The 72,089-nt window shown below is 40.5% G+C and overlaps 1 protein-coding gene and 2 non-coding genes across 3 annotated transcripts; 1 reads left to right on the top strand and 2 right to left on the bottom strand.

The window, feature by feature from the left end:
* The first annotated feature begins 29,731 nt into the window (after nt 1-29,731).
* Nucleotides 29,732-35,331, top strand: LOC134290246 (uncharacterized). Its single transcript, XM_062857320.1, has 2 exons — nt 29,732-32,089; nt 32,419-35,331. Exons 1-2 carry the CDS (start codon nt 29,732-29,734, stop codon nt 35,329-35,331), a joined length of 5,271 nt encoding a protein of 1,756 aa, XP_062713304.1.
* A 14,435-nt stretch (nt 35,332-49,766) lies between these two features.
* On the bottom strand, nt 49,767-49,838 carry Trnap-ugg (transfer RNA proline (anticodon UGG)). Its single transcript has one exon. It is a non-coding gene; the product is annotated as a tRNA-Pro (tRNA).
* A 19,497-nt stretch (nt 49,839-69,335) lies between these two features.
* Trnas-aga (transfer RNA serine (anticodon AGA)) lies at nt 69,336-69,417 on the bottom strand. Its single transcript has one exon. It is a non-coding gene; the product is annotated as a tRNA-Ser (tRNA).
* Between the last annotated feature and the right edge of the window lie 2,672 nt (nt 69,418-72,089).

Here is a 72,089-nt window from a genome sequence, read left to right as displayed (position 1 = left end):
GAGTAATGGCTAATTAAATTAGTCACGTAAAATAATGTAAAATTGCATGACTTTTATATGTAAAATCGTTAAAATATCGTGTTTTTTATCGTGATTTTTCAACTAAAATTGTTGAATAACTTCGAAATACGCACTTTAAACACCGTAATGTCTTCGGCAAAGAGTATTGTTCTATCTATATCCTAACGGTATTTTCGGCACCTTTCCGGAGCAATTTTGAGGATTTCAGAGCAAATTTCTGTGTAAACGGTTAAAAAAAACACTAAATCGATTTGATACACCTTTAAATCTTTATCAATTTGGCTCATTTTTGAACTGAAGACTTGTTTTTGCATGTGGATTGATAATTTGATGTGTCACGGAGAATCTGAGAAAAAAAGATTCAAAGTGAACAGGTCTACCAGCCATAAAACAACGAGGGGTGATTCAGTTTTGACAATTCTTGCCGACAGATTTTATGGTTTAATCTAGGGAGGCGGTGATTTAAAAATTGGTTATTGAACTGTCAGAAATTTTCACTGTGTTTACCATGTTATTAGCAAATCCTTTTCTTCGGTTTTTTATCCACTTTTTGTAGTTATTTCGTGAATCATATTTCTTCTTTATGATTTTAGGTACACGATCAATAGGATGGCGAATTTCAATCAAAATGCTCTTTCATGGACCCGAGTTAGCCGATGTTTTTATTACTTTTTTTTTTATCTAGTTCATTTATTTGGGGCTCAATCGCGTATAACGCTTTACGGAGCCGAGGATCTTTCTTTGTACTTAATAGTATACATTATACAGAGTAATAACTTTTTAATGATATCTGTTAGTAATGGGTGGAAGCCAGGGTACTCGTGGCAGCTCGAGGTTAGAGGGTCACATTTTGAGGGATGGACAGGGTAAGGATTGGGGCAAAGGTTTCACTGCAGCTCATCCGGGGGTGAATCGCATCTTGCTAGCGAATTCGGTGCCTTGTGGTGTTGGTACCAACTTGTTGTGGGACTTGGTCTTCCGGATGGCCAGGAGTAGCTTGGTAACACAAAGAGGACAAAACAGAGAAAAAAAAACTGGAGAAGAAAACACAAGCGAATTAAACTTTTATACCAGCAGAGCGAAGAAAGTCGAAAATACATCCCATATATGTGACATCGCGGGTCCCCAATACATCTCTCACAAGAACAAAGGGTTGTCTACCTCGGGCCTCAAGGGTATCCAATAGTAGCGCTCTGGAGGCGTCATTATCCGGGCATTGCCAAACTACGTGGTCGATGTCATCATAACCGGAACCGCACTTAGTACAAACATTGCTCAACGCGAGGTTAATCCTGTGTAAATGCGCGTCTAGCGAGTAATGGTTGGACATAAGTCTTGACATCACGCGAATGAAATTGCGACTTACATCCAGACCATACCACCACACTCGCAAAGAAACATTAGGAATAATGGAATGTAACCACCGTCCCAGCTGGCCATCTCGCCAATCATTTTGCCAACTTTGAAGAGAACTCTGGCGAATAAAATGGAAAAATTCATCATGTGAAATTCTTCTATCATAGATCTCACCTTCCTGTGCGCCCACCTTTGCGAGAGAGTCCGCCTTCTCATTGCCATAAATTGAGCAATGTGAGGGGACCCATACAAAGGTAATCTTGTATGATCTTTCGACCAGTGCACCCATCTGCTCCCTTATTTTTGTAAGAAAGTAAGATGAATGTTTTACAGGTTTCATCGACCGGAGTGCCTCAATCGAACTAAGGCTATCCGAGAAGATGAAGAAATGGTCTGCGGGCATATTTGAAATCATCCCCAAAGCGAAATTGATTGCTGCCAGCTCAGCAACATAAACCGAACAAGGTTCCTGAAGTTTGCGGAAGGCGGTGAAATTTTCATTGAAGACACCGAAACCAGTGGATCCATTTATGCGAGACCCATCAGTGAAGAATCTCTTACAGGAATTGACATTTTGGTACTTTTCGTTAAAAATGCGAGGAATAGATATACATCGAAGTTGATCTGGTATTCCATGAATAGCTTGTTTCATGGACAGATCGTATTTAACAGAGGTACTGTCATTAGTGAAGTGTACACGAGGAGGATTATAACTTGGTAGGCTTATGTCAGATGACATGTAGAACAGATAAATTCTCATGAATTTTGATTGAGTGTTCAGACTGAGCATTTCTTCGAAGTTTTCAATGACAAGTGTGTTGCTCACTCCACACTTTATAAGTAACCTTAGCGAGAGCTCCCAGAATCGGTTCTGGAGAGGTTTCACCCCTGCTATGACCTCTAGGCTCGCATTATGCGTTGAGTGCATACAGCCGAGAGCAATACGCAAACAACGGTATTGAATTCGTTCCAACTTTATTAGGTGGCAGTTTGCTGCTGAGTGGAAGCAGAAAGAGCCATACTCAATAACAGAGAGAATAGTCGTTTTGTAAAGTTTTATGAGGTCTTCCGGGTGAGCACCCCACCATGTTCCGGTAATTGTGCGTAGAAAATTGATCCTTTGTTGACATTTTTGCACCAAATACTTGATTTGGGTACCCCAAGTGCCTTTTGAATCAAACCAGACCCCAAGGTATTTCGAAGTCAAAGACTGGTCGATTTCTATTCCCAAAAGATTGAGCTTCAGTTGGGCTGGGTTCCGCTTTCTAGAAAACACAACCAATTGAGTTTTTTGCGGAGCAAACTCGATCCCTAAATCTCTTGCCCAGATTGACAGATTATTTAGAGAATTTTGCAATGGTCTTTGCAGCATTTCTGCATGTGGGCCTTTTAGAGAAACCACAGCATCATCTGCAAGTTGTCTTAGCGTGCATTGTCCTTCCAAGCAACTATCAATGTCTTTCACGTAAAAATTATAAAGCAAGGGACTTAAACATGAGCCTTGGGGTAGGCCCATGTAACTAATTCTGGAAGTTGTCAGTTGTCCGAGATTGAAACTCATATGTTTTTCTGACAACAAATTATACAAGAAATTATTTAAAATTCCTGGAAGTCCACTATTGTGCAGTTTTTCTGACAATATTCCTATGGAAACTGAATCAAAGGCGCCCTTAATATCCAAGAAAACTGAAGCCAGTTGCTCCTTTTCCGCAAAGGCCAGTTGAATATCTGTTGAAAGCAACGCTAGACAATCGTTTGTTCCTTTGCCCTTGCGAAACCCGAACTGTGTATTTGAAAGCAAGTTATTCGATTCGACCCAATGATCGAGTCGTGATAGGATCATTTTTTCCAACAATTTCCTTAAACATGATAACATAGCAATTGGGCGGTATGAATTATGATCAGACGCTGGTTTACCAGGCTTTTGAATAGCTATTACTTTGACCTGTCTCCATTCTAGCGGAACGATGTTGTTCTCCATGAATGAGTTGAACAGGTCCAGTAATCGTCTTTTCGCGATATCTGGGAGATTCTTTAGAAGATTGAACTTGATCATATCGCGTCCCGGAGCGGAATTGTTTGATGAAAGAAGAGCCATAGAAAGTTCCAGCATAGTGAAGGGTCTGTCCAGAGAACCGTCTCTTGGGGATGTTTCCCAAGAAATCGGTTGTGCTGGGACTGAGTCTGGGCAGGCCTTTTTCGCGAAGCTGAATATCCAACGGTTGGAGTATTCGTCACTCTCATTAGAAGAAGAGCGGTTTCGCATGTTGCGAGCCACTCTCTAAAGCGTTGTCATTGAAGTTTCTCTTGAGAGACCCTCAATGAAGTTTCGCCAATAACTATGCTTCTTCGCTTTCAGCAGGTTTCTCAGCTGTCTTTCGAGCTTTGCGTACTCTTGATAAAGATCTGAGGTACCGTGCCTACGAAAAGTTTTGAAAGCATCAGATTTTTTAAGATACAACTGGGTGCAATCATCATCCCAGCCTAGTGTGGCTGGTCTTCTTTTGAAGGTTGCACTTGGAACACGTCGTTTTTGTGATTCTAATGCACTCTTATATATCAGTTCAGACAGGAATCGATACTCATCCAAAGGTGGGAGGGGATTGAATGATTCGATGCCAACAGATACCGCTTCTGCATACTTTTGCCAATCGATATTCCTTGTGAGGTCAAAAGGAACCTGAATTGGATGATCTGACCTTTCACTATTATGCTTTATGGTGGTTATAATGGGTAAGTGATCACTACCATGAGGATCCTCGATTACCTTCCACAAGCAATCGAATGATAGTGAACTTGACCCCAGTGATAGGTCGAGACGACTTTCTTTGCCGTCAGATGCAATACGTGTCACTTCACCTGTATTTAAAATGTTCAAATTGAAATCGTCGCACAAATCATAGAAAACGGCCGCTCTATTATCGTCATATGGTTCGCCCCACCCTGTACCATGCGCGTTCATATCACCCAGAATTAAAACTGGATGTGATAGTGCAGAAACCGCATTCCAAAGATGACGGCGGTTAATTGAAATTCTTGGAGGAATGTGAACGGAAGCTACGCAAAGTTCTTTACCCTTTACGTTTATTTGGCAAGCGACGATTTCTACGCCAGGATGAGTCGCGATTGGAATTCTATAAAATGAGTAAGTCTTTTTGATCCCCAAAAGAACTCCCCCATAATGATCATCTCTATCCTGGCGTATAATGTTAAAATCGTGGAAGTTGAGTTCATCTTCAGAAGAAAGCCATGTTTCACAAAGAGCAAATATATCACAATCAGAGTTGTGAATCAAAAACTTAAACAGGTCTAATTTAGGTTTTAGACTATGACAGTTCCACTGTAGCACAGTGATCATATCTTGTACCTCACTTGATGAATTATCCATCGAAAGATATGATCGCAGCAAGGAGGGGCCATGATTGTGTCAGATTCCGAAGATATTCTTCTACTGTAGGTATAAACATATCAATAATGCCTCTTAATGTTTCTGGAAGGCTGAGGGCATTATATAAGCGATCCACGAGAACCCTAAAAGTTAACAGTCCTCGCTTGGGTCTAGGAGGCTTGTTTGAACTGCGAGGAACTTTGGTAGCTTTTTTCTTGCTACCTTGTCGATTATTTCTCTTTGAAGTGTATTTAACAGGCGGAGACGGGGATGACAGGTTCTTGCTACAACATGGATCTGAAGCTGAAGGAACCTGATTCTTCGGAGTTTTTAAGTTTACTCCGTCTCCTTTGACATTAGGCAAACTTTTGAGGGAAGACTTTAAAAAGACCTTTCGGCGCAATCCCGGGGAAGATGATGACTTCCTTTTTCCAGGTGCGTGTACCTCCGAAAGAGATCTACCCTCATCAGTTTCGCCATCGTCCTGATCATCGGAAGACAACTCCTGATAGGGATTTTCAACTGGGACAGCTGATTCAGACACGGAATCTGGTGTTTTAAAAGATTTCACCATCTCCGCATATGTCTGTTTGGAGCGCTTTATGATAGAGCGACTCTCATTTCGAATGCGTCTTTTGTAAGCCGGGCAAACTTGCAAGTCGTGTGGATCTCCGCCACAGTAGCTACATTTTTCCGCTTCCTGTGTGCAAGAGTCCTCCAAATGAGCTTGGTTGCATTTGCCACAACGGGGCTTGTTGTCGCAAAAGCTATCACTGTGACCAAACTGCTTGCATTTGGTACAATTAAAAACCTTCGGCCTAAAAAGATGCACTGGGTAAAAACCACCATCAATTACAACAAATTCCGGGAGGACGGAACCTGGAAAAGTCACTCGAAAAAATGCTGAAGGAGAGTACACCTTTTTATTTCCTTCCATGGAAACCTTAGATAAGCGTTTACAGTCTAGGATAGCCACATCAGGAATTGACCTATTTTTGAATCGACCAAAGCCGGTCTTGATGTCCTCACATGTCAGCATTTCGTCGAGGATCTTCCCCTCCACCTCCACTTCTCGTGCTGGCACATAGACCGCGTATTCAACAGTAAACGCTTCGTGTTGAGCAATTTCATTTGCTGCTTTGTAGCTAGGTGCGGTAACACGCAGCTTGGATGCTTTCACTTGGTGAATAACGGTCCCAGGATACTTACGCGTCAGCTCTCGAGAAATCGAAAGCATATTCAATGGTTTGCATTTGCGCCGGAAATAGACAACCCAAGGTCCAGGCGAAGATGGCTGATAAAACCGCGTACGAGCAATGATATCATTGGGAGGCGTTTCGCCTCCAATCGAATCGTCCATGTGGAAACAAATTTATGGAAAATAACTCAAAAGTGCAAAAGAGGAAAAAAAAAACCTTAAAGTATTCACAGTGCACTTTCTTCCTTAGGACGACAACTGTTTGGTTTGTAAACCAAACAATGTTAATAATATATAGAAAAAAAGTAAAGCAAAAAAAAAAAAAAAACTTGTACTAATAATATACGAATTCAATTCTTATGTTTATTTGAGCGCACCCTGTAGGATGCAAAAAAAACGGTATTGAAAAAAAAGAAAAAATAGCTAATAAAAAAAAACACAAAAAAAAGTTCTGTTATTTACAGTTTGTACACCCTTACCCGTATACAGTAGTTTGGGAACCACTGTTATGGATGTCAAAAAAAGCACGTGGTCGAATGTGGACTGGGGATACAATAGACAAAAGCGATCAAAACAAATTGGGCGGACAAAAGAGTGTATCGAAAGAGTGATACTTATCTGACCGAAGCAGGAAGATATTTATCACAGGCAGGTCGATGGTAAAGCTGTCCGTCGCGTCTGCCTTCGTACCCGTCGCCGCCGTCCTCTTCGATGACGGAGGGGCTGATGATGGCGATAAAGATGACTTTCTTGGATGCGATGCTTCTTCTTTGATGTACGATGATGCAAGCACCTCGCTTCTCGGGTTGCGCTGGATACCACCTTGCGACACTACACTTCGCACAAGCAGGAAAACGTACGATATAAAAAACCTTCCGCACTTGCGGGGGAAAAAAACTCCACTTATACGAGGTCTATCGCGTGGTGAGATACGGAGCACACGTCCGACTCGTCCAAATGCACAACTGGTTTTTTTTTTTTTTTTTTTTTTTTTTTTTTTTTTTTTTTTTTTTTTATTACTTTAGCCAAGTTCTAGGGCTGTTTATAATGTATTTATCGTTTTTCGACCAGGGTATCATCACGTTCAGGGTGTTGACTACATGGTTGACTAAGAAAAGACTCGTTGCTCTCCATAAGCATAAATCCGTTAGATGGTCCTTAAAACTCTGTCTTCAACGAGTCCGTAGCCTCTCTCATTACTTCTCGCAAATAGGAGCCATTTCACCCAACTGCCACCTACCGCCCCTTTAAACTGAAATGGTAAAAATTTAATGATAAGTAGGAAAAATAAAGTAATTTCACAAAAACAAGAATCGGCATTGTTGACGTTCCATTGAAAATCTGAAACATCTTCAATACCACAAAGATTGCTTTGATCAAAACCATAAAAATCAAAAGCGTCTGCAAGAATTGTCAAACAGGGGTGATTCAAAATTTATGGCACGCTAGCGTAAAAAGCTGGATACAAGAGGTGGTCCAAGGCTTCGGGGTCGGCTACACAAGTCATGCCGGTGCCCTGCGGTCGAAATCGACCATTACAGCGATTAAGTGGCCCCGGGGAGAACATCCTGGTAGCGTTGCTGTCGTGGCGTCAGTCTACTGGGTTGGGTTCGATCCCGCGGATGGAAAGGGGGTCCCCGCCAAGATCGCGGATGGGTGTATGCCCCATATCAGCACGTCCTTCTGTGTACTGGCTGATAGGATCTTACTTACGGAAGGTCAAATTACTGTTTACGTGTTTTGTTATTGTATTCCTTTCTTTTGCTACTTGCTGTGCAGATGGTGTCAACGTTATTTGCCTTTCGTAGACAAAGGAAGTGGTAGGGACCACTCGGGAAACTTACTGCTACCTTGGTGAACTCCCCGAAACGAGTCATCGATGTTCATTGCTGCAGGCTACGCAACTAACCTTGAAGGTATCAGGTATCAGAAGGCCGGCTCTAGAGGCACGTTATCCTCCATTTGGGACATTTGTGCCATCGCCATACATATGAGCCTATTTCATCATTTACCTGAGGGAGAATGGAACAAGGGATGGGAATTGGGAAAGGGAAAGGTGATGAAATAGGAAGGGGTGCCCTAGAAGAGGGAATGAACGCATAAGCGCAACGAGAGCTCATAGCTCATACCACAACGGGGTTAATCAGTGCCCTGAAAAGGACACTGTAAAACGCATAAGCGTAAAAAGAGCCTATAGCTCATTGGAGGCAGCTTGCGACGTCATGCGACTTTCAATATGACATAGAAAGGCACGTCATCAAAAGCATCCTCAATATTCAAGAAATCACCCAAGCAAAAACTACGTTTGAGCGAGTGCTTTCTTGAAAACGTATACAACTTTGTGTAAAAGAGTCACTGTGGACATCCCAAATTGGGAGACATGTGAGTTCACATGAACAGGCATGTTAGCCAGACGAACATCACAGATGTGATAATCGACAATGTGTTTCGAGCATTTCAGAAAGAACGACGTAACCAGATAAATCTGGAACTTATTCCTTCTTTTTACAACGCGCGCACCCTTTCGGGATAAAACTACAGAGTAATTTCACGCCATGAAAATACCCAATAGAAAACTACAAGAGTTCAAAACATGTTTGAAAAACTCAAATCCCTCTGGAGAAAAATAGGACAAAGCCCCATTTGCTGCAGGAGATTTGAAGTAAGCAGAGCTTTTTAGTGCCCACTAAATCGATTCTATAGCTACAATCCTCGGGGTAGAAGCTAAAGATTCGTAGCTATACAAAAGACTGGTTTATCCGAAGACATTTAGAACTTGAACAGGTCCGAGTTCCATTCAGGAATACCTCTTTCGGTCCGCACAGACCGCAGAGGACAAGCTTCTTTCAAAGCAGTAGCTATGGTATACCACAATGAAGGGCGTTATAATAACAAAACCATAATGAAACTCTCTTGGAGCAGCAATGGTAGCGAGTTATCCATAAAATGTGATCGCAACCAATTATTACAGGTTCCCTAGCTTGTTGAGCAGGGACGCCTGAATACGCAAAGTTTGCGAAGGAACACTCCAAAGTGCAAAAAGATCGAATGGAGAGTCCTCATCTGACACATGCCAATCAGCCAACCAACTGACAAATTCTGCTCATGCAGAGTTGGGTTAGGTGCAATTCTATGTTAAGTTAACCATGAACTGTACTACCTAAGTATTCCATCAAAGTGAAGCATCTCAAATCAATGTTTGAGCTACTTCAGATGCCAAATATCAGCGAAAAGATGCTGAAAACAAGAGCTTACTTGAAGGCATCCATAAGGAAAGGTTGAAACATACTGTTAACGTTATTCTAAAATATAGCATGCTCGAGGCACGAAAGTTCATCTATAATGAAAAAAGCAAAGCTGGGTTCACAAGGTAACCTATACAGAAGTTACCCTACGAAATTGAACTTTTTGAAGTAGATCCACTTGGGCTACATACGCTTTTTACGCTGAAAATTGATCTGAGGTTTCCTTGTCGTAGCCACTACCCAAACTAGACAGGATTACACTCTTCACAATCACAGCACAAAAAGGAAACATCAACGACCAACCAAATCGGTGTTAATTGAAAAACGCCAATGGCGAAAACGCATTAAGCGAACCCATATAGGCAGTAATGTGAGCTAATTAACAACATTTGAATAACCCCGCCCTTATTTAGCCTCAAATTTGAGACTTAAGAAGGGCAACTGATTATCTCAGAGAAACGCAAGGTCCACTGCACCATTGCTCCGGTTAGCGCAGTAAGGGCGTAATACTGTGGAGGACGCCCTAATTCTCCACAGGCTCCGTTTGTGGTTAGGTTTTTATTAGACCCCCCTAACCATTCATTCTTTGGCACGGTAAGCATAAAGCCGCATAACACCATGAGTTAGGGGTCACCTGTTTAGTGGACTCTTACCACTGGATCAGGCGGTCCGTAGTGTTATTCTTAGCCGATTGAGATAACCGCTACCGACACTACACAGCTATCTAGGCTGATCGGGAAAAGAAGTTAACATTGATGGTCAACTTCCAAACGAACCCGAACAGCCGGCAAAACTTGAAGGTGCAATGTACATTAGCCTCTCGTTCTTGGTGGTTCCGGAGAGACGTAGGGTTTGGCGACCATAGGAATGTGTTTAGTGGGTCGAGGTTCCACGTTCTGTCGAGTCCCTTGCTGCAGCATTACCGCCCTCTCTGCGTTCTTCTCCTCCAAAACCGTGGCTTCGAGATTCTGCGCGTATGCTGAGACGACATTCGATTGCTTCAGTCGCTCTAGGTTGTACCGTGGCGGTCGCCGGTACCGTACATTGTTGTTGACGGAGAGTTTTGGCGCAGTTTGACCATCACCAGATAGTGGTCGGAGTCGATGCTGGCGCCACGATAAGTCCTGACGTCGATAATGGCGTATTGTGTTAGTATGGCGTTTAAATATAGTCCCAATATCGATAGAAAAACAATTACAACGTACTTTACTTGTTTTTTTTTCTGCGAGTTCATTAACAATGTATGCATAGTTTTGTATTGTTTTTGTTTGTCTAGATGTAGTTTCATACTATTCACGAGCATTCCAAGGGATTTGGTAGTGTAAACCGCCATCATGCCATCATCATGGATTTGTTCCTGTAGATTAAAAGGACAATGCTTTCAACTGGTGTGTTTGGCTCAGCAATGGGCAACACCCACACACTGTTACAGACGAGACTTTGAATTGAAGACAATGCTTGGAAAGTCGAACCTTAACGTGAAAATTTTGAATGAATCAGCAGTTGTTGGACTCCTGGCTCATGCAGTAGCAAGCATATTTTAAAAGGCAATTTGCCGGTGCGCAAATGAACCGGAAGCATTCCCGAATTAGATTGACGGGCCCGATACCGCCTCACGAAACATGAGTAGGAGGGAGGGTTCAAATTAAGCAATGTGTTGGTCATGTTTCTATGTTTTGATGTCTCTGATTAAAGTGGTCACGTAAGTTTCTAACGTGGTATATTAATCATAATTCACAAGGAAACAATCTAAAACATCTTCTTTGTAACGAATTTCCACCATGCCACGACACCAACTTGAAACACCCCCTCAACAGTACTCCACTGGAAGCCATGTAGGTATGTATGAATTTTTCGCGGACAAGGAAATAATCCAATCCGACACAGAGAGAACAACCCCCACCTCACACACTAGCCGTCCAGTCCAATACAATTCAATCCCCGCGAGGAAACAACAAACGCACACTTCACCTGGTTGTGGTGCTGCAGAAGAGAAAAATAAGCTCACTGCCGCCGCCACCGCCACCGCACCTCACTCAGGGTGAAGGTCGTACGAATTGACCGACCGGCCACAGCCAGCCAGCCGAGTCGCACCGCGCGCGCTATTATTCGGAATTGAGGTCAACGTCGCCACGTCAGTCACAGCGTGAAAACCGTCGTCGGTTGGCCGGTCGTTCGGTTCGTCGGATCGGATGCTCTCTGCTGTTTCGGACGGGCGGTGGGTCGGATTCGGATCTCGGCCAGAGCGGCGCGGGTGCGCTTTTCTCAGCACGCGGACGGGCGGGCCAATGGGGGATGAAATATTTGGGGCTCTCCGTCATACCAACGAGTCAACGACGACGGCGAAATTGGAGCACCATCGAGTGCGGGAGCTTTTGTCGTTGTAGTTTCTTTATCTCCGTAGCCGTTGTTGTTGTTGTCGCCGACGTCGGTAAAGCTATGCATGCATTTTGCTTGCTTGCACTGACTGGTTGGTCTATGTAAACACTGTATATGTGACTAGTAGCACTACCACCGCACCGAACCAGCAAGTTGATGTAATCGATGACTGGACGCTATGCAAGGGCGGCAGCGTCGAGTCGGAGAATTGCATCGCTTTGTGTAATAGGATTGATTTGAATAGTATTAACGTGGTATAAGTTTCTATTGTTTTGTTATTGGATCGCAGCGGTCCGTTTTGTTCGATTTGATGCTTTTGTGTCACATCATGGAAACTTGATCTGTGAAAATTAAAGACAGTGAACAATAAATGGGGCACTTTCAGTGGAGTACGCTAAGGTTTTTGTGTAAATAAAACCGTGTTAATTCGTGAGTCCCAGCGGAAAAAGGGGGCTTGTTTGGCGTCACTCAGGAATTCTTTCTGTGATTCTTTCTGGAACAACTTATTAAAAAAAAAATCCTGCAAATATTCTCCCAGGATCTCCTCTGAGGATTTCTTCAGAAATTCCTCCTTGTATTGTTTAAGGAACTTCTCCAGGAATGAATCAAGTACTTCCTCCAGGAACTGTTCAGGGATTCCCTAAGGAATTCCTCTTGAAATTGCTTCCGGGATTCCTTTTGAACTTTTTTTTTGAAATTCGGCTAGGGATTTCTTCAGGAACTGCTACCGGGATTCCTCCACGAACTTTTCTAAGGGTTCCTGCAGTAGTACTCCAAAAATTCCATCTGCGATTTCTTCAGAAATATTTCCTGGTATTCCCCTACGAACTCCTTAAGAGATTTCCCCCGAAATCCCTTCAGCAATTCCTCCAGGAATTCTTCCAGGATTTTCTCTGGGAATTCTTGCAGGGATTTCTCTGAAAATTCCTCCAGGAATTTTGTCAAAGATTCCTCCAGAAATTCCGCCAGAAATTCATCTATGATTTCCTCTAGAAATTTTCTCCACCAGTTTCTCTGCACAGATCGAAAAAAGAGTGTAAAATTCTGTGACATATGATGTACATGATTGGAGCGTGGGATATCATAGAAGTTTACATGACACATCATGTAAAGTTCATGAAATATCATGTAAACTTCCATTATATGTCATGTAATTCAGCATGACTCTGAGAGTTTACATGACATATAACACAAATTTACATGATATATCATGTAAACCATCATAACACTAAGTTTACATGACTAAAATGAAATTTACATGACGTGTAAATCTCATTATTTTTATCTGTGTGGAGATTCCTTGAGGAATCCCTCCAAGAATTCCCACAGGTGTTCTTTTAGGGATTCCTTCAAGAATTTCTCCAGGGTTTTCACCAGGAATTCCCCTGGGAATTCCTACAGGAATGTTTCCAAGAGATCCTGAAGGGATCCCTGCAAAGATTTTTCCAGAGACTCCTACAAGAATTCTTCCAAAGATTTCTCCAGAAATTACTTCATTGATTCCTCCAAGAACTCCTAGGCATTCTTCTTGGAAATAATTCAGGTATTCTTCCTGGGATTGCTGCTTGGATTCTTGCAGAGATTTCTCCAGGAATTCTTTCAGCAATTCCCCCAAGAATTCCTCCAGATATTCCTCCAGATATTCCTCCAGATATTCCTCCAGGAATTGCATCAGGGACTCCTCCAGGAATTACCCAGGAGTTCTTCCACGAGTTTCTCCTGGGATTGCTTCAGGATTTGTTCCTGGATTCCTCCAGGATTTCATCCAGGAATTTCCCCAGGGACTCCTCGAGAAATTCTTCCAGAAATTATCTCAGGAATTTCTTGAGGGATTTCTCTAGGAATTGCACCAGGAATTTATCTAGGGATTCCCTAATGAATTCTGTCAGCAATTCATTCAGGAATTTCCCCAGGAAATGCTTCAGGAATTCCTTCAGAAATTCTTATAGAATTTCCTCTAGGAATATCTTCTGGAATTTTTCAAGGGATTCATCCAGAAATTTTTCCGTATTTGCCTCCAGGAATTGTTGCAGGGATTCCTCCAGAAGTTCCACCAGGATTGCCGCCAAGAATTCCTCCAGGAACTTCTTCAGGGATTATCCAGGGATCTCTCCACGATTTTTTTTTCAAGGATTCCCCCGGGGATTCCTCCAGAAATAACTTCAAGGATTTCTCCAGGAATTCATCCAGATATTGCTATAGAAATTTGTCCAGGAATTTCTCAAGGGATTTTTTCAGAAATTTCTCCCAAAGTTCTTCTATTTCATCCAGTAATTGTTTCAAGAAATTATCTAGAGATTCCTTCAAGAATCCCTCCAGCAATTCCCACAGGAATACCTCCAGGATTTTGTCCATAAATTTCTTCAGGAATTGCTCCTGGACATTTTTCGAAATTATGTCGGCAGTTTCTCCAGGAATTTCTCAATAAAATCTCTGGGGGATTTCCTAAGAAACTCTTCCAGGAAATTCTCCAGGGTTTTTTCAAGGATTCCTCCAGGAATTTCTCCCATACTTTCTCCAGAGATTTATTCAGGGAATCCTCCCAGGATATCACCACCGACGAACCGACGTGACAGTGGCGATCCAAAACTGTCCCCCCTAATTTAACGGTCGACCAGCGAAGCGAGCGATCGCTTCTGTCAAATCAGCGCAGACGCGAACCGTTTCCTATATGAACACACGGGGGTTTGGTGTCGAGCTATCAAATCATCGCGAGCCGTTATAGAGGTGGCGATAGTGTTCGGCTATTTTTCATCATGGCGTCGCGGACAACAAATTTGAATTTATTTGTTCTAGCTGTCACGTCGGTTCGTCGGTGATATCACCACGATTTTCCCAAGGATTTAACCAGGGATTCCTCCAGGAAATCCTTTTAAGAGTCCTCCAGTTATTCCTGCACTGATTCTTCCAGGCAAATCTTTAGGAATTTCTTCAGAAATTCTTCCAGAATACCTTCAGGATTTTTTTTAGAAGTTCTCCAAGAAGTCCTCCAGAGATTCTTTCAGGATTCCTCCAGGAATTTCTCCATAAATTTCTGCGAGGATTCTCCCAGGGATTCCTCCAAGAATTCCTTCGAGGATTTCCCCAGGCATTCTTTCAGAAATTCCTCCAAGAATTTCTCAAGGAATTTCACAGATGTAAAGAAATAATAGAAATAGCAATCTCCCAGAATTCCTTATTTCCCCATAAATTTATCCAGTAATTCTTTTAAGAATTTCTCTAGAGATTTCTCCAGGAATTCCTACAGTAAATCAATTATACCTTCAGGAAATACTCCAAGCATTCCTCCAGGGTTTTGTCCAAGAATTTTTCTAGGAATTCCTCCAGGAATTCCTCCATGAAATCCTCTAGGGATTTCTTCAGAAAATCTTCAGGAATTTTTCAGGGATTCTTCCAGGCATTCCTTCAGGCATTCCTCCAGGAATTCCTCCAGTTATTCCTAGAGGAATTGCTTAAGGATTCCCCCAGGGATTTCACTAAGAATTTCTCCGTGGATTTTCCAAGAGATTCCTATAGGAAATCCTCCAGAAATTACTCCGAGGATTCTTCCAGAAAATCCTCCTAAAACTTCTCATGGTATTTTTGAAGATTTTTCCAGGAATTTCTCCAGGAATTTCTCCAGGAATTATGCTGGGTCTCATCCAAGAGTTGCTCCAGGGAATCCCTGAGGTATTACACCAGGAATATGTTCAGAAGTTCTTCCAGACATACCTCCAGGATTCTCTCTATAGATTTTTTCCAGGAATTGCTTCAGGAATTCCTCCAGGAATTCCTTCAGTTTTTCAGTTTACTATAGCGACAAACTGATTTCTAGTTGAAACTGAACTGTTCTATTGTTTGATAATACAAATATTTTCATTTGTCGAAATTTTTGACAGTTTGTTAAAACAAACAGAGATTTGGTATCTTCAACATGAAATAATGGATTGATTCAAACGACTGCATTTTTGCCACTAACAAACCCGGAATTAGATTGTGTTGGTGACGGCAGCAACTGCGGCAGCTCGAAAATTTATTTTCAGACCGTCGGTAAACGGATGGGGACGGGGAGGAAAACGACTAAAAAAAGACAAAAAAGACGAAACTGTTTGTGGATGCTATCGTTAGTACCTGCGCGTTATCCATCACGGCCAAAGCTGCACTTGGAAGTTGGCGTGATGGATTTGCTACATCTTCTTCGTTGGGGCGATGTTGGGGTAAGCATTTAATAGATGTGTGAGTGCTTTCGGACCATGTTTATGGTTTTTATTTTGTTGAAACAAATGAAGTTTTTTACATTATATGAAATGATGGTAATCGGTTGTTTTTATCGATAAACTCTAAATGAAAACAATTAAATATAACTTTGGAAAGTAAATTCTCAGTTTGAAAATCAACCATGTGTTTTATTGTTTTAAACAAGCGCCATTTTTCTGCGTGTAACTGTGACTTACTTTAAACATATAAGTACTTACATGTTAAAGTGCTTTCAGACATTTATCCAGGGAATCCTTCACCCAGGGAAGACCGTTTTGGAATTCTTCGAGAATTTCGCTAGGAAATGCACCAGGACATTTTTTCCAGAAAATTTTCCAGGAATTCACCCAGGAAAGACTCAAAAGGAATTCTCCCAGGGATTCTTCCCGGAGTTTCTCTAGGAAAAACACCAGAAAATATTCGAGGAATTCCTTCTTAAATTTCTTCAAGCATTTCTTTTTGAAAAAATTCCAGGATTTTTTTTTCAAAATATCCATTATTTGAGAGTTCTCCGGAAATAGCTGCAGAAAATTCTTCAAGAATTTCTCCAGGCATTTGCTTCAGGAATACTCACATACTCGAGGTTTTTCTCCAGTGATAGCTTCAAGGCTTTAACGAGAATACCTTCAAAAGTTCTTCCAATGATCCCTCCGGGAATACGGTAATTAAAATTTTAATAGGATTATGCTCTGAGATGAATACCTGCAGCATATATGAGTATATGCAACAATCTTTAGGAAGATTCCGACAAGGATGTACTCGGAACAATTCAACTGAAGATTTATTCTTAGAGAAATAGAGCTTCAGGAAATACCAAGATTACTAATAAGCATGGACAAACTGGATGAGTAATTACTGAAAGAACTCCAGTTAGTCGGACATTTAGAAAACATCTTCAGACATGTTTCCATTATGTTGTACTGGATAAAATGCTGAAAGAAATCATGAAGAAAATTCGGGGTTAGTCCTCAAAAGAGTTCGTAATTTCTAAAAGAAATTAAGCTATATGCCCGTGTAGCTGCCGGCTTAGAATAGCACTACGGACCACCTGTTCCTGGGGTAAAAGTCCACCAAACAGGTAACCCCAATCCAAGGTGTCAGGCGACCCGTGCTGAGGGATGAATGGTTGAGGGGGTTTAAAATATGTTCGATCTTTAACGGAGCCCGTAGCGTGGGTAGATCGCCTTTTTGGGTTGCGTTGCGGTGAAAGATCTACCAAACCGAAATCTAGTGTCGTCCTAATTTTCAATTTTGGAATATGTGTTCTGGTAATTAAAGGCATTATAGTATTTAGTCCTTGCTACTGGTGTTGTGATGACTTCCAGTCTTTGAATAAAGCTAAGTATACCAACTTTACTTTGCATAGAGTTAAAAACCTCACCATCTGAGGCTAAACTCAATGCAAAGGAAACCAAATTGGGTTAGGGATCCATGTATGTACTAACTCTTCGAAGACTGGAAAGTGCTAGTACGCAAGGAATATACTAGAATCCTTACTACTGAACACATGTTCCATTATTGGAATGGTATTGCAGCTAATGTTAAAACCCGGCTCTTTTTACTGGGGAAAATTTAGCGGTAAACAAGGGTGATGCTAGGTTTCCGATGCATGGCCAATAGACCTGTTCACTTTGAAACTTTTTTTCTCCGATTCTCCGTGACACATCAAATTATCAATCCACATGTAAAACCAAGTCTTCAGTCCAAAATTGACCCAAATTGATGAAGATTTAAAGGTGTATCAAATCGATTTTGTGTTTTTTTAGCCGGTTTCACAGAAGTTTACTCAGAAATTCGCAAAATTGCTCCGAAAAGATGCCGGAGATATCGTTAGGATATACTTAGAACAATACTCTACAACTTTGCCGAAGACACTACGGTGTTTAAATTGCGTATTTCGAAGTTATTCAACAATTTTAGTTAAAAAATCACGAAAAAACACGATATTTTTACGATTTTACATATAAAAGACATGTAATTTTACATTGTTTTAAGTGACTAAATTAATTAGCGATTACACCTTGAGGGAACGAACATTTCGTCCATATATCGTTTTTGTGTAGGAATTCGTTTTCATTGACTAATTATCAAAAGTATGTCTCGTTGATACTAAAAATCGCACAGAGTTACCAGCACGAATTAAAACAAAGTTACCCATGATTAAGACGTCATGCCATCGTATTCTAATGTCTTTTGATTTAAGTATCAGAAATGGTGCAGATGGTAAGGCTCGAGCCCGCGGATCAGAAGGTCCCAGGTTCAAGCTCAAATACATGGTAAACTTTTTTGTTTCTTTCTTTGTAGCAGTTAGGATGATGAATCTGCCATGACTTACACGCAATCTCCCAAATAATAATGATCGGGACCTGGCAATTAAGCCCATTCCAGGACTAGCTAGATATTAATTTATACTTGTGGACAATAAATCGTGTCGACGAGATCAGTTGGGCGAAATATTGAGCATCTGTTTAATAATGATCAATTTAGCTTAAACAATTCAATACGATGATGAAACTGCTCATGGATGCAACATTTTACAGACAACTGTGGGTGCAGCTTACTTGTTATCTAGGGTATCGGGATGCTTCGTTGGCATAGTCCCCTCGTTCGGCCTATCTTAGCGTTAATTAAAAACTCAAACAAACATGCCGAACTGGATATCGGAAAAGCTTTGCGCCAAACAACTGTAACATTTCGTTTCAATTTTAGCACTTTGGAGTATTAAAATTGTATGAAAATGTCACTTTGTTTAGCTTTTGTAGACGCCATGATTCTTCGGCTTAGTGGGTAGTCTATACACATGATCATTAATGGCATGATTCTGGAATATTTCGAATTGCCTTTTAAATAACTGAACATTTGATGCGACGGTCAAAGATGCTAGTTTGAATTGTTATGTTTGTTTTTAACGAATAATAACTATTTTACAAATTACATGTGGGCCGAATATTGAGGACATTTTTTTCACTATGTACCCAAATGTTGGCCCATCAGTAAAGTGACGTCAAAAACACCGATAAAGTGACGCCAACAACATTGCTTGCGTAAGAACCAGAAAGAACGAACAGAAAAATAGATTTTGTGTGCGGTGACTGTAAAAATATAACACAATAATCGGGTTGCATTGTTTTCGTTACTAAAAAAAAACAACTTTAGTATAAGTGATTTATTTATAGTTTTTTGAAAATTTGGCTCCAAAAATGTAACTTGAAAGTATGATTGGTGAACAAACAGAGATAATACCTCAGCAGAAATATTAAAAAAATGAGATAATAAGTGGTTCTAGTGCATGGAAAGCAATAGGCCAACGTTGTATCCACTAATAGGCCAATTTTTGTACCATAGACCAACGTTGCATACCATCACATTGAATCTTTTCAACATAGTTAAGTAAATTCTTGAATATTTACGTTAGTTTACTTCCAATTGGTGAAACATGCATTGCCTAGAGTGTGTAATAGGGTCAACATATTATTTCTAGTGCTATTAATTCATGAGTTATGGTCAAAATTGTCAAGGCAGTTTGCAAATTAGGCCAAGGAATGATCCACATACCCTATCTACCCACAAATCAGCACAACTACACGATGAAGGGAAACTTCATTCTTACTATGCACTCTACGGTTTCGAAACAATGCTATGATGCCAAATTGCAATGAGATGCAGTGCGTAGTTTCATCAATTTATAGCAGGATCGATACGCAAAAAAAATCCTATTCCAGGACTCGAACCTTGAATCTTCGAATCCACAATCTCATGCTCAACCAACTGCGCCAAATTTAAACTGATGCAGATGAGACAAAGAAGTGTAATGACGTTTAAATCATGGGTAACTTTGTTTTATTTTATGCTGGCAACTCTGTACAATTTTTAGTATCAACGTGACAAACTTTTGATAATTAGTCAATGAAAACGAATTTCTACACTAAAATGATGTATGGACGAAATGTTCGTAACACATAGGAGCAATAGCTCATAAAATTAGTAACTTAAAACAATGTAAAATTACATGACTTTTACATGAAAAATCGTAAAAATATTGTGTTTTTTCGTGTTTTTTTAACGAAAATTGTTGAATAACTTTGAAATACGCAATTTAAACACCGTAGTGTCTTCGGCAAAGTTGTAGAGTATTGTTCTAACTATATTTTAACGGTATTTTCGGTACCTTTTTGGTGCAATTTTCTGGATATTGAAGTATATTTTCGTGAAAATGCTCGAAAAAACACAAAATCGATTTGATACACCTCTAAACCTTTATCAATTTGGCTCATTTTTGGACTGAAGCCTTGTTTTTGCATGTGGATTGATAATTTGATGTGACACGGGTAGGTCAAAAAAAGTGAACAGGTCTAATGGCCAATTATCAGTGCTCTTGTTTCGTTTTCTATAAGAAAGAAATTTCTAAGAAAGCAAAACAAAAACTGTATCAAAATCGATACTTTATTGCCCTTCAATGGCAATTGAGTAATGCGACATGCACTACACTAAGGATATGGGTAATGTCACAATAGATCTAAAAACTGGTCGCAGTGACAGACCCGAACAGGAATAAAAAAAAAGCTATATGTTCTTACGAAGGTTTTGTAGATATTAACAAAACAGTTCTGAGCTCCAAAAGAAGAAAATTAAAATCCTAAATCTTCCTGAAATTGGCCACCGCTTCAAGCACCACGTTGATTTGTGAAGATCAGGCGAGCTTTTTAACGTATAGTACAAAATACAACAACGTAGCAGCTGAAGGGTTAAATAATGCTTTTAGAATATAATGTTATTTTAATCAATTTAATCGTGTTGCGTTTAATTTTAAAAGCTACAGTGATAGACATTTGTTTAGCCGAGACCAAAAAAAATTCAAAAAAGTGTCAGGGAACTCATACAAAAGATTTTATGATAAAACTTTTTTATCGTAGTGATAGTGTATCTAGTACTGTTTTATAAAAATGTGATACATCACACTTACATATACACTGAAACAAAAACGAGGGTAAAATCCTTCTAATGTCATTTTTTGCCTAGACATTCGTTTAGCCGAGGTAAATGAAAAATTGGTTTTCAATAGATTTTTTTCCAATTTCGTGAGTATATTTCGAGGATATATCCCAAGGCATTTAGTTTATGACGTGTTAGCAAGATATTTGACCTTAAAAGTTTATTCATTTGTGAAATTCAGAGAAATATTATAAAAAAAATGTCCCGATAAGAGGAAGTGATGATAAACAAATTTATTTAAGAAAAATGATTTCTGTAAACACTCAAACGTAAGCTAGATTAGCAGTTTTGAAAATATGGCACAGAATTATTGTTGTCAAATTATTGCATAAAAATTATGTATATTGGTTTTTGATTGATTAATCCTTAAAATGGGATTGATAAAAGCAAAAATAAATAGTTCTGCGTTGAAATAAAGATATGCTCTAATGCCCGCGGAGTATACCTGTTTGATACTATCATTACTCAATGAGTTAGAAGACTACTAAGTGAAAGAACTGCAAGAAGTGTCAGAATTTTTGTACCCTGTTTATTTATAAGCAGATATTCATACAAAAATGCAAGATATGGTCAAACAATTGGCTTATTTAATTCAATCTGAAGAAATATAGTATAAATGAGTCTTAGTTTTGAACCTCATTCATTTTTAACATAATTTATTTGAAAAGAACGTCTAAATTATGAAACAAGTAGTTCATGCTAGAAATTTGAATACTTTCGGTGCCATTTCTCGAAATGTGAGCCGTCCCATGTATGTTATTTCAGCCAGAATACAGTCTAGAAGATATTGGGAGCTAGTAAAAGACGTAATAGTAGTAAACGCTTTGATTTATGCAAGTGAAACCATCATATTTCATCAAAACAATACTTAACTACGTGATTTTTTTGATGGTTTGCGTTATTTTTTTCTGTCAAACACATTGTTTTTCGTAAATTTTCAACCTGCAATCGTCATGAATCTTCCATTAGATTCTTTTGAAACACTTCCGATCTCAATTTGGAATCATTTACAATATTATGACATATTTATATGAGATGCATGTAAAATTAATATGGCAACACTTCCTAAAACGATCTAATGCATGATTTACAAGTCGATCTATAATGCAGGTCACCATACAAAACGATTTTGTTTGATATTTTTCGGAATTTGTTAGTTTTTTCATTGTGGAATTCCAAAAATTGTACAATTCGGCTAAACGAATGTCTAGGCAAAATATTACATTTGAAGGGTTTTACCCTCCTTTTTGTTTCAGTGTATATGTAAATGTGATGTATCACATTTTTATAAAACAGTACTAGATATGCTATCACTATGATAAAAAAGTTTTATCATTAAATCTTTTGTATGAGTTTCCTGACACTTTTTTGAAAATTTTTCGGCCTCGGCTAAACGAATGTCTATCACTGTAGTAGATACAAATTTTCTAAGGGTGCTTGCCCCCCCCCTCCGCCCTCCTTCCTGAAAAAACTGGCTACGCCCTTGGAGGGCGTACTTGTTTCATGGAGGGTTTTAGAGAATATTTAAGAGCATAAGGCTTAAGGGTGTTCCAGGAAAGTTTCAGCTGATCTACATATGTTATGAACGTGTTTATGCTATTCTCTGCTTATGAGCAACATTCTATAGTTAAGTAAGAAAGTCTCAATAATAAAGATTAATCCATCGAACCCTTGAAAACTACTGCAGCTCCAGTAAAGTTTTTCAGCAAACCATCCAATTAATCCAAAACATTTTCTAATTTGGCGTCACCTCACTTTATCAGCCGGCTCGTGCAGTCAGTGTTCATTGAACTTGTGTTTTCTTTTATCAGTTCACCATCCACCGCGGCTCGGCTCGTTCGACTATGTGTGACCGTAACCTTGACTGAGTTACATTTCGTCGCCCCGATTGTGCGGTAGAAAATGGGGGAGTTGATAACAAAATACACAGAACGAGAGCCTATGTCCATCGCCCGTCGACGGCTTACGTAAGGTGGATGAGGGTGGTGACTTCGGAAAAGTGACCGAATTTGAACTGAGCAATGACTTTTTGTCGATGCCACTGAATGTGCGGCATCAGTCGAATAGATTGTAACAAATTTTCCTGTAAGTGAGAGTTAATGATTTGTCGCTGCCGGAGGGAGGGGGGGGGGGAAGGTGTCAACACGATGGAGGTAATATTGAGCACGTTGACACTGTATAATTGAATAGATGAACGGGTTATCGAACACACGGTTTATTATAATGATGATAAATAGTATAGGTATCGGACTCGGATGTGGCTCGACGACGCCGAGCTCTGTCAGTGGCTTAATGTGTATCGGGTGGCGGACTATTTGGGCAGGGGGTCCAGTCGAACCCAAATCAGGTTAGTGTTGAAACTGTGATCTGATCCAGTTCCAACAAGGGTCAAAAACAAAAATGGCAATAATTGTTCATTACAGCACTGATTTGCGTTGCGTAATGAACCATTACAACACTGTTTTCAGTTTTGATCAACGTCTTATGTTTTCTGTATGCAGTTTTGAAAAATTTTAACAATGCACAGTATAAGCTGCTATGATCAGACTTTCTTTCACATGGCTGTGAACATCAGTCTGCAGTTTGATGATAAAGTTTTGTTACAAGCTATCCTCAAGCGGTAGTTTATGCAATTGCAAAAAAACGTTGTACGCAACTAGGTGAAGAACTCAAACACTCGTCGTAATTATACGTACGATTCGTGCTGTAAAAACCTTCATTCTGCACCTTGATGCGTAAACTACTAATCTGCCATGGGTTGAAATGCTTTTTATTATGGCAAAGACATCAGTAATCAAGCGTCTCCATTTGTCTTTCAAACGCTTCATGAAAATAAGCACAAAACCTTATGAACCCGCAAGTAAAACCGAAAGTTGGGGAACGTCCATAAATAACGTCACGTAAAAATTGGTAATTTTTAATCCTCCCTCCCCCCTATGTCACACTTTTTGTATGAGACCTCTGAAATATTTGTATGGATCGTCACAGTCTGCTGGACCCCCCCTCCCCCCTCTAAGCGTGATGTAATTTATGGACGATCCCTTGTCAGTTTACTAAGGGAAATCAAATTAAATTGGATGGGTTCACTTGCCAGACTCATTGAAGGATTTGAACATGTTTTGGCACTTTTCGTTATGAACGTTAGGAATGTTCTTACGTGTAATGTATGGCCATATTACACCATCAAAACATTTTGGCCACATAAACTGTAAAAAAACATAAACTGTAACGTAACTGCTAGAAGATATACCTAAATGGAAACATCCGAAATTCAAAACCGAAATTCGATGATCCGATTCCTGGAGCGCAAGCAATTTTGCTCACACATAATAATCCTCGCACAATAACATATTCAAGAGCGAGAACTCCAAACTGTCCGCGACACACTGCAGCTCCAGCAGCGCGCTGCAAGTGGCACCTCTAAAAAGTCGTTAATAATTCATACTGAAATAATAATGCCATAAATTGAAGTGACTATCATTGCTGTTCGCCACTAGTACTGGCCGACTGCGTGTTGAATTTAATCGCCCGACAATCCACTCCCGGGTCGGTCCGCACGTTCCATCGTTGTTTTCGTCGTCGTCGATGGTCGGGTTGTATCAGGGTTGGATCGTTGATCCAACAAACAATAATTGTTGGCGGCGGCAGTAGTAGCGACCACGGCGGCGATGTTGACTGGTAGCAACTCTGCTGGTAGTTGTGTGTAGATAGATGGGGGCTCGCGAAAACAAAAACAACAAACAAAATACCTTTGGATGGTTGGTGGTTGGATACTGAGGTGTGATGGGGAGGAAAGTGAGTGGGGGACCGCGGACGCAAATCGGACAAAAGCGAAGAAACCTCGCGCGCTCTTTGCCGCAATCACTCTCTGGTTGCACTCATACCGATATACACTTGCATGTGCTCTCGATTCCGTGTTGGACCAGTAGTCGGCCGTCGCATCAGCCGGATCGAATCGTTTGCAGCGTTGTAGGATTGTTGCTGGTTGGTGTCTTTTAAATATGTATACACTCTGCTAAAGCAGGGGTTCTCACACATAAATTGTTCGGTGTTAAATCTACTATTCGTCTGTTAATTTCCATCAATTTTATTGAAAAACAATGTTTTCAATATGTTATCAATTTTTTGTAAGGTACTTATTATCCTTCTTCTCTTCTTCTTGTTCTTTTTCTTCTTATTCTTGTTCTTCTTTCTTTTCTTGTTAGTGTTACGTCCGAAAGGGATAGAGTCTGCTTCTCAGATAAGTGTACTATGAGCACTTCCACAGTTTTTAACCCTCCACGTACATTAGGGTTATTTTTGACCCAAACCATACACTACGTCAGCGAGTTGTTCCCAACGTGATGCATTATAGGAAGGTCAACTGTGAGAATCCTTTGCCAATCAATATTTTGAATGTGTATATCATTTAGCAGGCACGAAGATACTCTATGCCCAAGGAGAAAAAGTCAAGAAAATGGAAATTTCTTTTACGAAAAGTTCCAGGACCGACCAGGAAACCGTCATCTTTAGTATATTTTGAATGAAGAAAACGTTGTAAATGAATGTTACACCAAAACCTCTATTTAGGTTACGAGTCGGGACTGCCTAAATAGAATTTTTACCTAAATGGATTCATTACCTAAATGGATTCAGTTCATTACCTAAATGGAATACAAGGTTGCAAAGAAGTTTAAGAAGGGAGTGTTACTAGGAGATTCAAAGGAGGTCATGTTTGGGTCATGTGGAGGGAGTTTCAGATGGCTTTCAAGAAGTTTCAGAAGGGGATGGGTTTCATGAGGGGAGGGGCGTTTTCGGGGGTTTTGGAGGGTCTTAGATCAGAATTGTCATTCAAATGACTAGCTGTGCACGAAACACGAAAATCCCTGCAAAATTCCGCCAGACTGAAAAAATATTGAATGTCGCATCAAAGTCGGGTCAATTTTTATCGCATGTTGGGCCATTGTTGGACCAACATCGAACATCTGTTGGGTTTATGTTGGGTTTGGTGGCCAAAATAAAAACAGGTGAATGATATGTTGATGTCGGGTTTGACGTCATCAATGCTGGAGCTGATTTCAATTGAATGATGGAAGGATGGTTGCTTATCTCAATTTCAGCTGGAAATGACGCTGGATACTGAGACTTTTCAACACTGCTTTGAAGGGGGGGGGGGGGGGTTAGGGGGCATATCTTAACATTACATCCTCCCTCCCCTCCCCCCATATCCCCTTAACACCACTTACTACTTCTTCGCGTAAACGAACCTTATACCTAATCTTAAGTACTCCAACTGATCTGAACACTATCAAATGCCATTTAGGTAACGTTACCTAAATAGAGGGACCTTAATAGATTTTACCTAAATGGATCTTACCTAAATGGAGGTTTGAGTGTATAAACAAATGAATATCCGTACATCAATGAGTTAAAACTTCTAACTTACCAATGAACTGACAAATCAACAAAAATTACTAGGGTTTTGATGCCAGTACTGGGTCCCTTTGGGACCAAAGTTTACCTATATGGACAGAGCCGGATTTAAGGGGGGGCAGGGCCCCGGGCCCCCACATTTCAGGGGCCCCCACAAAATTTCACTTCGCATAAAAAATGTGATGTAAGAAAAAACACTAGTGTAAGACACTACTCTTTTGGTTAGATTTTTGTCATTAGAACTTCAAGCAACTGTGACATGTTATGATTCGTTTCAGCAAGACTGCAATTAATTGTCCAGCTATTTGTGAAATTATAAATTGTTTCCTTAAAACTTTTTACATTTATTTTTATTTGTGCAATTGCTCAAGATAAATTACCAGAAATCATGTAGAAAATCTTCGACTGAATTCTAGATAAACACCAAATCTCTATTGGCGTAAATAAGGGGTGGCCAGGGGGCCTGCCCCCCTCCAGAATCACGAGATTCAGGCAATAAGAATATTTGGAGCAGTTCTGGAGTATAAAAATCTATACCGACATGGCCATGGCCCTCCCTAGACTTATGAGCAAGTTACGCTTAAGCAAAACTCTGTAAAAAAGTTCCTGCTGGATAAGTTTGTTTTTTTCTTGTTTTTGAAAACATTTTTAAGAATTTACCACAGAGTGTTCAGAGGAATTAAAAGATTTTTTTTTCGAAATTTAGAAGTATTTTTGGAATACTAGAGTTTGATTTCACTCAAATCGGAGAACACCAAAACTGTTGCAACATTTTCTGGAGGTTAGAAGGCAGATTGTTTTAAGTAATTTCAGTCCAAATTTCATGAGTTGAGAGATTTGCTTACTGAAATTAGGATGAATCGTTGGCGAACTTCTGATAACATCAATAGATTCCTTGAGAAAATTATAGAAAAAATTTGTGGAGAAATTGACTAATCATTTGTCCAGGTTTTCGGCAATAGATTTTCAAGTTCAATAGTATTATATATCCGTAACTACATCATGGATTCCCGGTAAAATTACTTCAAAATTTTTAATAATCCTTTTGATTTCAAAAGTTAAGTTGAAAATTCTTTTGGGAGGTCGCCATAGGACTCCAGCAGTAACATTAGAACAAATTTTAGTTAACCCTCGAGCAGTCGCGTCTTTGACTACCTGCAACGGCGCCACGCTCACGCTGTGTACCACAAGCGTGTATTTTTCATGGTGCGTGTACTCAGTACACGACGCGACCGCTCCCGGGTTAAGTTTTCATACTTTATTATTACACTAGTTTACAAAATAAAACGAAAGTCGTGAACTTCTATCAACGACCAAAATTTTTGAAGTACAATTTAGTGCTGATTTCGAATCCGCGCTTCAAAAAATTTAAAGTAGAGCAGTTTTTGAGTTTTAGCTTAATATCGAGTTTTACAATTTTTTAAAATATGGAATTTACTAAAATTCAAATATCTTGCGTTTTGTTCAACAAAATTCAAATCTTTTTTTATAAATTTAAAGCTGAACACAATACCATTCGATTATCTGAATGCAGGTTTTGCGTCAGATTGATGAAATTCAAGATATTGGCGAGTTTTTGGGACGATCTCCTTAAATTTTAGCAAAATTTCCAAAAATATATGAAGAAATGTATTTTTTTCAATAAGAAAAAACCAATCTATAAATTCTTTCTCACCGTTTATTTGACATATCATATGTAGGCGAGTTACAGTAAAAAATTCAGCTGAATCGGAGCATTGATTACGGAGAATGAGATGTGTGAAGTGAGCGACTTTACTTAAAAATAGAACAAAAATCGATTTCAAATCATCAACCTTGTATGGAAAGTCGAAAAAATTTCCGCTCTACTGTAAATTTTTTCCTTCGCGTTTTCGAACTCAGGGCATGATTCTACGCCAAAAATGATCATCAGCTTACCGAGTTCAAAAATGCTGTAAACTAGTGTTATCGACCAGCAACTTCATCAAAGATTGCAGCAGGAATTCCCGAGAAATTCTCTTTGAATTTCACAAAAGCGATACTACCGAATGCGCTACAAATTATACTAGATTTCTCGAAAATTTCAGCTATAAATTCATCTTGCAGTTTCTATGTGAACTTTAGCATATCTCGTTAATACAGACAAAAAAAAACTCTAGCATGATTTATACTAAATCTGAGATATAATGCTGTGAGCACACTGGCAAAAAGCATGTTTTACTTTATGTAAATTTATTTCATCAATCGTGAAAACAAAAGAAATGAAATCTGTTATGAATAAATTTAGTGAATATCAACTTCTTTTGCTCTTTATTCAAATTGTTTCACAACTACAGTAATACCTTCTGTTGTAGCCAAAAACAGACAGCCAACACGGACCGATCAATACGAGTCGTGAGTGACCAGATACGTTCCATAAGTATCGAAGGTAGAGCGCTCTCGTTCTAATGCACGTATTTGATCAGTCCGTTCCTATTTGTATGTCTAGTCTTTATGTGTGTATTATTCGTTCGTCATTGCTGATCGCTTCTCGATCGGTCAGCCGGTCAGCCTGTTATCTGTGTAAAAGTAGATAGAGCAGCAGAAGCAAATAGACCGTCGCGAAATATACGTCGTCCGTACCGTTTTTAAATAAATGTATTTTGTGTTCGCGTTAATAAAGTTTAAGTGTTTTCGTCTCCAATAAATTTGTTACGTGTTTAGTTAAAAACCGCGAATTTTATAACTGTTGTCCGAAAGACCGGAATAAGTGCGCGAACATTTGGTCCTTCGAGCCGGATCCGACGGTGATCTTTCGGACAAGTGACGGACTGGACAAAATTGCTTGAAGAGCATTAGTGGACAGCAAGTGATTGCCGACGGCAAGAAAATCGTCGCACGATTCTCCCCACGGTGGCTTATGCTCCGGAGCTGTTGTGGGCAGCAGAAAGTGCCGAAAACCGTGAAAAAGTGAATTGAACAATCAGTGCTAAATTCCCGCCGCGGCCGTGGCCATCCTCTACGTGTGGCCTTTGTACGTGCAGCGCCATTGCATCATCGTTCCCGCGCCCTGAAGATTGCGCCATCGTTAGAGCAGAAAAGGACCCGTCGATGGAGGATTGCTGATTGTTGGGAAGTATCTTGGTGCATGAAATGGTGGCATGTGGCTGTTTTTAATCGAAATAAAGGCTGTGAACTGCATGCGAGTGTTTCCTTTCTGGCAAGTAGCATTCCCTGTGTTCGTCAATATCGGTCTTGTTGGTTTCGCTGGATTTGTTGACTCATTTCGCTTTCACCTGGTTGTTTCCCCTCGCCGTTGTCACCTGTTGGGTTGTGAGTCGTTGAATTTGTCATTCCGCGGATTCGAGTCAATGGAACGTAGAGTAGATCGGGAGTGAAAGTGCAAAAGTGTAGTGGTGGCAGTGATTGATATTTGAGCAGGATCGAGTAAGACCGATGCTGATCACAGTGCAGTGAAGTGTTTGCAGTGCCATTTGTTACAGTGCACAGTGGTTCAGAACGGCACAACTGGTGATGTTTTCCAAGATGACGAGTGATTTGCGAAACCTTGTTAAACGTGAGCGGCAGTTGTTCAATTCCTTGGAAGGCTCTGAGCGGTTTTTGGAGAATTACGACCCGACAAAGGATCAGAAACAAATCAGCATTCGCATACAAGTTCTGGATTCTGTGTACAGCGAATTCTTCGAGGTCCGGCGGAAAACAGAACTGCTTCTTGACACTATCGCAGTGGAAGGAGAGGAAGAGATAAAACCGGAAACCGAAGAGGATCAGCAGCGGAAGAATTTAGCCATTCTCAGTGATTTCGAGGATCGCTACTTCATTGTCAAGGCTGGACTTTTGGAGCTATCGAGTAAGGTTGCAACTACAGCGGATGAAGCATCCCACGCAAACAATGCAGCGTTTCCGAAGGTTAAACTGCCAGAAATCAAGCTTCCGGTCTTCAGCGGGAAGGTTCGCGACTGGATCACCTTCCGAGATAGCTTCCGTAGCTTGATCGACGGTAACATTCAGCTAACTGAGATGGACAAATTCAGCTATCTGCGGTCTTCACTATCTGGCGAAGCGCTCCAGGAGATCAGTTCTGTAGAAATTTCTGCAGCGAACTACAGCGTAGCCTGGCAAGCACTAGAAGCCCGCTACGAAAACAAAAAGCTCATTGTGAAAGCTCACATTGACGCTCTGTTTGCTGTAGACGGACTCAGGAAGGAGAGTTACGACGGGCTCAACCGTCTGATCAGCGAATTCGAAAAGAATCTCCAAATGCTAGACAAGATTGGAGAAAGAACAGCGGATTGGAGTACTCTACTGGTCCACATGGTATGTAGCCGCCTGGATCCTGCTACCTTAAGGCATTGGGAGACCCACCACAACTCGAAGAATGTTCCAACCTACCACAATCTCATCACTTTTCTTCGAAACCACTGCGCGGTGCTCCAATCAGTCGCTCCACCGAAGTCCAGTCAACCCGAACAGAAATCATTGAAACCAACAGTCTGTCAAACCGTCTTCAAGTCCAGCGGTAGGTGCCCTTTCTGCAACGAAACGTGGCACTCTGCATTCCATTGTGCGAAGTTCCAGAGGATGAGGATTGCTGAACGGAATGAAGCTGTTACGCGAGCGAAGCTTTGTCGGAACTGTTTCAACCCTGGTCATTACGCTAGAACCTGCGAGCGAGGAGAGTGTCATCACTGCCATCAAAAGCATCACTCCATGTTGCACGGTGGAGAAACGCGATCCTCCGTTCCAAACTCGCAGTCAAGACCGCCGACACAACCCCAACGACAGCAACAACCTCAATCCAGTTCAGCACGATCAAACCAACAGACACAGAACACTAACACAGCTACCTCTGCCAACTCGCAAAACACGCACACACGCCCAACCACAGAACAACCCACCACAAGCCAAAATCTAGTTTCATTGCCCGTTACTCCTACTCAAAACATACTCCTGTCAACGGCGCTCGTCAAGATCCATGATCGGTTTGGCAAGACGATGCTTGCCCGAGCTTTGTTGGATTCTTGCTCACAGCATTGTTTGATGTCCAAGAACTTTTCGAGCAAACTGAGTTTTCGAGAAATTCCGTCGCATTTGTCGGTCCAAGGAATCGGACCATCCCAGTCGGTTTCTACGAAAGCAGTTACAGCGTTGGTGGAACCAAGAACCACTACTGTGTCAGAGTTTTCCGAAGAGATGCAGTTCCACGTCCTGCCGAAGCTGACAATATCGCTGCCAACTGCAGCCGTCGATTCATCCAAGTGGAATCTACCTCCGTCGATGACTCTTGCTGATCCGTGTTTCCATGAACCTGGCCCGATTGATTTGATCATCGGGGCTGAGTATTATATGGACTTGCTCTGCGACGAACGACAGAAGGTGACGAGTGAAGGCCCAACTCTACAGAATACGGTGTTTGGATGGATAGTCTCTGGTCGAATTCCGGACAATTGGGCAAGCAGCGTAGTCTCTGTGACCCACGTCTGTTCTACAGCAGAAATCCAGGATCAGCTTACCAAATTCTGGGAACTGGAGACATGCAGAACTGCCAGCACTCACTCAACAGAAGAGTCAGCTTGTGAGGAGATCTTCGACAAGACTACAACTCGAGACAGCGAAGGACGTTTTGTTGTGACGCTCCCGAAGAAGGAACACCTCATCAGCCAGTTGGGAGAATCAAGAGCAGTGGCAATCCGCCGCTTCATGGGGATGGAACGGCGTTTCGCAACGAATCCAGCGCTGAAGGAGGAGTATACGAAGTTCATCCGTGAATATGAAGACCTGGGACATATGGAGCAGATTTCCGGTGACTTGATAGGAGAAAAGGAGTACTATCTGCCACACCATGCGGTGCTGAAACCCGAAAGTACAACTACTAAATTGCGAGTAGTTTTTGATAGTAGAATAACTAGCCACAGAAGTCCAATGTCGTGACTGTTCGTGTGACTAACATCTAGTTTGCCACGCCCTTACAGCGTCAGCAGCGGTACTAGAAGTGTCAAGTTAATTTTGTTTACAATAATAAAAGTTCCTCTACAAGATGGACACTTGAAAATAGTAAATTATTGCAATTAAAGTTATTAAAATAATTAAATACGAAATGTGACTACAGCGCCATTGGAGTTCTAGTGTATTTCTATTTTTTTGATGCATCCTGCCGTACGTCAAGTGGAGTTTCGCTCAATGAAGCCTTGATGGTAGGACCTGTTGTGCAGGACGACATTCAGGACATCTCGTTACGTTTCCGTTTGCATCGTTACGCACTCGTTGGTGATGTTGCGAAAATGTACCGGATGGTTCTGCATACTGAGGGTGATCGCCGTTTTCTGAAGATCGTATGGAGAGATGAATCGACCGAACCGATCCGTACCTATCAGCTCAAGACGGTCACGTACGGTACAGCATCGGCACCATATCTCGCCACAAAATGCTTGCAGCGTTTATCAGAAGAAGGAGAATCAGCTTACCCTGTTGCTGCCAAGGTGGTTGGCAAGGATTTTTACGTTGATGACATGCTGTCCGGCGTAGACAGCATCGACGAAGGAAGGCTGTTGATCCAACAAATGATAGCGCTACTTCATTCTGCTGGATTTACGCTTCGGAAGTGGAACTCCAACTCTGGTGAACTTTTGAAGGCCGTACCAGAAGATTTGAGAGACGGCAGATCCATTTTGGAATTAGAATCTGCAACCGCTACCGTAAAAACTCTCGGTCTCCTGTGGGAGCCCGGCTCCGATCAGTTCAAGTTCAGTACTCCGTTGTGGAATTCGTCATCAATCGTCACCAAGCGATCCGTACTTTCCGACGTTTCCCGTCTATTCGATCCACTCGGCCTGGTAGGCCCGGTGGTAGTACAAGCAAAGATCTTCATCCAAGATTTGTGGCGGAATCAATGTGGATGGGACGAGGCACTTGACGAGAATCTGCAAGACCAGTGGCGAGAATACAAGCGAAATCTGGCTGGCCTTGATACCTTGATGATACCTCGATGGGTCGGCTTCAGCAAAGGTGTTGACGTCGAATTTCACGGATTCTGCGATGCTTCCAATAAGGCATATGGTGCTTGTATATATCTGCGATCTGTTTCAGCGTCTGGTGAAGTCTCGGTCCACCTACTGACAGCCAAATCACGAGTAGCTCCTCTGAACAATCCGAAGAAGGCTGAGAAACACGAAACTACCCCTCGATTGGAACTATCATCTGCCCTTTTGCTCGCGCATTTGTACGAAAAGGTCAAAAATGCCTTGCATTTGGATGCACCTTCGTTTTTCTGGACGGATTCCATGATTGTGAAGTGCTGGCTGTCGTCGTCACCATCCAGATGGAAGCAGTTTGTAGCCAATAGAGTCTCAGAAATCCAGCACATCACGAGGGGAGGAGTGTGGAGCCACGTTGCTGGACTAGAGAACCCAGCTGACATTATCTCTCGCGGGATGACTCCTGCACAACTGCAGTATGAGAAGGTATGGTTTCACGGCCCCCACTGGCTGAAGCTGGGAAACGAGCACTGGCCGAATGATCAACGAGTGCAGGAGAACGAAATTCAAGCGGAGATTTTGGAGGAGAAGTCTGTAACGGCAGCGCTATCCGCAGTTGCCCCTAACGAACTGTTTGGCTGGAAATCTTCTTTGATGGAGCTAGCCAGGACAATCGTCTACGTAGATCGCTTCCGCTCGAATGCACGACCGGAGAACCGAAACAAGCGAAGGGTTGGTGCAGTAACTTCGGCAGAAATAGACGATGCTCTGAAAAATCTAGTTCGGATTTCGCAGAAGGAGAGCTTTCCTCAGGAAATAGCCGATTTGACCAGAAAACGAGAAGTGCGGGAATCATCGAAGATCACTAGGCTGTACCCTGAGTTACTCGATGGCATAATGTGCGTTGGCGGCCGGCTTAGACACGCTGAAATTTCCCCTAGTCGCAAACACCCGTATATCATCGACCACCGCCATCCGCTAGCCAAGCTCATCGTGGTGTACTACCATCAGAAGCACCTTCATGCCGGACAGCAGTTGGTCATTTCAGCTATGAGAGAGCGGTTTTGGATCACCAGTGTCCGGAATTTAGTCCGTTCGGTGCTACATGAATGTGTCCCGTGCTTCCGAGTGCGTCCTCAGGTCCAACAGCAACTAATGGCGGATCTACCTCCCGAACGAGTCACTCCCTGCCTCCCGTTCCAACGGGTCGGAGTAGATTACTGCGGACCGTTCATGATCAGATACCCACAACGTCGTGCGCAACCAATCAAATGCTTCGTCGCAATCTACATCTGCCTGGTGACGAAAGCAGTCCATCTGGAACTAGCTGCAGATTTGTCAACGCAAGGGTTCCTGACAACGTTCAAGCGCTTCGTGTCTCGTCGGGGAAAGCCGCAAATTGTCATGTGCGACAATGCGAAGAATTTCGTTGGTGCTAGAAGGGAAATTGCGGAGTTGCACAATCTGGTAAGATCCAAGGACTTCCAAACTTCTGTTGTTCGGAGCTCAGCTGAGGAAAGGATCGAGTTTAAATTCATCCCAGCACGATCGCCGAATTTCGGAGGACTGTGGGAGTCAGCGGTCAAATCCTTCAAGACCTTACTGAAGCGGAGCATTGGTGTTCGGATTCTCTTGTACGACGAGATGCAGACGATGATCGTTCAAATCGAAGCCGTTTTGAATTCGAGACCGTTGACACCTCTCAGCAACGATCCAGACGATTTCGAGGCGCTGACACCCGGACACTTCCTGATTCAGCGGCCTCTGACTGCGTTGCCGGAACCTGATCTAGATGGCGTTCCAGAGAATCGACTCTCGACTTGGCAGCGGATAGAACAGCTTATGCAGCGTATTTGGCAGAAATGGTCGACCCAGTATCTGTCCGACCTGCATAATCGAACGAAATGGACAAAGCGGAAGGACAACATTGCGGTCGGAACAATGGTGGTCCTAAAGGAGGATAACTTGCCTCCACTCAAGTGGCCCTTGGCACGCGTAACAGAAATTCATCCAGGCGCAGACGGGAACATTCGTGTTGTGACAGTGCGAACAAAAGACGGTAGCTATCGGAGAGCAATTTCCAAAATTTGTATCTTGCCGATCCGAGAAAATCTTTCACCGGCAACACCGGCACCGGCTGAGGACGACTAAGTCTCCTGCAGCGGCGGAGGCCAGCCGGCCTCCGCATACCAGTTAAGTTATGTATTGTTTTAAATTGCAAAAAGTTAATCCGTCATCTTTTTCGCAGTCATGTTCCTCCCCCTGCCCATCGTCTTGACGATTCATGCTGAATCTCGAGTTGTCTCAGATCAATTGAGGTAATCTGTTTTGTCCGGTGGTGGTTTCATGTCGCATGAAAATGCATATGTGTGTGTCAGAATCCGTCCGGCTAACCTGGAAGCCACAGCGGCGCATAGCGCCTGCACGTCTCGGCAGTGCATTGTCAGAAGCATAGCCTAAACGCGATTCCGTTTTTACTGTCCGAGGTATTTCTGTCGAAGCTGCACCCTGGGGAAGAAGATGTACAATTCAACCCCTGGCACAACGTAGAGGCCGTCAACGAACTTGGCCAGTTCGTCTCATCGGTCTCGATATCGTGGAGCCTACGCAGTCGAGCAAAAAGAGAATATCGTCGGAGTATCAGCACCAAGTTTCATCGATGCCAGAAGGCGTCCACGGAGGCCACGAGGGCCTCCGTTCCAGTGAAGTCGTTTGTAAATACATAAATCCAATTTAATTAGCACCCGCTCATCTGATTACAGAGAAACCACCACCAATCGAACATCGGTTCGATTTTCCGTCAGTCGTGCCGCGGAGGCCACTGAATCGCCCGTTCAAGTCACATTTGTTCCGTTCGTTCAGCCAGTCTCACCACGGAGACTAGAGAAACTGCATCAGTTCAGCTCCAGAATCATTATCAAATCCGTGCCAGCCAGATCCGAGAGTCCGACGTCGTCCCGTCACAGAAGGCAACCGCATTCAGCACCACAATCGTTTACCAGTAACTAGTCCCACCAGCCAAGAACAGCACAGTCTGTCCCAATCACGAGGAGCGAACCATGCGAACACTCTGGCAGACTACTCAAGGAATCCTCTTCTAGCAGCCAAAAAGGGTCTGCCAGGTAAGTTGTTCCGGTTTGTACTACACTCCTGCACGAAACTACATTCTCGTATCCCATCGCTTTGAGGAAATCAACATCACAATCCCAGATCAAACGGAAACCAACTGCATCGTCATCCACAAACAATCTGAACTGCATCGGCAGATAATCGTCAACGTCGTCACGATAGAGGCTATACATGGTGTGAACAATCCTGGCAGACTGTATTCCGCGGAAACATTCTTCAGGCAGCCGTAAAGGTCTGCCAGGTAAGTTGTTCCAGTTTTTACTGCACGTCGTCACGAAACTACATGTCATTTTTATCTGCTCCGAGGAAAACACCATCTCTGACGATGCACTCAGCAACCAATCATCCAGCAAAATTCAATCACGACCAACTGCAGCGAGCGCAATCGAGTGTGCACCAACCATCAACCGTCCCAACTGATCAGCTGTTATACGTGTTTCAAGGTCGTCTCGAATGCAACAGCAGCAAAGCTCATCAGTCGATCGACCACAACGTCGGCAGCAGAACAATGGTGTTTGTTATTTTTAAATGTTTTATGTATCTCTGTGTCTAGTATATAAGTAAGAATTAGCAGACCAAAACAAAACTAGGGATAATATTACGTAATTGTGGTTGAAACATGTAGATATTTCAAGGCGGCCGGCAAATGTTGTAGCCAAAAACAGACAGCCAACACGGACCGATCAATACGAGTCGTGAGTGACCAGATACGTTCCATAAGTATCGAAGGTAGAGCGCTCTCGTTCTAATGCACGTATTTGATCAGTCCGTTCCTATTTGTATGTCTAGTCTTTATGTGTGTATTATTCGTTCGTCATTGCTGATCGCTTCTCGATCGGTCAGCCGGTCAGCCTGTTATTTGTGTAAAAGTAGATAGAGCAGCAGAAGCAAATAGACCGTCGCGAAATATACGTCGTCCGTACCGTTTTTAATAAATGTATTTTGTGTTCGCGTTAATAAAGTTTAAGTGTTTTCGTCTCCAATAAATTTGTTACGTGTTTAGTTAAAAACCGCGAATTTTATAACTGTTGTCCGAAAGACCGGAATAAGTGCGCGAACACCTTCATTGATACATTTTTATCAGAATTGTTGATGTTTTTTTAGATTTTTTCCCATGTTATATAGGCAAAGACATATCCTCTATATAGAGCCCCCCCCCACAACACTGTGGCCCCGGGCCCCCACATTTGTAAATCCGGCCCTGTATATGGATTTTAATTTATTTAATCTAGTATCTACACACTTCATGTTAAGAGCTTAATATATGTATATAAAAATGAGTTTGAAATCCCTCTGAGGCAACAAAGTGCGCAAGTCGATGTGATATACACAGACTTGAAAACAGCGTTCGACAAAAATGACCATAAAATTTTGCTTGGCAAGCTGTCACGACTAGGAGCTTCAAATCGTTTTGTGTCATGGATCTCTGCTTATTTGACTAATAGGACATTATGCATAAAACTTGGATCTAGTGTTTCGCTGCCTTTCACCAGCACTTCCGGCGTACCACAAGGAAGCAATTTGGGGCCGATATTGATCGTCATTTTCTTCAATGATGTGGCTTCATCTTTAGGTTACAGGTGCAAACTTATTTACGCTGACGATACGAAGATCTACGTTGTTGTGCGCTGCTTTGAGGATTGTCTTCAGTTGCAAGCGCTGTTGGACACTTTCGTCAATTGGCAAGAACAAACTCGTCATCAGCACTCCCAAATGTCATGTGATGACCTTTCATCGTTCAAAAGAGCCAATAATTTTCGATTATCGCATCGACAATACTACCCTCAACAGAGTGGATCAAGTGACAGATCTGGGCGTTATATTGGACGCAAAACTTTCATTCAGTGCCCACTATTCGTCGATCATCTCCAAGGCTAATCGACAGCTTGGATTTATCTCTAGAATAGCCAACGATTTCACCGACCCATTCTGCCTAAAAGCGCTATATTGTTCCCTCGTTCGACCGATCTTAGAGAACGCTTCGATTGTTTGGGCTCCAAACGATGTAACATGGAATCTGAGAATCGAGCGGGTCCAAAAACGTTACGGCTGGCTCTCAGACATTTACCTTGGCGCGACCCAGTGAACCTGCCGCCATACCCTGATAGGTTCAGTTACTTGGACTTCAAAGTCTTGTCAGAAGGCACAATATAAAGGGTGAGTCGATAATTATTGTGCCATTCTCAAACTAAAGTAACTTTTTTCCTACTTCACCGAAATCAACCAAATTTAGCACAGTTTCTCCTTATAGTCTATTGTTCTCATCTGTGTAATTGGGCAGTTGTCAGTGAGATTCCGGTTGATATAGTATTAATTAAGTTAAAAGACCACATAAAGATGTTGTACAATCACATGCTAAAATCTAAAATGATGTTATCGTGCCTTGGAAAAGTTAATGATTATACATTATCCGATCATTTTGATGTTCGTCAATAGCTTTCAAGAAGGGTTCTCGGTTAAACATAAGCCTGGAACTGGGAGAAAACCAGACACAATGCGCATAAACAGACCAGAGAACGTTGATTATGTGTTTCAAGTGGGGCCCGAACATGTCCACATGGAGGGCGTCAATCAAAAATGTTGTGATTTTTTTTAACGCATCCTAAATTTGAACCGATACCAAAAATAATACATATATACATATTAAACTACTGTAAAAATTTGGATTCATTTCGTTAACTGTAGACAGTTTGCGAATTAGTTGAAGGTAGGGTGGCACAATAATTAACGACTCACCCTTTACAGCAGGCAAAAATCATCGTCCAGCTTCTCAACGGAGATATTGACTGCCCTCATCTCCTATCGCTGATTGACTTCCGAGCGCCGACTAGGATGTTAAGGCACCGTAGCTTGATGCAATCACAATTTCATCGATCGAATTACGGCTACAACCAATCCATTTGTGCAATGATTCGTATGTTTAGTTCGGTATGTCCACTAGTAAATTTGTCAGTAGAATTAGGAAGTCAAATTTATTGTAGCTAGTACGTAACATCATTCATTAAGACAACTGTTAGATGAATTATACTATTAAATAAATAAATAAAACTCACAAACGGCTGACTCTTGCACGGTTCGATTCGTTTTCATGGTGGCTGTGTTTATATGTACAAAAAGTTACGAAAATCAACTAGAAAAGTAACAAAATTGAAAAACAACTGATTTTCTATGAGCTGGGAAGGAAATCAACACGACCGAAATGAAATCAAGAGAGTGCGGTGCTATTTTGAGCTCAACAGTTGTCAAACCACCATAAGACGGCAAGACAAAGTTTGCCGGGACAGCTAGTACTTAATAAATTTTCACAATTGATCAATAGCATGAAACGAGCTCACTGATTTAATAGCATCTATCTTTCGAGTGGTAATTGAACACAGCTTTTGTCCGTGTGACGCTTTGACTTTGCATCCTCTCCGCGATGTCCAAATTTCCATGTTTTACTTGCGGATGCTTTGTCGTAGCACCAGCATCCAGAGTACCGTTTAAGCGTGAACTCACAAACAACTAGAAATTATATTTATTTACAAGAACTTAAGCAACTGAATGATCCATATCTAACCCGAATACGCAACATATTCAAAACAATGCACGCGCTACGCTGGCCGTTGGTATGCTCTCGTGCCCATCAGTTAGAGCCAAGGAGCATATTTAATCACTCTTCACCTCTCGCGAATACGTAAATGATGACGCACGACAAGAAAACTGGACGGTCATGATTTCATGACAGAAGATCTTTTATAGTTTCATGACTTGAATGACTGACCCTTGGCCAGTAAACCCTGATTTATTGTTATGAGGTTCTTCAGGATTTTTTTTTGAAGACGGTAGATTGCCAGCATCAGGGTCTTCGCTTACTTAAATCCCCTCGACCCAGTCGGAGCATTTGGCTGCTTTGCTGGTTTCCCAGTCAAGCAAGATTTGTCACTATTTTGTTCGATGCATCAGAAGTTTAATTTGATGCTTTATTTCATGGAAGAAGCCGGAGTGGGCTGTTCCAAACTTATAATCAAAAAAATATTCACACTTCAGGCCAAACATGTCTAAAGGTCCAATCTGCAGAAGAGAGGCTCTCTTTGGTTTCCCTCTCTTTCGTTAATATCTCAGCTGTGTATTTGTATTATGATTGTCTCCTTGCATTGAACGATGGTTAAAACAATCGTCTTTTGATTTGTACTGCAAAAATAGTTGAAAATTGTACCATTACATTGCAATAATTTAACGAGAAAGTGAACAAAGAGAGCCTCTCAAATGCAGATAGGACCTATTGAAATGTTTGGCCTGACTTCTTGATTGTGCCCATCAACCGTAAAACAATAGTTTATCGTGTAATTCACTAATGGTATTTTGCTCCTTTTGTTTTTTTTTCATCTGAGAGCCTATTAACCACTGCGTCCTAGACTGTGTCCATTATTTGGGAATATGTATTGTAGTGGTATGATCCATATCCTGTCACAATTGAGCTGTGATGGACATTGGTTGATAAAGCACTGGCTTTCAAGAAGCACCAGAATCTTATCTGTGCTGGCTTCTGCACTCACTAAAATTCCTACTAAAATTTCTTCTGGAATTCCAGCAGTAGTGCTTTTTATCCTTGTCATTATTCTTGAATTTCTGCAAATGATTCTACTGGATTCCCTCCAAAATCGTCTTTGAAATTTCTCCATATTACTTACTAGGTTTCCAGCAAGAGCTCTTTTCGAGAATCCTGAACGAAAAATCCCAAGATCAGGGATGAAAACACTCACATGTAGCTCAGCTCTCAGCTCAGAAGTCTGCAAACAGAAAAACAGTGTATGGAGGACTTTTACCTTGCAGTTTTATCTAAAAGTTCGCCCAGAAGAGTAAGGGTCGCAAACGCATATTGAAGCCGTAAAAGAGCAATGAAGGCGACTCTTGGTGGAGAGCCGGATTCATAGCTCAGCGACGACTTTGGTATACGTGTGCGACCCTAAATTTGTTCAACAAACTTTAAGATAAAGTTACCTCAACTGGCTAAGAATATCACTACGGATTGCCTAATCCGGTGGTAAAAGTCCACCAAATAAGCGACCCCTAATTCATGGTGTTAAGCGTACCGTGCCTAGGAATGAATGGTTAGGGGGGTCTAATAAAAACTTAACCGTGAACGGAGCCTGTGGAGTACCAGGGCACCCTCCACAGTATGTTGCCCTTACTGTGTTAAACGGAGCAATGACGCAGTGGACCTTATTTGTCTCCGGGATAATCGGCCACTTTTCTTACGTCTCAATTCCGAGGCTTAATAAAAGTGGGTAAATGATTTTTTTTTATGGCAGGAATTAAGTTCGTACAGGTAAACCTTCATCACGCAAAAGGTGCTTCTGCTGTGTTGAGTCGAAGGTTCAAAAAAGAAGGACTGGAAGTGGCGCTTATTCAAGAGCCGTGGTTCAACAAACGAAAGATTCTTGGTGTTCTGACACAAAATAGTAAACTATTTTATGATGAGCAACAAGATTCTCTCAGAACCGCTGTCTTAGTACGCAAAACGTTAAAATGCTATCCTATTACAGAGTTTATCAGAAAGGACATTGTTGCGGTCATGGTAGAGGTACCAACCACTAGAGGTAAAACTGAGATCGCTGTGGCTTCAGCTTACTTTCCTGGTGATGTTCCTGAGGTACCTCCTCCTGAGATCGCATCATTTGTTCAATTCTGTAAAGAAAACAACAAATCGTTTATCATTGGCTGTGACACCAATGCGCATCACACGGTTTGGGGTAGTACGGATATTAACAGTCGAGGTGAGTCACTATTAGAGTATCTGTCTTCCAACAATATAGACATTTGCAATAATGGTGATAAACCTACTTTCTCAAATGTAATCAGACAAGAGGTCTTGGATCTAACACTGTGCAATGCTGCAATCTTTGACAAGATCACAAACTGGCACGTGTCAGATGAGATTTCTCTATCTGATCATAAACACATAATCTTCAATTGGAGTGGTGGAGATTACTCTAGAACCGCATTTAGAAATCCCAGGAGGACAAACTGGGATCAATATGTAGAATTGTTGAATACGCATTCATTTACAATGGGAGAAACTATTGATTCAACCCAAAAGTTGGAATCATTTTCTCAAAGGGTAAATGAAAGTATCATCAATTCCTTTAACGGAAGTTGTCCCACCATACAATCGTCTTCTACTAGAGACGTGCCATGGTGGAACTTTAAACTGGATCGCCTTAGAAAATTTTCTCGTAAAATGTTCAACAGAGCGAAACAAACGGGAGATTGGACTCAGTACAGGAAAGCCCTGACTGATTACAACAACGAAATACGAAAATCGAAAAGAAAGTCTTGGATGCTGACATGTGAAAACATAAACAGCACTCCTGTAGTTGCAAGACTACAGAAAACGCTCGCAAAAGATCATTCAAATGAACTGGGAAACCTGAAGCGCGACGATGGAGCTTTTACCAAAACTCCTCGTGAAACTTTGGATTTAATGATGGAAACCCATTTTCCGGGTTCGGTTCTAAGTGTGGATTCCAATGATACTATATCTCTGGAAGGTGAAGGATGTCCTAGTATAAACTCTTCGGAGTCAACTAGGACAATAAACACCACCTCAGATTTAGCTGATGAAATCTTCACGAAGGCCAGAGTGGAAAATGCAATTACACTAAATTCTTTTTTACACGATCTTTTTTTACGCGGTTTTATTTTACACGATTTTTTTTACACGATTTTCTCGAAATTACGCGATGTGCTTTTGGAAAGATTCTTCTCTCCTGGTCGCTATTTACTTCCGACGGGGCTCAAATTTCTACCAGAGATCTCTCTTATCATCCTTGATACCCTGTCAAAATTTTAAGATGATCCGATAAAAAAAGTTTTGAAAACTTTTTTTACACGATTTTTTTTACGCGGAACAAAAAATCGCGTAAAAACAGAATTTAGTGTAGATCTTTTCAGCCTTTTAAATCTGCAGGAGTTGATGGGATATTTCCAGCACTGATTCAAAATGGAGAAGCGGTGTTGGTACCATCACTAATTGAGATGTTCAAGGCTAGTTTAAGATTGAATTACGTTCCATCAAAATGGAGACTTGTAAAAGTTATCTTTATACCAAAAAAGGGGAAGCGAGACAAGACGCATCCCAAAGCATACAGGCCAATTAGTCTTTCTTCAGTTTTGTTGAAGACTATGGAAAAGGTTTTGAAGGATTTTATCAATTCTTCTTACATAAAAGACCATCCCCTATCTGACTTCCAGTTTGCTTATCAATCTGGTAAGTCAACGGTTACAGCACTTCATTCGCTAGTAACAAAAGTGGAAAAAACGTTTTCAGCAAAAGAAATAGCTCTATGCGCCTTTTTAGACATAGAAGGAGCATTTGATAATGCCTCCTATTCATCTATGAAGCGTGCCATGGAGAACAAAAACTTCGACCAATGTATCATACATTGGATTTATACTGTGCTTGCAAAAAGAGAAATCACCTCTGAGCTGGGAAGTTCTTCTATAACAGTAAGAGCAACGAAAGGTTGCCCTCAAGGAGGAGCCCTCTCACCACTAATGTGGTCCTTGGTTGTAGACGATCTTCTAAGAAGCTTGAAGGAAAAAGGTTTCGAAGTTGTGGGCTTTGCAGACGATATAGTCATAATAGTGAGAGGAAAGTATGACGAAACTGTTTCGGAGGGAATGCAAAGGGCTCTAAACTATACACATTCATGGTGTATTAAGGAGGGCCTTAGCATCAACCCGTCAAAAGTCGTAATTGTCCCTTTCACTAGGATAAGGAAGATCAACCTAAAAGCTTTTCGGCTTGGAGGGATACAAATTCATCCTAGTGATCGAGTCAAATACTTAGGTTTGATACTGGATGCTAAACTGAACTGGAATGCTCAAATTGAGTCCGTGATCGGTAAGGCAACAAGTGCGTTCTGGTTATGCTCCAAAACTATTGGCAGGAAGTGGGGCTTGAAACCAAAAATGATAATGTGGATTTATACTGCCATAATCCGCCCAAAAGTGACGTATGCTTCGTTTGTCTGGTGGCCAAAAACGAAAGAGGCTACCACACAAACAAAGCTTGCCAAAATTCAACGTCTTGCGTCCATTGCTGTTACAGGAGCGATGCGAAGCACTCCATCAAAAGCTTTAGATGCGATTCTCAATCTGATACCTTTGCACGAGTACGTGCAATTAGAAGCAGAAAAGGAATTGCTGAGACTTGAACGAGTTGAAATGTTTATGCCAGGTGATCTTGTAGGTCACCTGAGCATTTCACAATACTTCCAAAATAGGCCAGTAATGAAAATGATTGAAGACTGGATGAAACCTGTGGAGAACCATGATGTTCCTTACAAGTTGCACGAAACAACTCGTGCAGATTGGGAAGTCGGAGGTCCCACTGTTCGTCAAGGGTCAAACAAATTCTTCACAGATGGCTCAAAAGTTGGAATAAAAACGGGAGCGGGAATCTACGGCCCTGGAATACAAATTTCAGTGGCGATGGGACACTATCCTACGGTGTTTCAAGCAGAGATTCTTGCTATTTAGAAATGCGCAAATATCTGCCTTGAGAGAAAATACAGATACGCAAATATTTGTATTTTCTCAGATAGTCAAGCTGCACTAAAAGCATTGTGCGCTTACAAATGTACTTCAAAGCTTGTCTGGGAATGCATTCTTTCACTACGCAGGCTGTGCCAAGGGAATTCAGTAAACTTATACTGGGTTCCAGGTCAACCATTCTGTGGTATATCAAACTGTACAATTAAAATGGACCTGAAACGCTGGGCTGAGCAGAGGGTGATATCCAATTGGATGGACGTCAAAAATTGCAATCAGTCAAAACGATTTATAACACCAAATGCTTATAAAACCAAAAAGCTCTTAGAGCTCATCAAGAGAGCTCTATGTACATACACTGGCCTAGTAACTGGACACTGCCCGAGCAGGTATCACTTGAAAAATATTGGCCATATTCAGAGTGATATCTGTCGTTTCTGTAATACGGAACGTGAAACCTCGGAACATCTGCTTTGCAGTTGTGGTGCTTTATACACGCGCAGGCAAAGATTTCTAAATAGTGGTTGCTTGCAACCCAGTGAGATCTGGTCTGCAAAACCTGGGAAGGTCTTGGAGTTTATTAATTCCATTGCACCTGACTGGGAGACGACGCGTCGTGGCAGTAGCTGATTACTTGACACATGGTAATTAGCTGGCTAGATGCGAATATCAAAACGGGACATGCCACAAAAGTTCAGCCTATTGGACGCAGTGGCTTAATTTCCCCAACAGGGGAGGAAAAAAAAAAAGATAAAGCTACAAATTAAAACTTCTCAATACACTGTTTTTTGATTGCAGGCTTCTGAGCTGAGAGAATAGCAAATGAGTGTATCTGAGAACAAGTGAGTGTTTCCATCCATTTTTCCTTCAGGATTCTCGGAATGGTCTCTTTCTGAAAACCTAATAGGAAATTTGAAATAAATTCCAAAGACGATTTTGGAGAGAATCCAGTAGAATCATTTGCAGAAATCCTAAAATAACAGCAAGGATGAAAAGCACTCCTGCTGGAATGCCAGAAGAAATTTTGGTAGGAATCCTAGTACGAAGTCTTGGAGCAACCCCAGAAGGAACTCCTGGAAAAAATATGAATGAATCCAAGATGGATGTCATGGACGAATGCCATAAGGAATTCTTCGAATAATCGCAGAAGGAACTCCTGATGGAATTTCAGATATTTATTAGAAGAAACCCTAAGAAAAATTTCTGTGGTAGCCCAACCAAATGGAACTTTTGAAATTTAGTCAATTTCACCGAATTTTAAGTTTGACAGATGGACGAGGACATTTCATAGAATCAAGGAGAAATTGTCTAACTTTACTTTTTTTTCGGTAAAAATGTTTACTCAGCGTTGGGATTTCGATAAACCATTACCGAAGTCAGTGATTTTTTTTCTAGCTGTGTATAAGAATATCCATAGGAAAATGTGGGCAATCACGAACTGGCCTCTTCTCAAGAGGAAACATGTTCCCGAAGGACATCTTATTGTGTTCAATGTGTCCAAAAATTCACAAAATGTCTTAGAAAACATTTTGAGGCTTTTTTGAAACACTAAAGAGCTGTTGTTTTGCTTAATTTTGAAGATTGATATGTCGTAAGACCCAATTCAGAAAAAAATCACATACTGGCCAATTCTTAGAGGGAACCAGGCTCCAGAAGTATCTCTGGTTATGGCTATGACAAATAGTCCTGAAATATTTTCTAGAGTTATTGTCTTGTGAAATCACGAAAATTGTCGCAAGACAGGGTTCATAAATAATCACAAACTGGCCACTTCCCCGGGGGCGCTAGGTTCCTGGAGTACCTTTGATAGTAACCAATATGTCCAGAAAGTCTCGAACTACCTTCTAGACTTCTTGTTTTGTAAAATCATGTACATTGATATGCTGCAGCATATGAGGTTTCAGCTATAACGTTACAATGCACAATGGGTCCAGAGCCGCATTTACGAAGACAAAAACGTTTGTGCCTTAACCTTAAGTTTTAGATACATGATGTCTTTGAGAAAGTTTCTTCATATTTTTCGACCTTTTTTCGCATCATTGTGAAATTAGGGTTGTCCCTCTAGTTTAGCTGATCCAAACATCTGCTTTTTAATAGTTTTATGTACGCTTACAAAATGTTTTACAAGTTGTAAAAGAACTTATTTGGAGCAAGTTTGTCGAAGAAACCATTGTCCTATCTCTTATGGTTCCTAACTTATAATTTTCTGAAATAATCATGTTAGGGTGATCCATGAAATTCAGTTTTCTTGCAATAACTTTTAATCCATTGGTTTCTCGTAAAAACTTTGTTCCGAGCACATTTTTAGAACTATCAATGACGCATCATATTTTTTCCAAAGAGCTCAATGTTCTATCTCACACAGTTAAAAAAATATTGGCTTTTTTCTTCAAAAAATCACTTTTTTTTCAAAAAGTCATATCTCGAAAAGGAGCAAATGGATTTTCAATCGCTGAATTGCATTGAAAAGATCGTACTCTGTTCTATTGATGGTAAAAAATTGGGAGTACCTTTTTTGTTTGAAGCTATTGAATTTAAAAAATACGGTTTTTTACATAGAAAATCTATTGTAACTCCTAGAATCGATGAGATACAATATTGTGAATTTTTGGATGCTCTGGAAGTGCTCAGAACAAAGAATAGCGAAAAAATCAATGCATAAAATTATATTGAATAAAAACGGATTTTCATATGGAAAACAAAACATTTCAAGAGCATGAGCAATGTATCTATTGCAGAGTTACAGCTGTATATCTGTGTTCTGATTATTGCGGATACAGGCTTTATGCTCTCTATGGAATAACTTTTCATCGGAAAATCCATGGGTCTTGATTAGAGAACGAGCGAAAGGTTTCAGGATTAAAAGCTTGCTGTGAGTTGTCCACATCCTTAAATACCTGGTATTCTTATTTGTATCAATTATAAGTTACGTACACTTTCTATCTTTAACTTGCACAGTATCTAGTGCCGGATTAAGGAGGGGGCCAAGGGGGGTCTGGGCCCACATTTTGGGGGCCCCCACAAAATTTAACTTCAAGAAAAAAAAAGTGAAGCAAGAAACTTCTCTCGATTTGATTATTACCATAAGAACTTCACATTACTGTCTACTTGCGAGATGTATGTGATATATTGTGATTCTTTGAAGAAATAGAAATATGTAGAAGAAATACTGAAATTTAAAATGTTTTCTTCTTTTAACTTTTTAACATTTATTTTTGTTTGTGCCATTCTTCAAGATAATTTACCGAAAATCTTGAAGAAAACCTTTGTCTGAATTCTAGAGGAACTCTATAAATTGAAGAGTCAAAAAGTTCCTGCTGAATTTGTTTGCTTACAAAGAACACTAAAAGTGTTGAATTTTTTTTTTTTAGATGAAATCTAGCATGAATTAGGTAGGTTGTTTATTTTTAAGAATTTTAGTCCTAATTTCTTGAATTGAGAGATTTGATTAGTGAAATAAGAATGAATTCATGGCGAGTTTCTGAGAAAAAAATAGAAGAAATTTGTGAAGAAATAGATCGGAATATAGAATTCTATTGGAAATTTAGTTACAAACTCTATCAGAAACTTATCACGGATCCCCGCTAAAATTTATTCAACATTTTCAATAAGAATTTCCACTGGAAATTCCTCTTTGATTTCAACGTTTTGTGGAAAATTCTTTTGGAAGCTCGATGAAACCTTGCCTAGCAGTCGCGGTAGAACACACTCGCAAAAAAAAACATTTTAACCTACCTTTCATTAATACATCTTTATAAAAATCATTAATCATCATTACTACAAATCTAGTACTACACCGAACGTGCCCCATTGCGAATGAAATAATCAACTATTGCCATGGTGACCGCGGTCACGCTGGATAATAACTAGGGGAACGAACCCCATTTTAAGCATAGTGCTCCCATTTTGATCCTATCGAAAACAAAACTAATAAGCGCTATTTGTTTTGTTTCTTTTTTTTGTATTTTGGTTAGGTCTGGGCATGCATGATAATAAAAAAAACGTCTGTTTTTGGAATAGGATAAACATGGGGACATAAGCTGCAGAAGGGTGCACATACTCTACACAGCTTTTTATGCTGTTTAGTAAAGCCCCTTAATAATAAAGTTATTTTAAGCAATGCAAAAGTGTTAAGGATCTTGTGATTATGGTGTGACTTTGATATTTGTGGTCGGTTTGCCAGCAAAGCTTATTTCGTAACAGTAATTTTTTAAAACTAATTCTAAAAATTTCGCAGTTTACGAGTCATTAACGGTACAACATTTCCAATCAAATTTTCAACGGTATACATATGTTGTTGTTGTTGTTGATGATGATGATGATGATGATGATGATGATGATGATGATGATGATGGTGTTCCAAAATCTGCGAAATATCGTGGCACACGTCTGCAACATCAGCCGTTTGCGTTGAGCGAGAATAACTTAGGTAGTATTTATAATAGGATTTTCTGTAACAGTTCCACATTTGGGTAGCGTTCAACAACTTACTTTTCACCCTAGTTGTACACTGGAACCTCTTTTTATGCATATGGCTGGGACTGCATAAATTAAAAAGGTGCATAAAAATAACATGCATAAAAAGAGGTTTTAGTGTACCAAATGCTTTTGAAACCCAATTTCAAGAATTGTCGCATCCATACTGTTCAACTTGATTACGCCTCTGCTCTGCCCTTAATTATGTGAGGGCGGTGTGATCTTAAGAGCGAATATTTTTCTACAAAACAAACAACATTGAAATCAATAAAGTCAGTTATTTTTTAAATTTCGGTCAAGTTGTTCCATTGGTTTTTCTTTTTGAACGAAAATTACGCGTTTGAAACACAGTCTTTTGCTTGGATTAGCCTACACAACAGAAAAAAAATAACCTAGAGACGTTCACGACCAAAACATCGCCGCAAACCAAAAAGAAAGCTTCCGGGCTCAACCGGGATTTGAACCCGGGACCTCTCGCACCCAAAGCGAGAATCATACCCCTAGACCATTGAGCCGCTGATGGTTTGTGTCACGGCTAAATCCAAATAGCTGCGCACTTTTAAACAAACCTAATAGCTTCCACGGTGGGTAATCACCCGCGAAATTATAATCGAAAAAGTGAAAGGCAAACACTTCAGGTGCGGCTATTTTCGGTCGGCACGCGCAATCCAGACACACAAGTAAGACGTTCGTTCGTACTCGATGGGAGGAGGTTTTATGCGGTGACGCGAGTACTTCGCCTTCAACCCGCGAGCTCGCGGTACGAATATTCCAATCAGCGGTCAAAACAACAACACAAGCAACCTTGTTTATCGTCACATGATTCTATGCATTACTAGCTGGCTGGGTTGTTTACCCATAAGAACGAAGGGTAGATAGGTAGGTATGCCTATCTGACGCATTTCTTATTTTGCTACGATCGGCACGGTAAAGGCGCTAGCCATGGTCGCGCGCGGGTATTCCCAGCCTGCCGCTACTTAGTATAGAGTCGCATTCGACATAAACACTATACTGTCGCTCTGTTGCCGTGATCGTCGTCATCATCCTCGCCACCAACTACTCAAATAACAACAACGACAACAGCGTCGTCGTAAGCTTGGCAATAAGTCCGGTACGTGGTGGAACCCGCGTCAGAGATTCGATGACTTCACACATGACATTGGAACGATGCTCTGAAGTGGCTCGGAAGAATGATTATGCAGTTACGATGCAATTACACCAAGAAGTGAAATCTGGCGACGGTGGTGACTTTATGACAAACAATTATCCGAGCCGAAGTCGTATTAGTTATCATTCATATTTGACTGATTTGAATTGGGTTAAGCATTTCTATATGATAAAGCAATGAATTCTTGAAATATTTCTGAAAACATGGTGAATATTCTACACAACAAGACTGCTCCAACACTGACGATACCAAAAATTGATCTGTATAGTATCTGGCGTCACAAGGGGAAAGCATATCATCGTATTAAAGCCATCCAAAGAAGGTCGTAAAAATTTAACTCCCAATAGCGAGAGCACGTTCCATCCTACCCACCAATAATGGAATGGTTGGTTTGGGTTTTCTTCATTAAACAAGGCACTCGCTCGCGACTCACTCTCCAGCCAGTTGGTGTGGATGAGTTACGGCACTCAGATAACACGTGTCGCGTTCCTGTTTTGCCTCTCCTTCCTTCCGCTTGCTTGCCAGATACAAAGTACCGATCGAATTGAAATTTAATTCGCCTTGTGGACACCAGGACAACCAGCTCTCACGCTATATGCACTCTAGAAAGATTTTGCCAAATGATGACGCTCAACCAGCATATACCGAATGGTGCTCTCGACTTGCTTCACTCCCCTTCTCAATCAGTATTTTTTATTCACATACCTATTTATCAACTCGAACACTGGTCGGCAGTGGTTCATAAATGTTTTTGATTATCCAGAATGACGTACTGAAGCTTCCTTAACATTGTTGATTTGCTCTCTTATATGATTTTTCCAGATATATTGCAATAAAGTTACAAAAAAAATGACAACATATGCGATGAAAATTGTCCCTCAACCGTACATATATGCGATAATGACTTTAAATAGTACTTAATACGATGTATAGCGTGCATCATTATGCGATCCCTGGTTGTCTGGAACATACACACAGTTTTTTTATGTTTTTAATAACCTTGATTGTCTAGACCACCGTAACGGACAGTTGGTCGCTATAATGATTTGATAAAAAAAATACGAGTCTGATTATTTTTGATTAACTACAAACTCACCGACAATCGGAATTGTACTACAGGCATACCTCGATAGTACGTACACCACCGCTTCGTTTAGTGTACGTACTATCGAAACGTACGTACTATCGAATCACACATTTTTATTCCAAATTTCATTTTCAAATCAAAGAATGTTATTTCTAGAACGTCAGGATTGCCAAAAAGTTACATGTGGCCTAAGGGTCCGTTTATAAATTACGTAATTTTGCTTGTTTAGGATCCTATCTTTATTGAAAAAATCTCCTTGTGCTCTGGGAATGCTTCGTAGAGGCATCTCGTCTCTGGGAACTTATAATGATTTTATTTGAATTATCTTTTAGAACTATCCAAACTGATCTAGATATAATTAAATCGATCTAGATCACTTATATCTTGTTATAGAAATAATCTAGAATTATTTTCTCCTGCAATATTTATTGCCGTCATATTTTCAAAATCTTCTGATCATTGCTTCTCCTAGGACACCTCCAAGAGTTTAAATTTTTCACAAGAAGGGATTCCTAGAGGTATCCCGGGATTCTTGGAGGAATTCAAGGAAAAATATTTGATGAATCTTGGAAAGAATTCCTGTAGGAATCTCGGAATATATTTCTGGAGGCATCTTGGAATGAAGTCAATGAGAAATCCCGGAACAAAATTTCTGGAGGTATTCAGGAAGAAATTCCTGAAGAAATCCTGGAAGTCCTGAAAGTATTACAGAAGAAATTCTTGGTAAAGTTTCGGAAGGAATCTCTGGAGAAATCTCTGAAAGAGAATGAAAAAAAAAAAGAAATTCTTTTCGAGATTCCTTCAAAAACTCCTTGCAACAATCTGTAAGGATTTATTCCTGGAATTTCATACGAGATTCTTCCCGGAGTATTCTTCAGGAATTCCTTCTAAAACCCTTCCAGAAATTATTCCTTCTGGGATTCCTATAATAATTTCACCAGGTAAACTTTGTGGGATTTTTCCAGAATTCTTTCGGAAATTCCTTCCGGAATTCCTCTGGGAATTTCTTCTGGGTGACTACTGACTATCAGGAATTACTTTTCAAGAACTTCTTCCGGGAATTCTTTCAGAAACTGATTCCGGGATTTCTTCGAGAACTTTTTCCAGGAATCATCTAGGGACTCTTTTTTGGCTTCTACCAAGAGCTCGGTCAGGAATTCGCTTCTGGAATTCTTTCAGGTGTTTGTAATGGAATTCATTTTGAATTATTTGGAGTATTTTGTTTTTGAAATTCCTCATGTAGTTTCTGTAAGAGTTTCTTGAATAAACACAGGAAAAAGCAACTTAGTTATAGCTTCCTCCTAGAGGAATTCTTGAATAAGTTTGTGGAGAAACCACAGAAGGAATACCTGGAAGAGTTTCAGAAAAAAAAAAATACTAAGGTAATCCTGGAAGGGGTAATGCTGAAGGAATCTCGAAATTAATTTCTACAGAAATTCAGGAATCTCTGGAAGAATCGCAGGAAACTTCCTGTAACAATCCTGGCAAGAGCTTCTGACGGAACCCCAGACGGTACCACTTAAGGAATCTCAGAAAAAAAAACAGTGCAGTGCCCTACGGCACTCAAAGTTTTTCAAATTTCCGAACTCATGGAAAACTGTCAAATATTTTATATGTATAGCAAATAAAAACGTTAATTGTTGGAAAAAAAAAAAATAACAGGTGAGTGAACTGAAATCAATGGTTTTGGTAAGTAACTTGATGGGTTTGATTCATGTTTTGGAGAGCAATCTTCACCGAGAAGTTTAGAAATAGAATCATCATGTGCCTTTTTATTTTATTACAACGTTCTATTAGTAAAGAACGCGTTTAGTTAATAACTGTGCAAGTGCTTATATACCACTAAACTGAGAAGCAGTCCTTCCCCAGTTGGGATGTAAGGCCAGAATGATGATGCCAGATATGATGACTGGCAGAAAATATCTCTGTAAAGCGAAGAATACTGCAATCATTACATCAAACGTATTCGTTCATGTATTTCATTTCGCTACATTTTAAAACTGCTCATAGGTTCCCAAACTTTTTAGGTGCGCGACCCCCTTTTGCCAGTTGACGTGCTTTCGGCGACCCACCATAGAAATTCCCTCATTTGTTGTTTGTTACAGTAAATTATTCAAATGACCCCCGCGACCCCCTGGATGACCCTGGGTTCGTAATTCGCAGTTTGGGAAACCATGTACTGAAAATCCGTGTTATAGGAGTCTGCATAACACAAATTCATAGTACCGGAATCTCTGCTATACGTCTACTAATGATTCGAGCTCATTTTTGTAGATTAAAAATTAACAAAATTTTGGTGTATGTACTATCGAGGCAAAATGTACGTACTATCGAGGGTACGTACTATCGAGGGTACGCACTAACGAGGGTACGTACTATCGAGGTACGCCTGTATATCGATTTTCTATGGAATGGCTGATAATCAAAAATAGTGCACTACAATTATGTATTACGCAAATCAACATGGTTCCGAATTATTTGGCCGAATGGGGAGTGATGAACATCAGTGATCAGTGATCATGCCAAGGGATGTCAGAGGCATATCAAGGCGGCTCAGGAAGTATCAGGAGATCTCAGAGCCATTCCAATGGGGTCCCAGGGTGTCTCAGCAAATACCGTGGGGTCTCAGAGGCATTATAAGAAGCGCCCGGGGGTTCCAGAGGATTCAAGGGGGCTCAGGGTTGCTTCAAGGGTGTTTCATGGAGTCTCGTGGAGTTTCAGGGAGTTCTAGGGGCTCATGTGGGCTTGGGAGGTCTCAGGGGCTTTTCAGAAGAACCCAAGGGATTTCAGGGGAATTCTAGGGTCTTTCATATGGTATGGATTGCCAGGAGGCCATCGATGCGTTTAAGGGAGTCTCAGGGGCGTCTCAGTGCACTCACCACTCTCTGCAGTGCTTCCAGGGGGCTTTAAGGGGTCTCAAGGGTGCTTTATGTGGTTGCAGGGGAGTTCCAAAGGGACTCAAAGGCGTTTTAGGAGGTCTCTGGGACCCCTTCCATGCGGCTTCAAGGGGCTCCAGTGGGTCTCAGAGGTGCTCCAGGAGGTCAAAGGGACGTTCCAGAAGATCTCACGGGGTTTCAGGGGATTACATGAGGTCTCTGGGGATCTTCATGCTATTAAAACGCTCATGAAATATCCGCAACCTCTTTGAAATACCCCTGAATGCCCTAAAAAGACTCCTGCGACCCCCTGAAACCCTCTGAAACGCCATTGAACACCTTTTGAAAGACCTCAAAAGGCTCTGGAGACCCTGAAATGCATTGTAACGCCCTTGAAATTCCCGTAATTCATTTTTAATGCCCCTGAATCTCCTTGGACATCTTTTAGAACATCCAGAAACCCCCTGAAACAACCTTGAAAACCCCTTGAAGCGCTCCTGAAATACATCGAAATCTCATTTCAAGTATCCTTGAAATTCCCGTAATCAATTTAATATACCCTTGAAGCCCCTGTAAAAGGCTCCAGATACATGGCATGAAAACCCTTGAAGCGCCCCTGAAATGCTATCGTCCCCAAAACCTCTCGGAACGCACTTAAACCTCTCTGAAACCCCCTGAAACTCTCTGAAGTGGATTTGAAATGTCGTGCAGCGAGCACGATCAGAGGAAGAGCGAAACGAACGGCGGGTGGTGTTCGCCGCTGCAAAAGCCGCGCTCAAGACCGAGATAAGAGCAATCAAAAAGGCCTGCTTCGAGGGTCTCTGTCAGAAGGCTAATACGAACCCGTGGGGTGACGCCTACAGGATCGTTATGGCCAAGACGAGAGGTGTGATGGCTCCTACAAAGCAATCTCCAGAGATGTTGGAGGGGATCATTGGAGGACTTTTTCCGCGTCATGATCCTAGTCCTTGGCCTCCTTTCGTAGGACAGCCGGGGACTGGGGCTGGCGATGAGGAGAGGGTCACCGATGTGGAACTTGCGGGGATAGCTAAGTCACTTAGCCTAGGTAAGGCCCCAGGTCCGGACGGAGTTCCGAACCTGGCCTCAAAAGTAGTTATTGCAGAGACTCCCGAGATGTTCAGGTCTGCCATGCAGAAATGCCTGGACGAGGGAGTTTTCCCAGAAGCTTGGAAGAGGTAGAGCCTGGTACTATTGCCAAAGGCGGGGAAACCACCCGGAGACCCGTCGGCATATAGACCAATATGCTTGATTGACACGGCGGGGAAGGTGCTCGAAAAGATCATCCTCAATAGAATGTTGAGGTTCACTGAGGGTGTAAATGGTCTTTCGAGCAACCAGTATGGCTTCCGGAAGGGGAGGTCCACCGTAGACGCTATCTTGTCGGTTACAAAAACAGCCGAGAAAGCATTCGAGCCTAAGAGGAGGGGAATTCGCTTTTGCGGGGTAGTGACTCTGGATGTAAGGAATGCATTTTATAGCGCCAGTTGGGCTGCTATTGCCGATGCGCTCTTGCGTCTGGGGATACCGGAGTACTTGTACAAGATTCTCGGAAGCTACTTTCAGAATCGCGTACTAGTTTACGACACGGAGGTGGGTCGGAAGTGCTTTCATGAGGAGTCCCGCAAGGTTCCATTCTGGGTCCGGTGTTATGGAATGTCATGTACGACGAGGTGTTGAGGTTAGAGTACCCAGTGGGAGTGGTGATTGTCGGATTTGCCGACGATATTACGCTCGAAGTCTACGGTGAAACGATCGAGGAGGTAAAGTTGACTACCAACCACTCGATCAAGGTTGTGGAGGCGTGGATGCGGTCCAGGAAACTGGAGCTGGCTCACCACAAGACAGAGATGACGGTTGTTAACAACATGGAGTCGGCGCAGCAGACGGAGATCAGTGTAGGAGAGTGCACTATCCTGTCAAAGCGCTCTGTCAAGCACTTGGGCGTGATGATCGATGATAAGCTTACCTTCGGTAGCCACGTCAATTATGCCTGTAAAAGAGCCTCCACAGCTATTGCGGCACTGTCCCGGATGATGTCCAATAGCTCAGCGGTGTACGCCAGTAAGCGCAAGCTTCTGGCTAGTGTTGCTACGTCCATACTTAGGTATGGCGGCCCGGCGTGGGGCACCGCGCTAAGTACTAAATGCTACCGACGGAAGCTGGAAAGTACTTACAGGCTTATGTGCCTGAGGGTTGCGAGCGCGTACCGTACCGTGTCACACGACGCTCTCTGCGTCATTACTGGTATGGTGCCTATCAGCATTCTTATCAGTGAGGACATGGAGTGCTTCGAAATGCGCGGCACAAGAGGCATACGCAGGACTGCCAGGATGGCCTCTATGGTCAAATGGCAGCGCGCGTGGGACAGTTCCACCAAAGGAAGGTGGACCCATAGGTTTATACCGAGGGTAGATAGTTGGATTAATAGGCGCCATGGGGAAGTTACATTCCACCTGACACAGGTCCTTACAGGTCATGGTTGCTTCCGACAGTATCTACACCGTTTCGGGCATGCGGATTCTCCCGAATGCCCAGTGTGCAATGGTTTAGAGGAAACGGCGGAACACGTTTTGTTCGTGTGCCCGCGTTTTCGCACAATGCGTGACCGCATGCTTGCCACATGCGGAGAGGACACAACTGCGGACAACTTGGTCCAGAGGATGTGTAGGGATGAGTTTGGCTGGAACGCCGTTTCAACGGCTATTACCCACATCGTCTGGGAGCTACAGAGGAGGTGGCGCGTGGACTCGGAGAATGGCTAGTCCAGATGCAGTACAAGAGGTGGTCCAGGGGTTCGAAGTCGGCTTCGTAGGTCATACCGGTGCCCTGCGGTCGAGATCGACCCTTACAGCGATTAAGTGGCCGCGGAGAGGAAGTCCCGGTAGCGGTGCTGTCGTGGCGTCCATCTACTGGGTTGGATCCAAGCCCGCGGTTGGAAAGGGGTCCCCGGCAAGGGTCGGGGCAGGTGGAGACCCTGCCATCAGCAACCTATGGATGCATCTGATAGGGCCTGAAGGGTAGTGATACCCTTCCTTTGCGGGCAGGTCAGATCGGGTTGCATGTGGGCATCAGTTCTTGATGTCCGCTCAGCAGTAGGGCGCGGGCGGGGTTGACTCTGCCCGCCTTCCGAGGACAAAGGGAGTGGCGAGGACCACTCGGGAAACTGGCTAAGCGCCAGCATGCTACCGTGATGGACTCTCCAGAGCGAGTCATCGATGTTCATTGCTGCTAGGCTACGGCAGCTAACCTTGAGGGTGCGATGTGCACTAGCCCCTCTCTGAAGCAATACCTTCTTGGTGGTTCCGGAAAGACGTAGGGTTTGGCGACCATAGGAATGTGTTTTAGTGGGTCGAGGAGAGAGTAGTCCTGGCTTTTACTAGTGTAGTAGAAGACGGCCTTAACCCCACACTACCCTAACCTTCCTGTTAGGGTGTCTGTTGAGCAGATTTATCCCCCTATGGTTTAGAAGGAAAAAAAAGGGGGGGTCCCAATTTAGGCAAAAGGCGGAGGGGTGCCTAGTGTATAGAGCGTCGGTAATGGGAAGGGGATTAACAACCAAACCCCCCCCCCCCCCCCCGCCTTGTGCACGGGCTTGGTCTAAGTACTAGCCAGGATCCGAGCCTCCAAGGGAGAATGATCGACTTAACGAGGTAGCTAGTGGAACGCTTACCAATATAGAGTACTCATCTGTGGTCCCCATCCGCACCCCTTCTCGAAGACATCCGCGAAAGTAAGGAAGTGATAGAATGAGTTTTTAGTGGGTTGATCCCCACATAACCCAAGGAACCGCCTCTTCGGTAACCTGATCAGCAGATTTTCTCATTCTACAAAAAGAAGCTTCTGAAGCCCCTGCGATGCTCTGAAACCTCTCTGAATTTTCCTTTGATTCAAAGAGGTTTCAGAGTGTCACAGGGGTTGCAGTGGTATTAACCTTCCTTTACAGTCATTTTTGCATTGGAAAGGTTAAGTGGCATTTCCGGGAACCTCAGTGATCTTCATTTCAGAGGGGCCCAGCCGATCGTTGGGGTTCTTAAGAAACGTTTCAGGAGGTACCGAGGGCACTCCAGCGAGTCTCAGGGGGGGGGGGGGGGGGGGGTTGGTTAAACGATTGTAGGCGATTTTCCTTCTCTCCTCTGTTTTCTTAGCGTAACGTCCCAACTGGGATAAAGTCTGCTTCTCATCTTCTATGAGCACTTCCACAGTTTTTAACTGAGAGTTATCTTTGCTCACGAGCACGACCATTTTTCATGTTCATATCGTGTGGCAGCCACGAAGATACTCTATGTCCAGGGAATTTAAGGATATTTGCTTTACGAAAAGATTCAGGAAAACTGTTTTTTTTTAGCAGTGAGTCAAAAAAAAACTGTAACATCGCTAGCTCTCAGAATTGAGTAAAATTAAGTACAAGCAAACAATAAAATATGTTATCTAATAATTTCCGTTGCTCCAAGTAAATGCCTCGAAGTACCAAGTTCGCCTTGAGCCACATTTTTACAAATCAACGACAAAAGAAATCACAACTGACAAAAAAATGTATTTCCATCAACAAATAAGTAACAACACTCTTCCTACAATTTTGGATCATTCCGCTAGAATTACCAATAATTCTATTCTCGATGTATCTAACATATAATTGATTCACAATTGTGTAATTACTGTACGGATCTGCATTTTCTTCCACGTTCTATGAGATTCCGCTAGTTTTATTATTCACCCAAGTAGACCTATTTGAACATGAACATACATGCAAGCAAAAAGTGTATGCAAAACCGTCCATAGTGACGATACCTCTGACACCAGCCACCCGGCACTGTTGCCACAAAGGTGACGACGGAACAAAAATCGAACCTAAAACCAGAACATAAAGTAGTAAACCAGGCCACGTTCAGCACCGCTTGTATTATTGCCCGCTGCTATGACTGTGACAAGAAAGACGGCAAACCAGAACACGCGATAAGAACCTCCGGCGGCGAAGGAGGCACATACCTACCAAAGCACCCGCCAGTCATAAGGGAACGCGCTGCCGCCACCTCCGCTACTGCTACCGTCCACCATGCCAACGAGCATTTGAATTTGTGCCGAAACGCAAATAATCGTTGGCCTCCCCTGGGCTGGGCGGGCACCTTCCTCCACACTAGCAGGCGCAGTGCGGGCGAGCTCGCTCATCGCGCGGCTTCTTGCATGGATCACTTGTTTTGCACGCGCGCACACGGGGAGGCAGGCGCCCAGGTGCTGCGCTGGGCTGGAACTGGGGTTCCAAAAAATTGACAACAGCGAACGCGTTACGCTCGAATGGAACTTAACAGGTAGGCAGGTCGACCGACGAGCGCCAAGCTAGCTGGCTTCTCAGCTCAACAAGTTGGCGAGCTACCTGTGAGTATACCTACTACTACAGTCAACGCAGCGCCGTCTTGAACACCTGAGTGCGCCATATGGACGGACGGGCATCAGCGGAATACATATCTACAGTTGTGTTGTGCTGGAGTGTAAATCAAAGCGACAATTAGATAGTCCGTGGCTGGCGTCTATGGCTAACATCAGCTGGAAAATACCTCTGGTTGTTGTGACGCTTGTTTACACTATACATCGATAAGCTTTGGCGAGAATTGGATTCCTTCGTCTTGTGACAGTAAATTCTTCAAATTGTTTTAGAATGCTGGAATTTGTCTAGTGGATAAAAAAACAGCTAACGGAAATGCACGTGCAAATTCAGAATACGTGCAAAGAATTGAAGTAAAACTTTGATTAAAAATTTATGGATTTATGACAAATAATCAAATGACGCAGCCATTTATTATTCTGCATAAATCAAGAATTCATAAACAAAAGTTATCTGGTTTTGTTTTAAAAACCTGTATTGTTTTGTATTGTGACCCACTTTGGAAATTTATATGTCAAATTTCTCGTAAAAGAAACGCCAATAGTTATCACTGCAGTGTTCTACGTGTCTGAGACCATTTGGGCAGGGTATCCTATTCTGAGCACGTTAAACTTGAATTTTCCACCCGCATAAATCCAAACCACAACAAAACAGCACGCAATATGGTGTACATTCCATTTCCGACCATATCCAAAATGGTACCCTCGACCATAATCGAACCATACCTGGATAAAGTTTCGAAAGTAATGGGTAATGTTTTTAGAGACCCGACCATACCAACAACGGGTCGTTAAGAATATTTACCGTTCCAAAATCGATTTTTTCTCATACAAAATTCGAAAGACAAACATAACGAAACCATATCTGCTACGGTTAGAAAAAACATTCCTGTGAATCGATCCAATGGTACGGGTATAGTTCTACAATACCTTGGTACAGTAGGGAGTATGGTTTCAATCATAATTTTCTTGGATTTCATATCAATTTAATAAAATAAATTCATTTAACAGTATTCACTTACCATGTTCCTTTATTTACATTGTATTATCGTGTTTCTCATATAATATTGGAGCATTTATGAAAGATAGTCAAACACATTCCTCATTCACTGAATTTACCACCGAAATCATAAGCGTCTTCTGGAACTATGCGCTGAGAGAAAACGTATCCTGTATAAAATGTGAACATCTCAATGATCTTAACGGTCCAAACGGCTGGCCTGGCTGCTGAAGCATTTCGTCCTCATTGAATTTTAGGTTCCAAATATCCAATCGTTCCGCCGGTAGGAACTTCAGCGGTTCGTAAACATGCTTCTTGCCTCTGTGGATGGTTTCCTTGGGAACTGTTTTGCAAAGCTAAAATGTACATATTTCTTTGTTTCATCCGATTAACTAACAGTAAACACAAGTAAAAAACTTACCGTCATCGACTCCATGTAACTATCACAAGAATTTTACCAGGGGAAAACAATTTGCACAGAAAAAACTATCAACGCTCCAGCTTCGTCCGCCATGTTTACTAATTCAAGCTCAACTAGACAGGGTACAACAATCATTATGGTTGGGCAATATTTGCTTACGGTGACGAAAAAGTCAAATGGTAGAAATTATTTGCTGACCATACTCACAATAGTAACCTTAATAATTAATGTCCCTGCTGTAGTTCTACCATTTTTATCGGAATGTATTGCAAATATAGCGACAATAGGTAACAAAAATATCTATGGTTTTGATATGGTGCGTACAGTATCAACTACGGTAAATATTTATGCGGAAATAACTCAACAAATTTTGAAGATGCAACTTTGTCATCTTTAAAGAAAACATGTTTTTGTCATGCACAATATCTTTGTAGAACATTTGATATTTTCAAAACATTCTAGAAAAAGTAACAATAAAAACAAGTGATGTTTGGGAGTCGTTCACAAGAAAAAGACCCTCAAAGTTGACCAAAAAGAATACCAGCTTGTTCATCAGTTTTTTCTTATTCTGGCATTCTCTACAAACAGTGTTTTCATGGTAAAAGCAGAGCTGGTTACTCAAAATTGTCAAATTTCAGCGCCCCCTATACTGGTACGCTCCCATGGAAATAACTTCAATATGGCACCCAAATAAGAATTATTCCGGGAAAATGCTCCACAATTTTGTTTTTCAATGATTATTGCGAAAGAGGCATTCTTGCAGGAATTTCTTTTATGAGTTTAACAATATTTTTCTAAAGATTTCTTTGAGATTGTATTCCTTGCCATATATGCAAGGATGGGAACACTCGTTTGCAAAGAGTTACATTCACTTGCTGATTTCTCAGCTCAGAAGCTTGCCATCAAGAAACGATGTATGGACGACTTTTGCCTTGTGGTTTTGTCTAAAAGTTTTCCGAATAGAGTAGGGATCGCAGACGCATACCGAAGTCGTGAGGGAGATGCGAAGGCAACTCTCCACCAGGTGAATGTAAATTACACTCACCTCGTGGAGAGTCGCTTTTACAGCTCTGTCACGACTTTAGTATGCGTGTGCGACCCTTACACTATTCGGCAAACTTTAAAAAAAAAACCACGAGGCAAAAGTCGTCCATACATCATTTCTTGATTGCAAGCTTCTGAGCTGAGAAAACAGCAAGTGAGTGTAACTCTTTGCAAGTGAGTGTTCCCATTCCTGCATATATGTACTTCTATAAAAATTTTCTCCACGATTATCTCCATAGACATGGCCAGAAATTCTTTTAAGCAATGCTACAGATTTTGTTTTTTCAAAATTTTCCCAGAATTTTTGAGTGTTTTGCAAGTATTGCTAGAATGATTTCAGCATGGGTTGTCCCAAAGATTTCTTCTGGTTAGAATTCAATTCTAATCATGTATTTCTTTGAAAATTTCTCAAGGGATTTCTTAAGGATTTTTTGTAAGTTCTTCTTCGTGATTGTTTTACGAAAATTTTCAAAAGATTCCGTTAAATCTTTTTTATAGAAATTTCTTCAAAAATTTCCCCTAAGATTCCTTTAACGATTTATGGGAATTCCTTCATAGATTATTGCTACAGAAGGTCGTACATGCTGCACATATTTTTGAAGGAATTTCTACTGGAATCTTCAAATTAGAAATTCTCCAAAAGATTTCTGAAAAAGATGCAATTCCACGAAAAAGTTTTTCAAAAATGCATATGTATAAGGAGATTCTTTCACAAATCCTCTAGGGTTTTGTTTAGATAATCAGGTTTTCCCGCAACGCTTTCAGAAATCATTTTTTGAAATATTCCAAAGATTCCTTCAGGTGTTACTCCGTATATCCAAAGTTTTTCTCATTTATTTATTTATTCAGAAAAAATAATCAGAAAAATTGTTTAGAAAACTCCGCAAAATTCTTAAGAGATACTTCTGGAAGTTCCTCTAGACGTTACTTCATAGGTTTCTCCAAATATTCTTCAGACTTTTATTTAAGGATTCTCTCAAAATTTCTCCCGGTGATGCTTCAAGAATTTTTCAAAGAATTTCTCAGTAACTTCTGCAAAAATTACTCTAGATCTTTTGCTTGGCATTTTCAAGATATTTTTGAAGAAATGCTTACATGAATACCTGCAGAGGGTTCTCCAATTATTCCATTATTTTCCTTTACAAATTCGTTATAAGCATTCGTTTTTTCTTTTTCAGAAAAATCTTCAGTGGTACTCTAATGATTTTTTCAAGATGTTATTTATTTCGTTCCAGCCGAATTTCAGAAAATGAGAGAAACTCTTCGAAAATTGCTTCATAGGCATTTTCAAAAGTTTTACCATCAGAAGATCTTCAAGAGAACCCTCAGAGGTTTATAGAGAGATTTCTTCAAGAATTCCAACGGTAACTTGTCTGAAATTTTTGCATGGATTTTTGTAAATTTGTACATACATTTTCAAAAGATTCCTTCAGAAATATATTCAGGAATCCCTCCAGAAATTGTTTACCAAATTTCCCTTGGAATAATTTCCAAAGTCTCTCCAGCAGTTTCTAAAAATTAAGGAAATATCCTAGAAAGTTGCTATAGATATTCTCCCAGGCCTTCATCCAGGATTTCTGCAAAGATATCTTCAGAAAATGCTCCAGAAATTTTTGCTCAGGAATGCATCTTGAACACCAGATGATTTTTAGAGGTTTCTTCAGACAATTCTTTAAAGATTTGTTTAGAGATTCTTTCAGAGATTCTTCATAAATTCTTCCGATAGTTATTTATGCAATTATTAAAAACAATTCTGAAAAAAATATCGGGAAGAATATCTGAAACGATTCCTGTATGAATCTCTGAAGGAATAAAAGAAGATATTTCTGACGGAACCGCTTGAGCAATTCATAAAAAAAATTCTTGAAGAAGTTTGTGGGAGAAAGCTTTTTAAGCACTTCCGAAGGCATTTCATGTAGAATAAAAAAAATCTGGAAAAATCCATGAAAGTACTTTTGAAGAAATACCTTGCCGAATTCCATAAAGTAATCCATAAAAGTCTGAAGAAGTTTTTGAAGATATTCTCGAAAGAATCCCTAAAAGAATTTCAGAAGGAATTTCTGAAGCAGGAATTTTTAAAGAAAAGTAGAATGTAGTACTCTTGAATGAATGAATGAAAGGAATATCTGAAGAAATCCCAAATTTCTGAAACAAATGCAGAAAAATGCAGGAAAATATGAAAAACTTTTTGAAGAAATTTCAGGAGAAAATCAACACTCGATAGAATTTTTTGATTCCCTGAGCGCTTTTACAAAAATAAAAAAAAATATTATTTCATTGTGTGGGTTAAATTTCCACTCCAGTCGGTGGTTTGTGAAATCTTTCTAAGCTTCAGCAAATCATCCATGAACATATGTAAAAACTCTTCCATGGATGCCTGTAAAAACCTTTCAGATATTTCTACAGAAGTTCATCCAGAGATTCTTTTAGAAATATCTTCCAAGAAATGAAGGAATGCCTTCAGATATTTCTCTAAGATTTTTTCCTGGCACTACTTTAGAAAATTCATAGTTTCTTTTATAATTTCCTCCAAAGTTTTCCAAAGGTTACCCTAGATATTAATTCAAGAACTTCTTCATAAAACCTTTTTTGGATTCCTTCCGAAATTACTCCATGGGTTCCGGTTAAAAATCCTTCAGGAGCTCTTTTTAAGAAAATTTTCCATAAATTCCATTGAAAGTTTTATTTTTTAGAACATTTTCAATGGATTGATTGCTTCAGAAATTCCAATAGAATTAATTTCAAAATTTCCTTCATGAGATTATATTTTCCAAGAATTTCTCTAGAAAATCTTCCATGATTTCCTCAGCAATTCCAAGATAGATTCATTCAGAAATCCGTGCGAGAATTCTTTCAAGAAATCATCCTCAAATGCTTTCAGTGATTTCTGTAGAAAATCAATACAACAGAATTTCTCCAGAAATGTATCCAAAGATTTGTTCGAAACGTCTTCTACAGACTTCTTCAGAAGTGCTTCCTGTGATTCCTTTAGAAATATTCTCATAGGTTCCTTCAGAATTTTTTTATAGGATTTGTTTAGAAAATCCTTCGCAAATTTGGCCTTGAATTTCTAGAGAATTTTCTACAGGGATTCTTTCATAACTGTTTCCAGTGCTATCTTCAGAAAGTCCTTCAGAAATTCTTATAAGTATTTCTACAAGAGGTTTAGAGATTTGTTGAAAATTCTCTATAGGGGTTTCATTGAAAACAATAATGTGTCAAACAATATTTCATCAAAGATTTATTAAAAATACCAGCAGGTATTCATCCAGAGATTTTTGCATTATTACTTTTAGTGATTCAGGCGGAAATTCCTCCAGAGATTCCTGCAGGAGTTCATACTGAGATTTCCTTAGATATTCCTCGATGTATTTCCACAGAAATTTCTCCGGCATTTTCTCTAAGCAATGTAAGCGTACAGTACTGGCTGTTTTTCATACAAAATGCTCATGTTTGGGGGGTTTTATCTCAGATTGTAATGTACCGGTTGATCCTAAATTTTGTCTAAAAATTCATATTAGATCTGTGAAATAAGGAAATCTTTCTAAACTGTCGCAAAACACTCATTTCAAAATAGCCAAATTACGAATGTTCAATGATTTTGTAAACGAAATATTTTAAGCAGAGTAAGTGTACCAATTATGGCTATAGTACTAATTATTCGCCATAGTTGATTTCTACCCTTTAACCCTATCATCGGCACACACTGTAATAAATACTTAAAGTAGTTTCGGCTCCGTTTCTATATTTTCCTGCAAAGTATGGAAACTATGCTATCTTTTAACATATTAATGACATTCGTTGGTCTTCTCGTTATTTTTCTACAAATAGTTTTCTTTAGGTAGTGCCAAAATTGGTACAGGCACCCTTTATGGTTTGTCCAAAAATGTTGTGTCTTTCATTACGCTGATCAATTTTGCGAAAGAACATATATGTCTAAATATTGAAATTTTAAAAATATTCCAAAATCAAGTTTTTGATTTTTTTTAAATAAGACATTTATGATAACTTTTTTTAAACATTCCATGGAATAGTCTAATTTCTTAACAAGTTAAATTTAAAGCTATTAAGAGTGTCCAGATAAAATATGAAGTCAATCTGTGAAATCGAAACTGAGATTCAGACCTCCAATCTTGAGCATTTTGTATTGAAATTGACCAGTGCATTCTATTTAGTATTGTAACTCTGATAATTTCTCCATGGATTCTCAAAAATAAATCAGAAATATGTCCTACAAACATCTTTGGTAATTCCTTTAGAAAAATCTGAAGACTTTTGTTCTATTGATCTTTACTGAAGCTTATCTAAGCGCTTCTCCAGGTATTATTACATAATTTTTTTCAGCAATACGCCTACAGACTGCTCTAAGAATACTATCAGAAAATCTTTCAAGAATAAATATAAAATTTTCTACGAATTCCTCAAAGAATTTCCCAAAGAATTTTTTAAGATTGTTTTCCTGGAAAATCCTCCAAAGGTTCTATTTGAATTCCTTAAGAATTTCTTCTGATTTCTTCAGTTATGCCTATACATATATATTCATTCAAAAATACAGAGATTTCACTGAAGATTTTTATAGAAATTTTTTCATGTGTTCTTTCAAAACATTTTGTTCAAATTTCTTTTGCAGTTTCAAAAATATATCCAGAGACTACTCCAGAATTTTGAAGACTTTTCAGGAGCTACAGCAAAAATCTTTAAAACCTCAGAGACGAACCAGTCATGGGCTGAAAGTCTCTTAAACAAAGACAAATCAATCAATCTATTTAAAACCTCTTCTAGAAGTTTCTCAGATATTCCTCTTTCATTTTTAATCCTAAAGAGATTTCTTCGGAAATTCTTCAAAGGGTCCCTGAAGGGATACAGAAGTTTATCCAGGGATTCCTCCTAAAATTTACGTAAGGATTTTTTCTCAGAAATTGCTTTTGCGATTCTATCAGAAATATTTCGTAGAACTCCTTCAGAGATTCCCACGGGAGTTGTTTCAGATATTCTTTCAGGGGTTTCTTTAGAAGGTTTTTTCACAAATTGCACAACAAATTTTATAGAACATTTTTTGAAAAAAAAAATTGCTGCAGAAATTCTAAAGAAACTCATATAGGATTGTCTGAGGGAATTCCTGAAAAAACTATTGGTGATACCTTTGGAGATTCCGAGAAAAAGTTTTTCAAAATTTTGTGGAAAGATTCCTAAATAGAAATATTTGAACAAGTTTCTGAAGTTATTTCTGGATGAATGCTTGGGAGAATATTCGAAGAAACTTCTTTAGATACCTTGATAAATTTCTAAGGGAGCTATGGAACTAATTTGAATGAAAAACTTGAGAAAATTCTCAAAATTTTCAATATCCTAAAAATGTTTAACTAGTTGTAACTTTTCAAAAAGTGCATCGAATATTCTCAAATTTTCACTGTAAGTAGTTCAAATAGTAGTGTATCAGTGGTCAAAATTTGGAAAAGATCGAGCTATTCTGCACGAAGTTATAAGGAAAAGGTATAATTGGCCGATAGCCAACTTTGAGCTGTTATATCTCCGGATTCAACGAACCGAATGCAATGGAATTTTGAACATTTATGACTTATGTAATGAGGTATGAAAAACTTTTCACTTAACTTAAAAAAATACACGTAAGAAATTTATAACGATTAGATTATTTTTCTATTAAAACACCAAATTATTCAATACCTCAACATTGTTTCAAAATTAAAGATGCTAATTATAGTTCACATAAATTCCCTCTAAATGACTTGAATATAAATATGTTTTGATGGGAAGTAACAAAATTGTCGGCAATAAAATGAAAAAGTAATGAGATGCATATTAAAAATAGACTAATTTACCAAAAAGTTATAAAATAAATGAAATCGCTATAATTTTTTTTCTTTTTAAATATTTGAAGTTAAGTCAAACGTTTTCCAGAGCTCCTTATTTAAGTCATAAGTAGTCAAAATTTCATTGCATTCGGTTCATTGAATCCGAAGATATAACAGCTCAAAGTTAGCTATCAGATAATTATAGCATTTTCCAGAATATTGATAACTTCGTTCAGAATAGCCCGATCAATTTCAAATTTTGACTACTGATACACAAGTTGTTATTCAACTCACAGTGAAAATTAGAATATTTGATGCTCTTTTCGAAAAGTTACAGCTATATGAACATTTTTTGGAAAGTGGAAATTTTACCTGTCCCGTTCATTTTGTCTATCCCCTATAAGGCACACCGGGCAAGATGAAACGCGAAGCTTTGAAATAGATTTCAAGACAATTTGGAAATTTTTCCTTCGTTAAAAGATTGTTTGAATCAAAAAGTATGTGTTGCAACAATCAAATTGTTTATCATCATTAGAGAACATCATGTTAACCCGCTGTTTCATCTTGCCCCACCCGTTTCAACTTGGCCCGGTATTATCTACAAGTTTTAAAATTAATCTTTTGAGAAATTGATTGAGAAAATTTTGAAGAAGCCCCACGCAAAATTCACAAAGGAATTCCTGGAGAAAACTCTGAATCAGTATATAGAAAGGAATACATTTGTAAAGGATTCACGGATGTATTTTCAGAAAAACTCTTGCGTAACGCATAAAATGAGTTCTTTCTAAATGTCCCTTCTACGATAATTACAGAAAATTTTCATAAAAAAAATAATTTTTGGAAGGAATAGGTACTTCTCAAATAAGCGTTAAGTAAGTAAATAAGTAATTTCCATGTGTGCGTTTCAGTATAAGGGGCGCTGAAATTGGGAAAGCTTGAGTAAACAGCTCTTATTTTACCATGACAGCACTGGTGATGAAGAATGTCTTGTGTGGAACGAAATGTCCTGCCAACGATGTCAACAGCCAACCTTATCTGTTTGTTGGATAATTTATTGAATAGTGCGTTTAATTCACTATCTTTCGTTATTATTATTATTGGTTCATCTCTTAGAACCCGGTTGGGGCTGAAAATCTCTATAATAAATCAATGATAATATTTTCAGAAAATCTCTCACGAATGCGGCAAAAAAGAACATTTCCTCGCAGTCGGTAGGATTCGAACCTACGCTCCCAGAGGGAATCTGATTTCTAGTCAGACGCCTTAACCGCTCGGCCACGACTGCTTCGGTGACGAGGGGTCTCTCAATTATCAACTGGCTTCACTGCTTTGAACCTAAACTGATTTCACGTTTCGTTTCGTTTTTGAATTCGCTGCCTTCATACTGTTTAGGGAGGCGTATTGCTCTTGAGAGCGTGAGAGGAAAAAACACAAGAGCACGGAGAGTCCATTTATTGAATTGAAGTATACTACAAGATACGGGTGAATCCGAACAACAAGGGGGATTTCACCCTCCAGCAGAGAACGAGCGGCTATGGTTTTTCACTTTTGAATAATTTATTGACTTGAGGGTATTTCTGCTTATCGCACTGACGAAATCCTTCGGAATTGGTTGATTATTTAATTACTCCTGTGAGCAATTATTTAGCACAGATTGATTGTTCGCTGTAATGGTGATCGTGGATCATATTCAACAATTTTCAAATTAAGTATTTAAAAACTTTAAATTTCTTGTGAAACTGATCACCAGGAAAAATATTGCCAAAGCATCGTTCAAGTGCGTAGAAAAAGAGCTTGAATGGAGCGCAGACGAAAACCTTCGCTCATGGTCATTGCTCTTCGCTTGAATCGAATGGTTGGTTGGTTGGTTGCTTGCCTACCTTCATACCTAACTTGTTGCTTGTTTGGACACTTGCCTTGCCTAGGTTTCTTGTGCGGTTGTTCGTTTGGACGGGAAAATGACTCCTTTTATTCGTGGCATGAACTTGGCGCCGCAGCACACATCTAGGTCAGTGTGCCGAAATGCGTAGCGCACGCGAATGGGCCAGACTGAGCCATGAAAAAAATGACGTACATCCCCGGTGACGACGGTTCTCTTCCTACTACTATGTGGTTCGGAAAGAAAAGCTTGGGTTGATATCTGTTTCTCAGAATTTAGGACCGTTTTGGTTCAGGTCAAGGGAAATAATAGTAGGAGAAAAACTTAACATATTATCAGTTGGCTTACAGCTTTAACTTGTTTCCTACGTATTTCAAACATTTACTGCTTGTAGAATGTCTTTATTGTGAAGAAATAATGAATTGTAAACCGTGTGTTTTTGAGGGCTGGCAGGAAAGGTACGGGGCGAAATGGACACCCATCGGGGCATAATGAACACCCCTGCATATTTTATGCTGTATCTTTGAGAATATCGACCAGTTAAGTAATTTGCCAACGGAGATCAATACCACATATATAATACTCCATCTTCGACGAGTTTACATAACATCAAAGTTAATTAATTAAACTTTAGGCTAAAATAATCAGATTGATTTTTTCCAAAAAAAAAATTTAAACGCCTAACAGTATGCAATGCGCGTACATCCATTCATAATTGCCAGTGTTCATTTCGCCCCGAATCGACTACAACATTGAAATTGCTTTTTGAAGTAAATTTTGATCAAAAATAAGATACTTCATCCATTGCTAAATCTCCGTATACATGTAGAAAAGGTAACAATTATTTTGTTTTTATGGTGGACACACTCTAACACTCGTAGTACCTTATTTGCTGCTGCTTCGAAATTATAAGAATTTCACCATACGAAAAACATATTTCAATTTCAATGATATTTTGGTTATTTTGGAGTAATATAAATGGTACTTTTGAAAAATAGAACCATGACTTGTTCCTTTACACTTATGCATTGAAAGTTTTACATAAAAGTCAATGGTTTCGGCAAAAACAGGGGTGTCCATTTCGCCCCGGGTGTCCATTATGCCCCTAATCCCCCTAAAGCTTGATCCACTTAGTATTTGGCCGCACAAAACAAGACATTTCTTTGTCAAAAAAATACATAGAAATTCGGTTTAGGTTTTATAACACAGGAAATTTATTAAACTTTGAAGAAAAAAATATTGAAAAATTATTCATTGGCATTTCGGATGAATTCTCGGACTTTTCGCTTAATACCGCTCATCATTTTTTGCACAGTAGAACTTTCAACTTGATCTGCCATATTTTTCCACCACTTCTGCAAATCAGATGGTTTTTTGATTGATTTACCACATTTTTTAAGTTTGCCTTTGATAATTGCCCAAAATTTTTCGAAGGGACGAAAATCTGGGCAATTCGGAGGGTTGATAGTTTTCTCAATAATATCAATGTTATTCCTTGTATACCATTCCATGACATCCCGGCTGTAATGGCAGCTGGCTAAGTCAGGCCAGAACTTCACCGGACCGTCATGTGATTGAATGAATGGCAAAACTCGCTTCTGAAGACACTCCTGCTTGTAAACCTGCCCATTCATGGTCGCTCCAGTGATAAAAACATCCGTTTTCCTTCCACAACTGCAGATGCCTTGCCATATCATCAACTTGCGAGCAAACTTATCAGCATAGACGAATTTAAATCTTCCTGGGGCATCACCCTTGCGTTTGGCGTGGTAAAATTTGTGTCCTGGGAGTTGTCCAAAGTCCATTTTGACGTATCAATCAAAAAACCATCTGATTTGCAGAAGTGGTGGAAAAAGATGGCAGATCAAGTTGAAAGTTCTACTGAGCAAAAAATGATGAGCGGTATTAAGCGAAAAGTCCGAGAATTCATCCGAAATGCCAATGAATAATTTTTCAATATTTTTTTCTTCAAAGTTTAATAAATTTCCTGTGTTATAAAACCTAAACCGTATTTCTATGTATTTTTTTGACAAAGAAATGTCTTGTTTTGTGCGGCCAAATACTAAGTGGATCAAGCT

This window comes from Aedes albopictus, chromosome 3 (genome assembly GCF_035046485.1).
Source record: "Aedes albopictus strain Foshan chromosome 3, AalbF5, whole genome shotgun sequence".
Classification (NCBI taxonomy): Eukaryota; Metazoa; Arthropoda; class Insecta; order Diptera; family Culicidae; genus Aedes; species Aedes albopictus.
The sequence above is the reverse complement of the archived record's forward strand: the minus strand, read 5'-3'. Positions and strand labels throughout refer to the sequence as shown.

What these genes read in the sequence shown, in the direction of transcription:
- LOC134290246 (XM_062857320.1), top strand. Translation starts at nt 29,732, where the DNA reads ATGACGAGTGATTTGCGAAACCTTGTTAAACGTGAGCGGCAGTTGTTC. An exon ending in GTACAACTACTAAATTGCGA is followed by an intron (nt 32,090 to 32,418) that starts GTAGTTTTTGAT and finishes CCTGTTGTGCAG; the next exon opens with GACGACATTCAGGACATCTC.